Raw genomic sequence first — 71,737 nt, 5'->3', positions numbered from 1 at the left:
TCAACGCAGACCTTAGAATGGAGAGGGGGGCAAAAGGTTTCAAAACAAGTCTTCAAACTCACTGAGGCTTATTAGATTAGAAAGAAAGTCATTGTCACTTTGTTTATCCAATAATTTATTAGCCTACATCAGAATTTTGTCAAGTGAAAAAAAAATGTAAATACCAGGTCCCATATCAACAAAGCGTTTCAGAGTAGCAGTACTGATCTAGGATCTGTCCATATAATTTATTAATTATGATCTAAAAGGCCAAACTGATCCTAGATGAGCACTCCTACTCTGAGAGGCTTTGTGGATCAGAACAGAAAAATGGCTATCCTTATTGGTAGTCAATAATAGATATAGAACAATTAGAATGACTGTCAACTGATATATTGTCTATTGGGTCTATAAGGTATCTCCTAAGTGAAGTATAGTATGAGAGACATTCATCAATATAAACATCAGCTTCAATAACTGGATCCAGGCCAGATGAGCAGATGGCAGAGGGGTTCCCTGGCCTAGATGACAGTACAGGTTTGGCTCTGCAGGACCACAGGGATCCATCACATCTGTGATGTGCTCGCCAGCCCTGATGTTCTGTCCTCATTACTGCTGGATTCCAAAAATAAGGTGTTCATTAATCACCATGCCAACAGCTTTATTACATCACTCTTCACAAGGGGAAAAGAGTACAGTAGGGATAAAAAAAAAGAAACACTCCAAGAGGAGCCTTTGGAAACAGATGAGCTGGGATGAAAGGAAACAAGGCCCCAAATGACTTCCTCTGTTCTAGTGGGAGGGGGTCTAGACGGGGTTAACAGTATTTGTGTATTAATGCTGCCTCCTACAGGAACCATTATGACATTGCAACAACCCCAACTACACCAGACCAGGCATTACTTAAACGCTCTTTCTGCTTACATTGCGGTATTGCTATAGAAAGGAATGACAGAAAATGTTTTATTGTAAGAAGGCAACTTTATTTCACATTATCCAAGATGGGAGACAAGAGGGTAAAAGAGTTACATATATGTTGTCTGATAAATATGAACAGAAGATAAAAATCCCCCCCCAAAAAGCATGTATGTGGGGGACAGTCAAATATGAAGGATAGCCATATGGAAAGTCACGGTAGTCTCCGGAGTGCCGGTAAGAGTCTGAGTCAGTGTGATCAGAATGGCTTTATGTAAGTTTAGAGGCGGGTTTGGGTTTTGTGGCATGATGGTTATGTTCAGGTGTGTGTGTGTTCAGAAGGGCCTCCCCATGCCCATGCGTGGGTTTAGCGGCGGAGCTCTGTTGGGTGGTGTGATGGCTATGTCCAGGTAGTCTCCTATCTGGAAACGTTGGGACTGTAGCGTCATGGAGTCATTTTCCCCCTTTCTGCCTGACACAGTGTTGCCGATGTCTTTCACTCTGTAACCATAGAGACCGGGGGTGAGACAACAGTGCTTTCATAATGACATCATCCAATCAAACAACTGAGGCCATGTTTAAATACTTTTGAAAGGCTAACACTAACACAGCCGATTCAACTAATCCACTTCCCACCAAGCTCTTGATTAAAGATAGAGTCAGCAACGCACAAAGCAAACAGCTACGTCAGGCCGACTTCCGCAACAACTACAGTGCATTCGGAAAGTATTCAGACGCCTTGACATTTTCCACATTTTGTTACGTTAGCCTTATTCTAAAATGGATTAATTCATTGTTTTCCTCATCAATCTACACACAATAACCCATAATGACAAAGCAAAAACTGGTTTAGAAATGTTTGCTAATTTATTAAAAATAAAAAACAGAAATACCTTATTTACATAAGTATTCAGACCCTTTGCTATGAGACGTGAAATTGAGCTCAGGTGCATCCTGTTCCTATTGATCATCCTTGAGATGTTTCTACAACTTGATTGGAGTCCACCTGTTATAAATGCAATTGATTGGACATGATTTGGAATGGCACACATATACCTATATATATATATATATATATATATATGTCTATATAAGGTCCCACAGTTGACAGTGCATGTCAGATCAAAAACCAAGTCATGAGGTCTAAGGAATTGTCCGTAGAGCTCCGAGACAGGAATGTGTCGAGGCACAGATCTGGGGAAGGGTACCAAAACATTTCTGCAGCATTGAAGGTCCCCAAGAACACAGTGGCCTCCATCATTCTTAAATGGAAGAAGTTTGGAACCACCAAGACTTTTCCTAGAGCTGGCCACACTGAGCAATCGGGGGAGAAGGGCCTTTGGTCAGGGAGGTGACCAAGAACCTGATTAAGCGAGCAGTGTGTCAAGAAGCAGTGCGGCTTGGCAGGGTCGTGTTTCGGAGGTCGCATGGCTCTCGACCTTCGCCTCTCCCAAGTCCGTACGGGAGTTGCAGCAATGGGACAAGACTGTAACTACCAATTGGATATCACAAAATTGGGGAGAAAAAGGGGTAAAAAAAAAAAGAAGAAACAATTCTAAAAACCTGTTTTTATCATTATGGGGTATTGTGTGTAGATTGAAGAGGGGGAAAAAACGATTCAATCAATTTTAAAATAAGGCTGTAACGTAACAAAATGTGGAAAAAGTCAAGGGGTCTGAATACTTTCCGAATGCACTGTATATAATGGGGAATCTGTTAAAATGCATTACCATAATCTAAATGTGATTTCTGTCATCCTGAACACTGTGGGTGGACCCCCTAATGGTTATGCACCCAACGCATATGGGTCCGGTAAATTCAAATCTTCCCGCTCACGTAGTCCAGCGCCACATTTTCCTAACAGAAACCCAGGTGTGTTAGTACTGGACTGGAACAAAACCATGCACACCCTGTGTCCAAGATTATAGAACATGGCTTGACTTGGATCTACAACAGCCCAGTTGCCCTTAAGGTAGACTCAATGAGCGAGATGCAAGACTTCGCTCTCACACAGTCACACACAGTATCTGCGCATGTGAATGGGTTCGCTTCAAGCTGTTACAGCGTGGTAGCCATGGGACCAAAACAGAGAAGTTGAGACTCGCGCTTAGTTGTTGCTGAAATTGGCCCACTATGCTGTTTACTTTCTGCATCTACATCATATCGCTGACTCTACCTTTAAGCTAGGACTGTAGTGTAGTATACTAACCTGTAGCCATTTCTTTTGGGCTCGGGATAAACGATGGCGAAACCAAAGTGTGTTCCTTTCTTCCGAGCTTCAGGGTACACCTCCTTCACCAGGCTGGTCAGCTCCTTTAGTGAGGCATCCATCCTTCAGGCGAATAACACAACATCATATATCACCACAATACTCAAAACTATGTAGCCATGGTACCCTGCATAATACACACAACACAATCACCAGTGCTCGACTTGGGCAGGCGCTCACCAGAGCAGAGTGCCGGCACCTAATTTTTTTACTCCTTGAGTTCGTGCACTTCTTCTAGAATAGCGCAAAAGTATTGTGGAGCTCCTGCGCCTAAATATAATATAAACAGAACCGGCACCCAAAATGAGTACCGGCACCTATTTCAGTCCAAGTCGAGCACTGGCTATCACATGACCCTAGGCAACCACTTATATCTTCTTACCATGTGTAGATTTGCAGCTCACTTGAAGGGACTTGTCCTCGTGCGAATTCGTCCACTCTGTGATGCCTGCCACTGTTGGTCGTAAATACCCGCAGCAGAAGAGGACAAGTCTATGGACACACAAACAGTTAGCTAACTGGTTAGCCAGGCTCGTAGCTAGTCTTCTAGAAAATGTGGTAGCAGGAAAAATATTAAATGCCCGTATAGCCGCTTACAGAACTACAACCAATTAGTTTAGTTTGAAGTGGGAGTCACTTGCACAGTTCAAGCAGTGCAGCTACGTTTGCTAGCTAACACAGACTCGTTAATGCTAGCTACGTTAGCTAATTGCCGTCTCACAAACCAAGCGAAGATAAAGTGCTTATAGCTACCTTTTCCCGGTCGATAGGCTTTTCTGGTATTTTTCGAATCTCTTCTTGTGTGATTCTTGATTCAAGAGCCATTTTAGGGGGTAAATAAATGAATTAATTCACGTTGTTGCTCACTGCAGAAAATATGCAAACACTTTGCCAAATAGTTGTTTCCGTTTCCGCCTTCGCAGCATGATGACGTAGGAAAGGTGCCCAAAAACTTTACAAAACTTTAACGATTGCCGTATAAAAAACATATACGAATAGATTGCAGTTAGGTTAATTTTACAACCACTTTTGATAAACATCTGATCTCTCCAGTCCCATTAAAGATAGTTCTCAAGTGAATGATTGTATTTCTAGTTTTCTCCCAACAGGTGGCGGTAGACAATTATAGCCATTCTTATGGTCAGTGCTAGCCGGAATCCTTGGGAGGTCCATTTACATTTGAGTAATTTTAGCAGACGCTCTCATCCAGAGCGATTTACAGTTAGTGAGTGCATACATTTTCATACTGGTCCCCCGTGGGAATCGAACCCACAACCCTGGTGTTGCAAGTGCCACGCTCTACCAACTGAGATACACGGGTCCCTACCCTAACCTTAACCCCTACCCTTATCCTAACCATAACCATAACCCATATCTAACCGTAACCTGAACCCTTAACCATTTTAAATGTCAACCTCAATGGGGTAGGGACGTCCCAGGGATCCCAGATAGCAGGGACCCCATTCTTATGGGACAGGGGTGCATCTCCATAGTCTAAATCTCCTCTCCTCAATAAGGTTCAGTTACTGTAAGTGGATGTCTACTGAGAATATTCTTTCACTTCCCAGTTCATGTTAATGCAGATAAAGGAAAGGAGAGGTGAAGAAGAAGTCACTATTGAAACTTCATCATTTGTGTTAAGACATAATAATTTTCTAGAGATTGAGGTGTGGCTCAAATCTGACATAATGCATTAATTGATTTGTCTGCAGGAGTGTGGACAGTGCATGTCAATATACAGTAGTCCACAAAGCATACCAGAGAGAGTGGGCAATGTAGTGCACGTGTAGGCTATCTATCAATGCTGATCATTTTTTCTATGTATGGGTGTGTGTGTTTGTAGTTGTGTTCGTGTCTACGTATGCCTCTGCTTATCTACACATACTGTACTGACTCTGTGAGTGTGTAAATGTACTGTATGTACATGATGGGCTCACCTCCGCTTTTGCAGTTGGGTCTGCATTGCAAGCCCCATTGTCTGAGCCTCTGGCCTGGACCTTTGTGTGCGTGCGCTCGGGCAAGGGTGCACATGTGCATGCTTGTGTGTGTGGCATGCCAGCAGGAGTGGGACCGTCCAGTCGTAAATCACCTCTGACCCCTGTTCTCAGATCAGCCCAAACCTCCCTCATCAGGAGTTACACAATACAGCTGTATATCAAACTTGTTTTGCCTTGAAATGAAATGAGTCAACCCAAATCCATCAGGTGACTTCTGGCCTTATAACACAACTAAAGACAACTGTGAGATTACTCTTTGATACAGTTTATCAGTATTCAAACTTCTGTGTATTGAAGAAACTAGAGTCGAGCACGTTCCACCCTCATCTATCACAACTAACTTGGCTGGGATCAGTGGTAATTGTCCACCTACACGGCCGAGACCTGCTGTTTGGTCACATGCAGCTAGAGCCTCTCTCTCCCACTGTCTATCCTTCCCGCTGAGAGAGCCCTCACACTGGCTTCCTCTGTTCTGCTGCTGGCTGGATGACCAGGGTCTACTCTCACTAACAATCACATCCATTTTACCCCTCTCAGCCCCACACCAGAATTCTCATGGATCCACTTGAAAGAATCTATCCGCCACTCTCTCTCTCTCTCTCTCTCTCTCTCTCTCTCTCTCTCTCTCTCTCTCTCTCTCTCTCTCTCTCTCTCTCTGTCTCTCTCTTCTTTCTTCTTTCTTATTTTCTTCTCCCTCTCTCGCTTTCTCTCTCTCTTTCTCTTTCTCTCGCTCCACTCCTCTCTCTCTCTCTCTCGCTCTCTCTGTCTCCCTCTTCCACAACAGTGTGTTTTAGAGCCCTCCCGAGACACTGATATCCATTCATTGATATGCATCTGAAATAAGTGATGCTGTTATTTTCGTAATAACCGGATTACGATCAATGGCTACCCCTCCATCTCCTCTCTAAAAAGGGATTGTTTCCTCTCTCCATTTTCTCTCATTCCCCCCGAATCCCTCCGTCCTCTATGTGTTTAGTTCTAATGTATTAACTCCTCTCTTTAGATGGACACAATGGGGCCTTGTAACCCTGCTGGTGTTGGTTCTGCCTCAGGGAGAACAGAGACATTTACTGTAGCTACTGTACCTGAATCTGGTAACATGGTGACTGACTGATGTGAAAAGTGGGGATGGAGAGCGGAGGTAGACACTTCACAGTCTCTTTGAAAGGGTATACTGTAGACTGATTTGGAAGGTAATTTGGTCATTTTAGTGTGTGCTGCCCGGGTGCTGGACGTGTGTGCATGTATGTGTGTGTGCGAGTCACTGTTCATTTAGGCTTTCTCTGGGCTGTGAGTGTCTGATTGCTGTATATGGAGCAGCAGTAGATAGGGTATTATGGCTAAAATGCCAAATCTCTCTGCTCACCTGAAGACAGGTACTGTAATGGGGTGGGGGTTGGGGGGGGGGGGGCAGAGATGGGAGTGACACGACATAGATGAGACCTTTGGTTATAATGAGCATACCTCACTGCCTCAACATCTTTGGTATTTGGTATTTTATTAGGATCCCCATTAGCTGTTGCGAAAGCAGCAGCTACTCTTCCTGGGGTCCACACAAAACATGAAACATGACATAATACAGAACATTAATAGACAAGAATAACTAAAGGACAGAACTACATCAATCTAACGTAACACCAAGTAATTTAGTCTCCTCAACTTGTTCAACAGCCACACCATTCATTACCAGATTCAGCTGAGGTCTAGAACTTAGTTAGTCTGCTCTTAGTTTTAGAGATGATCAGGACCAGTTTATTCCTGGCCACCCACTCCAAAACAGACTGCAGCTCTTTGTTAAGGGCTTCAGTGACTCCATTAGCTGTGGTTGCGGATGCGTATATGGTTGAAACATCAGCATACATGGACACACATGCTTTGTTTAATGCCAGTGGCCGGTTATTGGTCAAAATAGAAAAGAGTAGAGGGCCTAGAGAGCTGCCCTGTTTGACATTAGAGAAGCTTCCATTAAAGAAAACCCTCTGAGTTCTATTAGATAGATAGCTCTGAATCCACAATATGTCCGAGGTTGAAAAGTCATAACACATATGTTTTCTCAACAACAGGTTATGGTCAATAATGTCAAAGGCTGCACTGAAATCTAACAGTACAGCTCCCACAATCGTATTATTATCAATTTCTCTTAACCAATCATCAGGCATTTGTGTCAGTGCAGTACATGTTGAGTTCCCTTCTCTATAAACATGCTTTACCACTCTTGGGTAGCGGAATGACTTTGGCTTCCCTCCAGGCCTGAGGACAAAGACTTTCCTCTAGGCTCAGATTAAAGATATGACAGACAGGAGTGGCTATAGAGTCAGCTACCATCCTCAGTAGCTTTCCATCTAAGTTGACAATGCCAGGAGGTTTGTCATTATTGATCGATAACAATACTTTTTCCACCTCTCCCACACTAACTTTACAAAATTCAAACTTGCAATGCTTTTCTTTCATTATTCGTTTTTTATGCTTGAGTACGATGGCTCACTGTTAGTTGTTGGCATTTCTTGCCTAAGTTCGCCCACTTTGCCAGATAAATAATCATTAAAATAATTGGTGAATAAGCCATCTGATTCGATGAAAGATGGAGTTGAATTTGTCTTTCTGCCCATAATTTCATTTAAAGTACCCCAAAGTTTTTGTTCCATTATTCTTTATATCATTGATATTGGCTTCATAATACAGTTTCTTCTTCTTTTTGTTGAGTTTAGTCACATCATTTCTAAATTTGCAGTAAGTCAGCCAGTCAGATGTGCAGCCAGACTTATTAGCCACTTATTTACCCAATCTCTTTCAACCATACAGTTTTTCAATTCCTCATCAATCCATGGAGCCTTAACAGTTCTAACAGTCAGTTTCTTATCAGGTGCATGTTTATCAATAACTGGAAGAAGCAATTTCATGTCTGGATGGTCCTTATTAATCACATCAGACCAACAAATATTTTAAACATCATCCACATAAAAGTCACAGCAAAATCTTTTATATGATCTCTTATACACTATTTTAAGCCCAGTGTCACGCCCTGACTCAGGGGACGTTTATTTGTAGAGTCAGGGTGTGTATATTCCTTGTTATGTTAAGTTTTCCATGTTAGTGTCTAGATCATGTAGATCTATGTTGGCCAGGGTGGTTCCCAATCAGAGGCAGCTGTAGCTCGTTGTCTCTGATTGAGGACCATACTTAGGCAGCCGTTTGGCACCAGTCTGTGTGGGATCTTGTTCCGTATAGGTATGTTATTAGTCTACCTTGGACTTCACGTATCGTTTGTTTGTTGTTTTGTTCGTGTTCAGTACGTTAATAAATATGTACGCTTATCACGCTGCGTCTTGGTCCGTCTCATCCGTAGACGATCGTGACAGAATATCCCACCAAATGAGGACCAAGCAGCGTGCCCAGGAAGAGAGAATAGCGATGTCTCAGGTGGGCAAATGGTGGTCATGGGAGGAGATATTCGCGGGGAAAGGGCCATGGGCGAAGGTAAATGCCCAGGCAGGAGAGGAGAAACGGCGCCAACCGTGCCGACGACGGACACCCGAGAGGCAACCCCAAGAAAATGTTTGGGGGGGGGCACACGCCGTGGACGACGAGGCAGCAGGAGGCAGCGACAGGGCGAATCTGCAGACTAGGAGAGGAGGCCACCAGGTTACGGGGGCTATTGGTCCAGAGGGAGCAGGAGTTAATTGGTCAGAGGGAGGAGCTACAGGAGGCGATAAGGGAGAAGGAGAGTGTAAAGGCACGGCGAGAGGAGCTGGTTAGGCAGCAGATGGAGCGGGGGTTTATAAGTGGTACGTGTTCCCAGTACGGCCCGACCCATTCCTGCTTCCCGCACAAGGCCAGTGGTGTGTGTTCCCAGTACAGTCCAGCCCGTTCCTGCTCCCCGCACCAAGCAAGTGGTGCGGGTTCCCAGTCCGGCCCGGCCCGTTCCTGCTCCCCGCACCAAGCCAGTGGTGCGTGTTCCCAGTCCGGCCCGGCCCGTTCCTGCTCCCCGCACCAAGGCAGTGGTGCACGTCGTCAGCCCGGTCCGGCCCGTTCCTGCTCCCTGCACCAAGCCAGTGGTGCGCGTCGCCAGCCCGGTCCGGCCTGTTCCTGTCCCTCGCGCCAAGCCAGTGGTGCGCGTCGCCAGCCCGGTCCGGCCTGTTCCTGCCCCTCGCACCAAGCCAGTGGTGCGCGTCGCCAGCCCGGTCCGGCCTGTTCCTGCCCCTCACACCAAGCCAGTGGTGCGCGTCGCCAGCCCGGTCCGGCCTGTTCCTGCCCCTCGCACCAAGCCAGTGGTGCGCGTCGCCAGCCCGGTCCGGCCTGTTCCTGCCCCTCGCACCAAGCCAGTGGTGCGCGTCGCCAGCCCGGTCCGGCCCGTTCCTGCTCCCCGCACCAAGCCAGTGGTGCGCGTCGCCAGCCCGGTCCGGCCCGTTCCTGCTCCCCGCACCAAGCCAGTGGTGCGCGTCGCCAGCCCGGTCCGGCCCGTTCCTGCTCCCCGCACCAAGCCAGTGGTGCGCGTCGTCGGCCCGTTCCTGCTCCCCGCACCAAGCCAGTGGTGCGCATCGTCAGCCCGGTCCGGCCCGTTCCTGCTCCCCGCACCAAGCCAGTGGTGCGTGTGTCCAGTCCGGCACGGCCCGTGCCTGTTCCACCGGTGTCTGGTCCGGCACCGGTCAGCTGCTCCACTCTGGAGCCAGAGCAATCCGCTCCACCGGGGTCCGGTCCAACTCCAGTCAGCGGATCCACTCCGGAGCCAGAGAAATCCGCTCCACCGGTGCCCAGTCCAGCTCCGGTCAGGGGCTCCAGTCCGGAGCCTGTACAGTTAGATCCACCGTCGTCGGATCCAGCTCCAGTCAGCGGTGCCAGACCAGACCAGGGGCACAACTGGGAGATGGAGAGAAAGTGGTGGTCACGCCCGGAGCCGGATCCGCCGACGGTGGACCCAGTCCCTGGCTTGGTGCGAGGGGCAGGAACAGGCCGGATCGGGCTGGCGACGCGCACCATCCGAGGCGGAATGCCCACCCGGTCCCTACCCTGTTATGTTTATGTGGCGCGGTCGGAGTCCGCACCTTTGGGGGGGGGGGGGGGGGGGGGTACTGTCACGTCCTGACTCAGGGGACGTTTATTTGTAGAGTCAGGGTGTGTATATTCCTTGTTATGTTAAGTTTTCTATGTTAGTGTCTAGATCGTGTAGATCTATGTTGGCCAGGGTGGTTCCCAATCAGAGGCAGCTGTAGCTCATTGTCTCTGATTGGGGACCATACTTAGGCAGCCGTTTGGCACCAGTCTGTGTGGGATCTTGTTCCGTATAGGTATGTTATTAGTCTACCTTGGACTTCACGTATTGTTTGTTTGTTGTTTTGTTCGTGTTCAGTACGTTAATAAATATGTACGCTTATCACGCTGCGCCTTGGTCCGTCTCATCCGTAAACGATCGTGACACCCAGGTTTTGGAACTTTGGCTTTCCTGGATATAGCCACTATATTGTGATCACTGCATCCAATTGGTACGGATACAGCTTTAGAACAAAATTCTACAGGATTAGTAAAAATGCATGTGGATGATCTTGTTCCTGTAGTGTTTGTAAACATCCTGGTAGGTTGATTATTAACCTAAACCAGATTGCAGGCACTGGTTACAGTGAGAAACTTCCTCTTGAGCAGACAGCTTCATGAAACCCAGTCAATATTCAGGTCCCCAAGAAAGTATATCGTCTCTGTTTACATCACATACACTATCAAGCATTTCATACATATTATTTTGATACTGACTGTTAGCACTTGGTGGCCTATAGCAACACCACAAAAGAAAAGGCTTTAGATGTGCCAAGTGAACCTGCAACCACAACACTTCAAAAACACTTGACATAAGATCTTCTCTAAGCATTACAGGGATATGGCTCTGAATATATACAGCAACACCTCCCCCATAAGCATTCCTGTCTCTTCTATTCATGTTATATCCTTGTATTGCTACTGCTGTATCATCAAATGAATTATCTAAGTGAGTCTCAAAAATTGCTAATATATGAATGTTATCTGATGTTAGCAAGTGATTGATTTCATGAACCTTATTTCTAAGGCTACATATATTAATTTGGGCTATTTTGAGCCCTTTCATGGGATAGCTTATCAGAGATAGACATAATATGGAAAGAGCAAACAAAGCAAGAGAAAAAAATTGACATTCAGCAGTCCGTTAATCAGTTGGTGTGTGTAAGTGTGTGCTGCGGGGTTGAAGCTACGAACCCATAGGCTTGGCTCTATCAACCCTTCCAGGCTTCTGGGAGGGAGGGTGGACAATGAGCCTGTCATAGCGGATGTAAGCAATGTGCCCACGCTCTCTAGCAGCTTTCATGGCTGGGATAAGTTCTTTCCTCTTCTGGCGCACAGCTTCCGGATAGTCCTTGTTGAGGAAGATATATGTTCCTCTCAAGTTCTTGGCTCTTTCCAGAACAGCTACCTTGACCTTGAACCTCAGGGACTTGACCACTATCGGCCTGGGCCTGTCACCTGGGTCGGTGGTGGGTTTTCCAGTTCTGTGAGCGCGCTCCACCTCAATCTTCCTGTTCTCCATCTTCAATTTCCCCAAGATAATTTCCCTCACTTTGTCCTCAGACTCCGTCCAGGTCTCATGTGGAAATTCTGCAATTCCGTCCACAACCATGTTGTTCCGCCTTGATTGTCCCTCGAGATAATCTGATTTTTCCGTCATTGTTATCATGGATTCACATACAGAACTGATGTCCTCTCTCAATGACTAACAGATTGCTGTCATCTTGCCGTTCTTCCATTTAAACTCACTGAGCTGACCCTGGGAGAACTGCAAACTGTTCTTCAGGTCCTGTGCCTCTCTGGTCAGGTCGTCCATTCTTTTATTAGTTGACTCCACCAGTATTTGGATAAAACACTTGAAGCAATTTTCTTGTTGTTGTAACAATTGCTTGTAGAACTCTTTTTGTTCATTTAAAAGATCCTTCACCTGTGATAGAGAGACACCACTGTCCTCAACGGTACTCCCACCGGCTTTGGTCTTTGTCATGGTAGCAACATAGGTCGCAGGGAAGATTGAAAACAACAACAAACAGCACAGATCTAGACAGCCACAAGCCCGGAACAATCCGCGGTCCCAGCCACAATGGTTAACCGCGTCGCGGGATGCATTCAAACCCTCAAGAAAACCCTGCTAGCTTGATAGGAGCTAGCCTACGCCAAACAGCTCCTCAGACCCAGCCTTGGTTGGCAGGATCACTGGACAGATAGCAGCAGTCCCAGCAACTGATGCCAACTGCATCACGGGATCCAAACTCAAAAGGTAGCTAGCTACTAAGAAACGTTTCAATAGACGTTCAAAACATTCCAAAACACAAACCGAGCTCTCCCTCATTCCGCGTTCAACAGGAAGTGAATATACAAATGCTAGACAGTGGAATTGGTGGATGGTGTTAAGATTGTTAGTGAAGATGTCTTTCCAATCTGCCAATAGGGTAAACCAGATTTGGAGTGATCATATGAATGGGATAAATGAAGCAGAGAATCGTGCTGAGGTGACGAGTCCTACACTCCAACATGTGTGTCTATGTATTTGCAAATGGCTAGAGGTTGATCTTTAATGAGATCGGAATGGGACTCATGCCAAGTGTGGAGAAGTGTGAGAAAATGAATATGCACATTAATCCGCCTGTTACACAAAAACATGCCATAGAAATGTAGATAGCCATCTCCACAGGGTCTAACTGATCTGACGAAGTTACAAAATTAGACAGTTATGCAGGCCTTGTTACATGTACACACACACTCACAGTCTCAATACGATACACACTCACAGTCTCAATACGATACACACTCACAGTCTCAATACAATACACACTCACAGTCTCAATACAATACACACTCACAGTCTCAATACGATACACACTCACAGTCTCAATACGATACACACTCACAGTCTCAATACGATACACACTCACAGTCTCAATACGATACACACTCACAGTCTCAATACGATACACACTCACAGTCTCAATACAATACACACTCACAGTCTCAATACGATACACACTCACAGTCTCAATACGATACACACTCACAGTCTCAATACAATACAAACTTTTCTCAGATGAGCACATCACATCTGGCTGAGGAGGACATTACCAGTTATCATCGTCTCTTGTCATGCAGCACCAAACCCCACTGTCACCTCACCTCGTTGGTAAACAGAACTGTTGTTGTCGCCAAAAGGAGCCACACAAAGCCATGCCTGTACCCACTACCCACCCCACCTCAGCTCTACCCAGCCCTGTACCCCCTCCTTCCTCTGCCCTCACCAGGGTTTGTGCCCAGTGCCCACCCTTCAGCCACTCTGCTCGGTCCACCCCCAATCTACCATTGAGCATCCGCTCCCAATCTCCAAGAAATAGGAGACAACCATGTGTGTGTGTGTGTGTGTGTGTGTGTGTGTGTCCTCACTGTGCCCTGCTGTTATCCTGGTGGGGCAGGATGGGGTCGATTAGGGAAACCCAATCTGGTGGGAGCAGTTTGGTAGTGAGGGATAAAAGGGGGGACAGAGAGATGAATAGAAAGGAAAGTGTTTCACTTCGTCCACTGAGCCACTCAGACAGAAGGGGAGTGTTTGGGTGGACTACTGTATACTGCTACAGTGCAGTTCAACCAAGGTACATGAACAAACTGGATCTTGCAAGCACCTGGATGTGGGTGGGATGGGGTTGTGGTGGGGTAGGGTTCAATGTGTTTTTGTGGAGTGTTTAAGTCTAGATTTGGCAAAAATTCATAGTGTGTAAAATATACCCTGAGGTCAACATTTTGACTACCTTTGAGTGTAAAGACATCAAGACCTGGTTTGTGCATGCATACACCAAAAACGGTGTAATCACCCAATGTGGGATTTGCTGTTTGGTTAGAACCACAAGAAAACAAAACCTCTTTTGATTGACTGACTGAATGAACTCCTCCTCTCTCAGTCAGTACACACACAGAGACACACACATAAATATATTTGAGTCAAGCAGAGAAAGATGCACATCAGCCAACATCTATGGCTTTTGTGTTTCTTATACATAGGAACATCAGCTCAAGACTCACTCAAACTGCACTTGAACTTGTTGTCGCTCCAGATTTCAGCTCCGCCCCGAAACTGATGTCACGTAGGTGAATCCACAAGTTCAGGTGCGTCTCTGCGAGTGCTCAGAGCACATCAGTTCAATTCAGCCGTAAATCAATGGTCTGCGTCTCACCCTAGACTGTCTCTCCCTGGAACTCTGTTTGATCTGACCATGGCAGAGTGAACCAAGTAGAAGAACTTCATGGAGGTTCCCTGAAACACAGGAGAAAAGGTGAGGAAGACAGGTTGGTGTGTTTTTCTGTTCTCTTTCAGCTAAGTGACTTATTTTTCTCTATTTATTTAATTAGATGGAAAATTAAAAACAATTTGGAGACGTTATGTAAAAAGTATTTTTGTTATTACATGATGGAAGTATTGTGGAGTTGAAAATAATAATTTCATCGTGCATGATGTATTGACTTTACTTATTATAATCATAATCATAATCATAATAATAATAGATTTATTTTATATAGCGCTTTTCATTACACATTGAATCTCAAAGTCACTTTAAAAACAACTTATGAAGTGAATAAAAAAATAACACTTCAACTTCAGCCATATTGATATTGTATTATTATAACATGTAAAGCCCATTGATGTGACTATTGGGTGTCTTCGAGAGGTGAATGTAACTTGTAGTCATAATGCAGTTATAAAAACTAAGCATGGCTGTGTAGCGCAGCTGTACACTCTTAGGGGAAAACATTTGCTATCTAGAACCTAAAAGGGTTCTTCGGCTGTCCCAACAGGAGAACCCTTTGTAGAACCCTTTTTGGTACTAGGTAGAACCCTTTTGGTTCCAGATAGAACCCTTTTGGGTTCCATGAAGAACCCCAGAGTTCTACATGGAACCCAAAAGGGTTCGACCTGAAACCAAAAAGGGTTCTCCTACGAGGATAGCCAAAGAACCCTGTTTTTTTTCTAAGAGTGTAGCACAGTAGAAGTGTGGGATGGATCAATAGTTCATTACAATATTGGCACTGCTCTAGCCAAGCAACTGTATTCAGTGCTCTCTCTCTCTCTCTCTCTCTCTCTCTCCTCCTCCTCTCATCTCTATACTTCCTCTTCTCATCTCATTCTTTTTCTCCTCCCTCTCTATTTAATTTTTTTACCTCAACTTTCACCCCCTTTCTCCTCTCCTCTCTCCCCAGTAGAGTGGATTGTTCCTGGGCAGCAGAGGATCGATGAGCTGGGGGACCCTGTACCTAATGTTCTCCTATCTCCTCCTTCCTCTCTCTTCCCTCCAACTCTTCCTTCTTTGATCCAGCCCTCACCCCCTCTCTCCTCTGGTCTCTCCCCAGGGTAGAGGTGTGTGTTCTGGGCCAGAGGAGCAGGAGAGATGACCTGGGGGACCCTGTACACCCAGCTGGCTGGTGTGAACCGCCACTCCACCAGCCTGGGGAAGGTGTGGCTGTCTGTCCTCTTCATCTTCCGGGTCACCGTGCTGGTCCTGGCGGCCGAGAGCGTCTGGGGGGACGAACAGAGTGACTTTGTCTGCAACACCCTGCAGCCGGGCTGCGAGAACGTCTGCTATGACCACTTCTTCCCCGTGTCCCACATCCGGCTCTGGTGCCTGCAGCTTGTCTTCGTCTCCACGCCCGCTCTCCTCGTCGCCATGTACGTGGCCTACCGTAATCACGGCGACAAACGGCAGGTCCTGCAGCAGGGTTCAGTCGGGGGGCGTTGCCGCAGCGACAAGGCCCAGGCAGCCCAGGAGGCGGAGCTAGAGAGCCTAAGGAGGCGGAGGCTGCCGATCGCCGGGCCACTGTGGTGGACATACGCCTGTAGTCTGGTCTTCCGCCTGCTGTTCGAGGGAGGCTTCATGTACGTACTGTGTTAGCCCACTGAGCAAAGCCTAACAAGTCTTTATTTCAGGCAGACAGGTTACTTGAGTGTAGCTCAATGAACCATCTCCATTACATACAAACGCTTAAGAATAAGATGTAGATACACTTCCTCAAGATTCATGACATCACCATGTACAGATGTAGGATCTTAATTATATCACCCTGTTGCAGGAGAATGTTCACGCAATGCAGGAAATGTAAAATGTGTCGTGTATTTGAGGTTTAAAAAGGCTTCTGAAGTTTGAAAGTTCCACTTTGAAATGTCAGACTTGATTTGCCCTAATGAAAAATATATCAACCCCTACAAAAATGTCCTTAATAATAATCTGCATAATAATTCACATTTCCTGTTGCTGCAGGATTATTTTCCTGCTGTTGCATTTATCTTCACCTTCGTTCTCCAGGTATGCGCTATACGTGTTGTACGACGGCTTCCAGATGCCCAGGCTGGTCCAGTGTGACCAGTGGCCCTGTCCCAACCTGGTGGACTGCTTTGTCTCCCGCCCCACAGAAAAAACCATCTTCACCGTCTTCATGGCCACCTCCTCCTGCGTCTGTATGGCACTCAACATGGCCGAACTGGCCTACCTGGTCGCCAAGGCCATCGCTCGGTGCCTGTCGTCACGACGCAGAGGGGGGAAACAGAAAGGGAAGGGTGCAAACTGTTCCTCAACATCCTCCAAAGACAAGAATGAGAAGTTGTTGCCGTCCTCTTCGTCTGGGTCCACCTGCAGCAAGGCGGTGTGAGGACGGGGGAGCTATAGACATAGTGTACATATACACACACAGACATGCAAAACATAAGTAGCCTATAGTACACACACACACCGAATCACAAATATGTGTAAATACTGTGTAGTCCACTCCAGACATGCACAGAAGCTCTCCTTCCCTGCTTCAGTCACTGGAGTAACTACGCCATCTAGTGGCCAATATTCACACACGCCCACTGACCCCTCACAGGCAAAGACATGGGCCTACAAACAGACAGACAGACAGACAGACATACAGTTTGTATAGCTCCTATGGAATTGTGATGTTGGTAATGAAGAGATAACATTGTAAATATACTGACAATGGAATTCGCAGAATCACAGTAGAGTACTATGAGTAAATGCTTATGCAATGACCTACAGAGGATGTGTGTGTTTTAAAAACTCCTGAAATAAAATGATTCTATATTTTATATACTGTGTGATCATTGAGACACATTTGAGCAAAGCTGCATTTCACAATATGGGTGATGGTGGGTGTTCAGATAATGATTGTCAATCATGTGGTTGTGTTAGTGGGCCTGAGGAAGCACATCCCAGCACTTAATCATGAGATTTTCAGATAGCACAAATGTAAAATAGAGTACTACAAAAAATATATAAAGTGCACAAAGAAGATGTTCAGATAACTCATCTATATGCATTTAGGCCTACGGTTCTCCAACATAGTCAAGGCCATAATTTCCCCCCTGGGCGCGGAGACGCCATGTACAGTTTTGGAGTCCCGGTGTGGAATTTCGGAAGAGCAGGGTGGCAGGGTGGGGTGGGAGGTGACGGGGGGTTGACGGGTGGGCGACACCCCCCCCCCCCCCTCCCCCACGCGTGCACTCATGGATGGTCACACAATGTGACAGTAGCGATGGCTGGGCACGGGACGCAGCCGCTGCGCTTTGCGGGACCCCATCTCCAGGTTCCACACGCGCCCTTAGACTAGCCTCGCTTTTCTCACCCTCGCGCTGTCTCTCTCTCTCTCGCTCTTGTTCGCTCTCTTTCTCTCGCGCACGCCTGGCCTCGAACCCCGCGGGAGAAAAGAAGAGAACGCAGATCTCGACGCTTCCGGAAAAAAGTTTTTGGCCGGCCGCTGTCAAAGGAGATTGGTAAGCTGTCAGAGCTGCGACGATTTGGAGAATGAGAGGGAAGGGGAGGGATCTTTCTACCTGGGGAGGTCTGTAGGATTTTCCAACCCTTTCAAAATTTGGATAGCTTCAGTGACCACCGGATATTGCTTCAAGTGGCCAAGGCTTGGGTAGCCTATCCATCCACCCTGTCCATATGCTTATTTGGGAACGCCAAGTAACCACTTTTACGCTCGCCAATTCCAATGCAAGTGATGTTGAATTGATTTAGCCTACAATCAATTACTGTATCAATAGGGATTCTGGTAGGATATCTACCACTGCCTAAGGTTTATATTTTTAAATAGCTTGGGTCAGTGTGGTCAAATAGTTAAATGGTGCGGCTGCTGGAACACAATGCCGCTGATCCGTCAATAACCAGTGCCAAGGAGCATAATGCGCGTCTGGCAGCTTTTCTATTGTCAGAGGTGACAGACGGTATTTCATCAAAACCTCAAAAGGATCAACACATATAATGTGAAGCTCGACACATACTGTCATTATAGAGGGGCATTGCACCAGTTTGATACCAGTCCGTTATTGAGCAGGCTAGGCCAGGCATAACTGGACCATGGAATCATCTATTGAAATGAATATTGAACTGTAGAAGGCCAGTGATTTGAGTTCAGCTAATATGAGCTACATTCAGCAACAATGCACCACCAATCGATAGATTAGGATACTGTGATAATCATAGTAATCAATTATTTTACAGTAACAGCCTGACTGTGTTTAAACATGAGGAAAATAGGCCCTTTTTTTCAAAGTTTGTAAAAACACTTCATTTCCAAACAGCAGTTTGTAACAGGTAGAGTAATGCCACTGGGGTCAGTTTTTTGTTGTTGTATCTATGCATTGGTGAGATAGAGCCCTCTGTAAATGCATATCAGTTGATCCGGGGCAAATATTTCCCCTCATCAGCAGTTCTGTGTTCTGATGATCCCAGCATTCCTCCCAGGCTGTTATGTACTCATTCAGACTGCCACAGATGGCCAGCCATTGTAACCCGCTTGCCCAGCAACACATAGACAGGCCTATGGATAGATTGTCGACATTCCTCAATTAAATCTGCCTTTCAAAACAAAACGAATATGTCTATCATTGATGTGGCATGCATAGGGTTCATGGTTCCATGTAGTCTGTCCAATTAGAAACCCCAAAGTCACCTATTTCAGAGAAATATACATTTTGGGGGAAGATGATGTAGGTTTTTGACATTGAAGACATGATACATTTTTATTGGTGGCCTGAAGGCTTGTAGAAGCCAGTATAAATTGCGAAAACATCTTATCTTCAAGATTAGAGTTTTCCACTTATCTCTGAAGTGTCTATATCGTAAGTTGCATGGACAATAGGCATACAAGAGAATGGTCAATTTGGGTATTTGGGTAATGTAAGCATATTTAAATGACATTATAATGTAATTCATAACTGATATGATTTGTTTTTGCTTCCAGGTATTGTATTTCTTTTGAACCACTAGTCGATGGATTTATCACTGACAATACAACAACATTTTAGTAAGTCCACCGTCTTTCACTGCTTTGGGGTGCTTTTTTGGGTCATCGGATATCTGGTCCTTTTTTCATCTGCTTTGCAATGTGTTCAGAAGTTGTCGTGGGCACTGGATTCTCAATTATGGCTGGTTTCAAATTGATAGAACTGTAAAATGTCAGCACTGAGAAAAGCTTTCCTTTCAATTGTTGTTAATGATTCTAGTAGGCCTGTAAGAAGCACAATGGTGGTGCTCAGGATTTTTTATTGGAGCGTTTAATCTCAGTCTCCAGTACTGTGATTAGAGAATGTATTAGAGAAGTATGTGGCCTGTCGAGAGTGAAAGTGATCAAAGCAGCTTGTTAGTCCCGTATGACTGACTCGATGGCGTCGATCCTGTGTCCGAGGGAGACAAGTGTTGTTCGGTGGTCTCCACAGATTTTCTGGGCTGTGGGATGCCACATTACAGAACCTTCAGATAGAAATATATTAGAACAGATATGTCTCCTTTATGTAGAACAGGGAATCATGCCGCCTCCTAAATGCAACCCCGCTGCCTACTTCAGTGCCAAACGCATTGGCTTTGACTGAGAGATTGTGTGACTTCACAGAGTGATGTCGGGAGAAGAAAGTACATAGGATGGATACATTATGTGTACACAATATGACAGTAATGATTTCTAATATTATGGCTTCAAACCAGAGGTCAACTCCACCAATGTTTGTTTTGGTTTCTGAACCTGTACATTTTCATTCAAGGTTTTTATTCCCCTCTTTTCTCATGTCCCCCTCTCTCATTTCCCTCCTCCCTTTCCTGTTTCCTTACTCTCTCAGTTGTTACTCACCCGTGCCTGTGCTCCCCCTCTCCCTGGCCTATGCTCCCTCATTCTGTGTGTGTTCTCTCCCCACCTCTCTCCTCCCTCTCATCCCCAGTCGGTGCCTATGCAGCCCTATTCCCTCTCTGTCACTCCCTCCTATCTCCATCTTTCCAGCTTTCCCCCACCTCTCTATCTGCACCTCTCTCCAGCTTCACCCGACCTCTCTCCTGCCTCTCCTCCAGCCTCTCCCCTCTCCCCCAGCCTCTCCCCCAGCCTCTCCCCACCTCTCTCCCCCAGCCATTCCCCCCCAGCCTCTCCCCACCCAGGCCTCACCCAGTTGCTACTCATCCCAGGCTGTGCTCTCTCTCCCCAGGCTAGAAATCGTGTGAAGCATGGGTGACTGGAGCTTTCTGGGTCGGCTGCTGGAGAACGCTCAAGAACACTCCACCGTGATTGGCAAGGTCACTGATTGATTGATTTATACATCTATACATTTATTTGATTGACTAAAATACATGTACATTACTGTATGTCACCTTATGACCCTTTTATTCCTGTGATATATAGCCCCTTATACCGTCTGATGTGACGTTATGTCCCTTGTGTCCAGGTGTGGCTGACAGTCCTCTTCATCTTCCGTATCCTGGTCCTCGGGACGGCTGCGGAGGAGGTGTGGGGTGACGAGCAGTCGGACTTTACCTGCAACACGCAGCAGCCCGGTTGCGAGAACGTGTGCTACGACGAAGCCTTCCCCATCTCACACATCCGCTTCTGGGTGCTGCAGATTATCTTTGTGTCCACGCCCACCTTGATCTACCTGGGACACGTGCTGCACATTGTCCGCATGGAGGAGAAACGCCGCGAGAAGGAGGAGGAGCTGCGGAAGGCCAGCCGGCAGCAGGAGGAGAGAGACCCTCTGTACAGGAACGGAGGAGGAGGAGGGGGAGGAGGGAAAAAGGAGAAGCCCCCAATCAGAGACGAGCACGGTAAAATTCGCATCCGGGGGGCTCTCCTGCGCACGTACGTGTTCAACATCATCTTCAAGACGCTGTTCGAGGTGGGCTTCATCCTGGGTCAGTACTTCCTGTATGGCTTCCAGCTCAGCCCCCTGTATAAGTGTGGTCGCTGGCCCTGCCCCAACACGGTGGACTGCTTCATCTCACGCCCCACAGAGAAGACCATCTTCATCATCTTCATGCTGGTGGTGGCCTGCGTCTCCCTGCTGCTCAACCTGCTGGAGATATACCACCTGGGATGGAAGAAGGTGAAGCAGGGGGTCAGCAACGAGTTTGCGCCCGACCGAATGGCGCTCCCCCTGGCCAGAGACGAGGCGGTGGAGTCCAATATGATCCAGGAGGGGATCGCCCACCCGGCCCTCAACTGCCTGCCTACATACGGTGGCGTGAACGTGGTGTACCTGCCCAATGAGCAGGCAAACGCCATGGCCACCTTATCCGAGCAGCAGGCAGTGGCGGCGGAACTCAAGATGGACCGTTTCCATGAAGACTTCCTGCTGGAGGCTCCTCCCACATCCTTCTACGGCAGCGAGGGCAGCGGCCAGCAGCAGTCCGTGGAGCAGAACTGGGCCAACATGGCCATGGAGCTGCAGACTCTGGACGCTGCCAAGTCCTCCTCCTACCCTCCTCCTCCCTCCTCCCCTTCTCCCCTACCCTCCTCCTCTTCCGACCAGGAGCAGTCACCCCCTCCACCGGACACTGCCCCTCCTATCCCCGACTCCCGCTCCTCCACCCTCCCCCTGGGGGAATCGAGAAGGAGTGAGGAGCACCAGCAGCAGGAAGAAGAGGAAGTGGAGGCGGTGCTGCCACTGGCGCACGGTGATGATGTCATGGTGACCCGGGTGGAGATGCACGAGCCGCCCGTTTTCATAGCAGCGGACGCCCGGAGGCTGAGCAGGGCCAGCAAGACCAGCAGCGTCCGAGCCCGGCCCGACGACCTTGCCGTGTAACACACACACACACACACTCTCACACACACACACACACTCTCACACACCTTCACACAATCACATACAAACACATGCAGACCCCTATCCACCACCGCACCCCGATGACTCCGGGTTCGATACATGATATATCTATGATGATCAGGTGTCAAATGTTGTGTGAAATACAGAGGCAATGTGGGAGGGGGGGGGGGCTCTGGAGTTGAGATGCTCCTGATATTACTCTCTAAAAAAGTGACGTTATCTGGAGATGCAATCGATGAGGTGAGGCATAGCTTGGTGCTTCAAAGTTAAGAGTTGCCAACATGTGTGTGGCGAGTTAACACACACATTCACTGTTTGCAGCGCAGATGCCATGAAAGGGTTAGAGATATTGGACTAACTAGTTGGGGACATTAGCGACATTTCAGATGAACATAATTCTGCTGTTTTCTTTATTCTTTGATGGGAGACATCAGAAGAGGGTTTGCGCTTTCGTTTATTTTTTTATTTTTTTCCCCTTTCTTTTTATTTTCTTGTGATGGACCCTTTAAGATGAAGCCGATGTGTCCTATTGTCTCTTCCTAGTGTCCTGGTGTCTGTCTGTCTGCCTCGTAGCTAGCTGTCTGTCTGTCCGTTCCATGCTCACCCTTCCTATTAAGCTCAATGAAGAGAGGGACGCTCTGACATTATGGTGGAGTGGAGAGAGACGGGGATAGGGTACCTGGGTGGCACTTTATACAAAATTACTTGGTATTTACTTACAAATTACATGGTAATTACACAATAATATCTTATGAAATACTTGTAAAACAAGCACGACTAGGCACATTTTGTTACCAGGTAGTTAACAATTAAGTACCCTTTGATAATATGTAATGTACTAGTACATACCAGGTTAATACCAGTGCGTAAGGTGACCTGCTACCGGTAACTGTGGTGTGTAGCCATACTAGTGTGTAGCTTCAACCATGTTACCGCCGTGATCCCAACCTGAGGCTTGGTCTTTAGGCTTCACAGGCTTTGTGTGTGTGTGTTTCTGTGACGAGGTGTGAATGAAGGAGTCAGGCGCAAGAGGTAAAATACGAAGTCCAGAGTTTATTCCGTTTACATAAATCAAACGCCCAAAGCGTCAAACGAAACTATTACAAAGGAAAACATCCACCTTGGCATAAACACAGTGAACAGTAGCTCAACCGAGCTACACACTCTCACAACAAACAATCACTCACAAAGACAAGGGGAACAGAGGGAACACTTATACACATACTAATTAGGGGAATGAGCACCAGGTGTGTGTGATTGACAAGACATGACAAGTAGAGTGATGAGAATGGGATCGGTAGTAGCTAGTACTCCGGTAACGACGAACGACGAAGCCTGCCCGAACCAGGAGGGGGGACAGCCTCGGCGGAAGTCGTGACTGTACCCCCCCCCCCCCCCCCGACACACGGCTCCAGCAGTGCGCCGACCCTGGCCTCGGGGACGGCCAGGAGTACGCGGAGCAGGGCGAGTCGGATGGCGACGGGGAAAATCCCTCAACAGGGAGGGATCGAGGATGTCCCAGCACCGTTCCTCCGGACCGTACCCCTCCCACTCCACGAGATACTGAAGGCCCCCACCCGACGCCTCGAATCCAGGATGGAACGGACCGAGTTTGCCGGGGCCCCCTCAATGTCCAGAGGAGGTGGAGGAACCTCCCGTACCTCAGACTCCTGGAGCGGACTAGCTACCACCGGCCTGAGGAGACACACATGAAACGAGGGGTTAATACGGTAATCAGGGGGGAGTAACAACCTGTATGTCACCTCGTATATTCTCCTCAGGACTTTAAACGGCCCCACAAACCGTGGGCTCAGCTTCCGGCAGGGCAGGCGGAGGGGCAGATTCCGGGTCGAGAGCCAGACCTGATCCCCCGGTACGAACACCGGGGCCTCCCTCCGGTGGCGGTCAGCGTTGGCCTTCTGACGACGCACGGCGCGCTGGAGGCGAACGTGGGCAGCGTCACAAGTCTACTCCGCGCGCCGAAACCAGTCATCCACCACAGGAGCCTCGGTCTGGATCTGGTGCCACGGTGCCAGAACCGGTTGGTAACCTAAAACACATTGGAAGGGTGTTAGGTTAGTGGAGGAGTGGCGGAGAGAGTTCTGAGCATATTCTGCCCATGGCAGGAACACCGACCACTCCCCCGGCCGGTCCTGACAGTAGGTCTGCAGGAACCTACCCACATCTTGATTCACCCTTTCCACCTGCCCATTACTCTCGGGGTGAAATCCAGAGGTCAGGCTGACCAAGACCCCCAGAAGTTCCATCAATGCCTTCCAGACTCTAGACGTGAACTGGGGACCTCGGTCGGACACTATATCCTCTGGTACCCCGTAGTGCCGGAAGACGTGAGTAAACAGAGCCTCTGCAGTTTGTAGGGCCGTGGGGAGACCGGGCAGAGGAAGGAGGCGGCAGGACTTTGAAAAGCGGTCCACAACGACCAGGATAGTGGTGTTACCTTGGGAAGGGGGAAGATCAGTGAGAAAATCAATACTCAGGTGAGACCATGGTCGTTGTGGAACTGGTAAAGGTTGTAGCTTACACGCTGGGAGTTGCCTAGGTGCCTTACTCTGGGCGCACACTGAGCATGAGGAAACATACCCCTTCACATCCTTAGCCAAGGTAGGCCACCAGTACTTCTCGGTCAGGCAGCGCATTGTACGACCGACACCTGGATGACCAGAGGAGGGTAACGTGTGTGCCCAGTAGATCAGACGATCACGGATAAGCGCAGGCACGTACTGCAGCCCAGCTGGACACTGCGGTGGAGATGGATCTGTGCGTAATGCCTGCGCTGTATCTGCGTCCATCGCCCATACTACCGGCGCCACAGTGCATGAGGCCGGGAGTATGGGGGTGTTGTCTCTGGGCCTCTCCTCTGTGTCATACAGCCGAGACAGTGCGTCTGCCTTCACGTTCTTCGTACCCGGAATGTATGAGAGTGTGAAATCAAACCGGGTGAAGAAGAGGGCCCACCTGGCCTGGTGAGGATTCAGCCTCCTCGCTGCCTGAATGTACTCCAGGTTATGGTGGTCTGTCCAGACGAGGAAAGGGTGTTTCGCCCCTTCAAGCCAATGTCTCCACACCGTCAAAGCTCGGACAACAGCTAGCAGCTCCCAAACACCAATGCCGTAGTTCTGCTCCGCCAAGCTGAGCTTCTTAGAACAGAAGGCACAGGGGCGGAGCTTGGGTGGCATGCCCGAGCATTGGGATAAGACAGCTCCTATCCCTACCTCGGACGCATCCACCTCCACTACGAACGGTAGTGATGGATCGGGATGAGCCAGTACCGGGGCTGAGGTGAACAGACCCTGCAATCTACTGAAGGCCAAATCAGCCTCAGCAGACCAGCGGAGCCGGGACGGCCCACCCTTCATCAAGGAGGTAATGGGAACTGCACCTTGCCAAAGCCCCGAATAAACCTTCGATAGTAGTTGGCAAAGCCAAGGAAGTGCTGCACCTCCTTTACCGTGGTTGGAGTCGGCCAATTACGCATGGCTGCAATGCGGTCTCCCTCCATCTCCACACCTGTGGTGGTAATGCGATATCCGAGGAAGGAGATTGACTGCTGGAAAAACTCACACTTCTCTGCCTTGGCATAAATATCATTTTCCAGCAGTCGGACCAGTACCCTGCGAACCAGGGACACATGCTCGGTGCGCGTAGCGGAATAGACCAGGATGTCATCGAGGTAGACCACCACACCGCGACCAAGCATGTCCCGAAACACCTTGTTCACAAAGGACTGGAAAACGGATGGAGCTTTCATCAAACCGAAGGGCATCACCAGGTATTCAAAATGCCCCGAGGTTGTGCTGAATGCTGTTTTCCATTCATCCCCTTCCCGAATACGCACCAGGTTGTAGGCATTCCTGAGGTCAAATTTGGTGAAAAAGCGGGCCCCATGTGTTGACTCAATCACTGAAGGAATGAGGGGAAGAGGATAACTAAATCGTACCATCACATTATTCAGTGGTCGATAATCAATTCACAGGCGTAAACCGCCATCTTTCTTCTTCACAAAGAAGAAACTCGAGGAGGCAGGTGAAGTGGAGGAACGTATATACCCCTGGCGCAGGGACTCGATGACGTATGTTTCCATAGCCTCCGTTTCAGCGTGCGACAGGGGATACACATGACTCCTGGGAGGTACAGCGTCTACCCGAAGGTTTATCGCGCAATCCCCCTCCCGATGAGGTGGTCATTTAGTCGCTTGCGTCTTGGAAAACGCGAGTGCCAGATCATGGTATTTGGGGGGAATGTGCACGGTGGGGGTACCGTCTGAACTTTCCACTGTGGTCGCACCAACGGAAACACCTAGACACCTACCCGGACACGCACGCGACCACCCCGTAAGAACCCTCTGCGGCCATGAGAAATTGGGGTTGTGAAGGGCTAACCACGGGATACCTAAGACTACAGGGTAAGCAGAAGACTCAATAATCATAAAGGTGATCTGCTCAACATGCGTCTCCTGCGTAATCATGGTGATTGGTACCGTAACTTCCTTAACCAACCCGGACCCTAATGGTCGACTATCAAGTGCTCTGATGGGGAGTGGAATGGTTAGGGGAACCAATGAAATGCCTTGACGGCGTGCAAATGCATTGTCCATAAAATTCCCAGCTGTGCCTGAATCGACTAGCGCCTTACAATGGGAACCTACCAAGTGATCGGGAAAAAATATAGATAAAGTACAGTGCGCCGCAAAGGACTCTGAACACGTTTGGGTGTTCGTTACCTGGGGTGATGCGTGAGTACTCTGCCTACCGCCTCCAGACCCAAAAGTACGTTGACTGCGACGTGAGGTGGATTGTCCCTTCGTGCCACCAGAGTGGCACTGTCACTGTCTTCCTGCGCTCTCTCGACCGGCGGCTCCCCACAGCTCCATCTGCTCTGGGTCAGAGTCGTCCGGAGTGGGAACGGGCAGACCCCTACTAGAACGTCCTCTGGCTGCTAGCAGATTGTCCAGCCGGATGTCCATGTCCACCAGTTGGGAGAACGATAGCATGGCATCCCAGCAGGCTAGCTCCCGTCGGACGTCCTCCCTTAGGTGGCATCGGAAATGGTCGATCAGGGCCCACTCGTTCCACCCGGACCCCGCTGTCAGTGTCCGGAACTCCAGCGCGTAGTCCTGAGCGGTCCTCGTCCCCTGCCTCAGATGAACCAGTCGTTCGCCCGCCTCTCGACCCTCAGGCGGGTGATCAAAAACGGCCAGAAAGAGGCGAGCAAACTCCCGTAGTCCTCCAACGCGGTACCTCCCTCGTTCCACACTGTGTTGGCCCACTCCAGGGCTCTCCCACAAAGGCAGGAAACGAGGACGGATACCATCTCCCGCTCTCGGGGCGCCGGCCTGATGCTGGCGAAATACAACTCCAGTTGGAGTAGGAATCCCTTACATCGCGCTGCCATCCCATAAAACGCAGGTGGCCGGGATATCTGGATCCCTCCGGGGCTGGGGTGTAGGTGGCTGGATCCGGTTGACCAGCTGGTCTCGATAGATCGGATCCTCTCCTCTCCAGGCGTTGTACCACCTGAAGAACCCAATCCATCACTTCCCCCAAGCTGGCCAACATCGAGGAATGCTCCTGGACCCTTGCCACAACTCCAGGCATGCAGTCTTCTCCTGCTGACTCCATATCAGATCAGGTGAATGATTCTGTGACGAGGTGTGAATGAAGGAGTCAGGTGCAGGAGGTAAAATACCGAAGTCCAGAGTTTATTCCGTTTACATAAATCAAATGCCCAAAGCGTCAAACGAAACTATTACAAGGGAAAACATCCACCTTGGCATAAACACAGTGAACAGTAGCTCAACCGAGCTACACGCTCTCACAACAAACAATCACTCACAAAGACAAGGGGAACAGAGGGAACACTTATACACATACTAATTAGGGGAATGAGCACCAGGTGTGTGTGATTGACAAGACATGACAAGTGGAGTGATGAGAATGGGATCGGTAGTAGCTAGTACTCCGGTGACGATGAACGCCGAAACCTGCCCGAACCGGGGGGGGGGGGGGGGGGGGCAGCCTCGGCGGAAGTCGTGACAGTTTCTGTGTGTGTGTGTGTGTGTGTTTGTGTGTGTGTGTGTTTGTGTGTGTGCGCAATAGATATATTATAGAGTCTTGTTTCAGTGTTTACAACAACATTTAGGCAGTTACATCAGGGTAAATAATATATATATGTAAATATATTACATAGTACATATAGGGTATAGGATATTATACATATAGAATTATGACTTATAAAGAACCCATACTGACGCTTGTGTTTGCAGTGTGTTAAGGAAGTGTGTGTCCTCATCGTAAAGAAATTCAGCAGATTTAAGACTGTAGGCCCCCACTGGTAGTCAGTATGGGAAGTTTCAGTATAGTGCTTAGAGAGTAGGCAATAGAATTGCTAGAAGATAGATTGATAAGGAGTATTATTTAAGGCAATAACATTTATTTGTTTGTTACTGGATCATAATAGCAAAATCAATAGGAATGTGCATTTGCGTATAATTTTTTTCAACTCCTGCCAGTTTTTAAAATCAGAAAATGGCTCTTAACATGCAGTTGTATTTCTTTTAGGTTTCCCGTTTTTTTTATTTTAATCAATTCCTTTTATTGTCATCTAACATTCAGGAAAAGAGCATAGCTATCGAACAATGTTTTGGACAAATCTCTTTTGCCATTTGTACCTCTTTATGTTTTGAACAAGGGTCAATTCTGTTACTGTGAAACTACAACTCACTGCAACTGACTCACTCAAGCACTTGACCTTTGACCTTGTTATGATGAAATGAAATGTTATCATCCCACCACCACCTGGGGTTATTACCATAAAGCAACAAGAAGCAGGGGGCACTTCCATTTTGGCACTTAAAGTAAGAACAGAAAGTACAGTACATTTCTACAATGTAGATAGGCTGTTTGTTCCCATTTCTCTCTCTATCTCCCCTCCCTTAACCTCACACTCTTCTTTCCTTCCTTCCTTCCTTCTCTCTTTCTTTTATTCTCTCTCTCTACACACACACACACACACACACACACACACTCTACATTGGGGTATATCTTGGGATAGAGGGTTTCGACCGAGACCGAGACTGTGCTGTTGCTGTTCTCTGCTGTACGATGTGTTAAAATGCTTAGAGAATCAGGTCTGCTGTATGCTGCGTTGCCACACACACAGAATCCAAGTGCCTCACAAATCGTTTATGTACCATGCACATACAGTACGTAAAAGAAAAGCCACCAGGTGATGGGATCGAGCTGTGATATTGTAATCCAAAATAACAAAACCCGAAGAGTAGGTCAGCTGTCCACCAAAGAGAGAAAACCTAAAATGGCAACCAATAGAACTTTGTCAAGCATTGAAAACAGATTACGGTTCTGTTAACTCACAATTTCTGCTGAGAAAAAGTGTTTATAACCTTATCATTTTGGTTGTTTAAAATGGACACTTTAGCATGTAGATAATGATCTGGACAGTTTAGACAGAATGCTGTTCTAAGATAAAATAACAAAGGACATCTCAAAAAGAGGATGTCTCAATATTTTTGAAAGTATTTATATTTATGAGAGAATTACCAGAGAGAGAAAAGACTACAAATTTGATTTTGAAAAAATATTGCTTCTTTGTTGACTTCTTTGTCAAATAATTACCGGAGAGGTGTCTGGCTAGGTTAAAATTATACTCCATTGTTGTGTCAGGCACATTTTGTTGGACTTTTGGAATCTCTGGTGTGGAGTGAGATTTCATTGGCCAGTGAGGTAGGGAAGGAGATTTAGAAATGCTCGGACCAGATACCCCATTGTGAAATCACTGTCTATGAAGAGAAGTGCCTTGCGTCTCAACTTTTGTAAGAACATGTTGATGTAAATGTTCATTTACCTCAAATGTTTACAAAACTGTTACTGAATAAACTTTTTGTACCATATCTAACTTGTTGCCTGGGGGTTTTGTTTGGTGAAATAAAATAAATACTTTGGCTTCCCACAATGCAGAAAGAGATAGCAGTTATACTTTTTGAGGACATGGGGGATGGGAAGGGAGGGTGAGAGGAAAGGAAGGGGTGGGGGAGAGAGGAGAAGGGAGTGAGAGGTTGGGAAGACACACAGGCACACGGGTTTCACACTGTGATGAGGAACGTCCATCAAAATTTCATTTAGTTTCCTTTATAACATGCAACTATAGCTAACCTATCTGACAAGCTGTAACCAACACCAATGGGGAACAGTTGGGTGTGATAGTGAAATTCAAGATATCTCAGTCAATTTCAGTACCTAGCCCTTACTGGTTCAGTATTCATAGAGATAAAAATACACTTTGAGGAGGGGCCTGAGGGAAGTCAAGAAATGGATCTGAATCTTGGAGAATTGGGGACATCTGGAGTCAATTTGGTGGATTGAAAAAAAGATGGTGGGAAAAGTCTAGGAGAGGAGGATCTTAATCCTTGGAAGAGTACAGATAGCATATTCCATCCTTAGCTCTCCCTCTCTTTCTTCCCATCTCCCTCTACATACAACTCTCCTACTCTCCTCTCTCTCACTCCCCCAAACCCCACCCTGTACTGTGCTCTCCCGCTACATACCTCCCCTCCCCCCACATCTCCCACTCCCTCAGATCTCTCGCTCTCTCCCCCAAACCCCACCCTGTCCTGTGCTCTCTCCCTCTACTTACCTCCCCACCCCCACATCTCCCCGCCTCTCTCTCACCCCCCCCCCCCCCCCCCCCCCCCGTTGTTTTATCATGGCCACACTAGTTCATATCATGTGATTGGCAGAGGATTGCCTGGTTAATCGCTGGCTATAGTTCCCCACTCGCCGCTGGCCTCCCCTGCAGGCCTAGCCCACTGACCCTGCTGAGAGCAGCACTTCCTTTATGCTCCTGAAAGCACAGGGGATTGAGCCCTAACAAAAAAAACTAATCGGGGTGAAAACTTTTTTCTCTCTCTCTCACCATACACACACACACCCTCTCTTTCTATCACCCGGGCGCAAGCCTGGCTGTGTGTGTGTGTGTGTGTGTGTGTTCATGTGACACACACACTCTCACACACACACACACATCAGTCAGGTGTAGGTTAGCTGCCATACTTTTCACTGTGACCCTTTCCAGGGATCGGGGAACACTATCGTTGCTATGCAAACATTAGCACACAGATGAGAAATTGGGTGTATCAGGGATCTGTCTCACAACATTGGTAAGGAGACACCAGATGCTGGGAAACTAGCCAATCACAGAGCTAGATGCCTATAAATAATTTTGACACTGAGCTTGTCCAGGTAGAAATTGACCTTTGGCACAGATCTAGGACCAGCTTACCATCACCTTAATAACCATTCAGGGGGAACACAAAACTGACTTAAGATCAATGTCTAGGGGCATCTTAGTACATCCTGCTCTGAGGGAGTCACCCCCCACAGCTCACTATGGAGATGAGGGAGGAGCATTCTAATAATGACTGGGCGCCCTTCCTACCTACTGAATGAGTGGTTGAATGGCTTGCGATGTCAAACTATGGTGTTCCTGGGTCAGACAAGAGGAGAAAAGAACAACAGGCCCAACCTTACTTGACAGAAGGGATACATTCATCTGAAATAAGGATAGTCCCATGTAGCTCAGTTGGTAGAGCATGGCGTTTGCATCGCCAGGGTTGTGGGTTCGATTCTCACGGGGGGCCAGTATGAAAATGTATGCACTCACTAACTGTAAGTCGCTCTGGATAAGAGCATCTGCTAAATGACTAAAATGTAAATGTCAAATGGATAGTATACCAGCTGTCATAAACAGTAATGACAGCTTATAACCAGTTTATGTGGGCTCTGGTCCACTATGTGGGGAATAGGGTTTTTATTTTACAGCTAACTGTCTTTTCTACACGTTATACAATACATAGGGAATAGGGTGTATTTTACTGTCGGGCATCTGTGTCTGTCTGGTTTCCAGTGACCCTGGCGTCTTTTATGTCATCACAATGGGCAAAAATGTGGCTACCGGACCATTTAGTTGTGTGGAGGTCCGTGAATGCCATCGTTGTCACATGACCAGTCCCAGACATCTCCTACAAAGAGACCATCCATCCCTTTTATCACCCCATGAACCCCTTCACTCCACTTTACCCCCATAGGATGTGTGTGTGTGTGGGCAGAAACTTTGGACCATAGACAGAGTGACTGAGTATGAGCTCTGCCCCAGGCCTAAATGTAATGAATTATTATATAAGCCATAAGCATAGTGAGCCTACCAGTACCACTGCCAAGTGGAGTAATACTCCTACTGGCATAGTGTTCCCGCCTTGGGAAGGGAACCAACATGCTGCTGTTACGAATATCAATCATTTAGATAGTAAAGTGTCAGCGGCAGCACACTGAATCTTCCCATGACATTGACCTTGAACATGTCTGAACATGTTGAACAAAGTGCGACATCAACATCAGCATCAGCATCAGCATGCCACTGTGCCAAGCAAAGACTTCCCGACATCCCTGATCTGGTAAAAGTCTTTGTACACCACCTAGTGGCCCAGGGAAAAAACACAGCCACGTTGAATGGCTCACGTCAACTGTGCGCTGCGCGCGCAGTCATCGCCATTTTGAAGTACAGCCGCACTTCTCTGGCTGATGATTGAAAGGAGGCACGGTTTCTTCGTTTCTGAAATATTTATGCGAATTCAAAGCTATAATTTCAGCTAAAGTTACTGGATACATAAACGATACTTATTGTGAGGGATTTAATTCGCTCTAAGTATGGCTCACCGAAATCTAAAACAGGTCAACATTCAAAACAACGCACCGTCGCCGAAACCTCAGCAGCAGCAGCAACAGCAGCACACAAAGCGCAACATGGACTCTCCAGCCATGGAGCGAAGGCCGAATGCTGCGGAAGGGAAAATCCCACCACCAAAGCCGTCGACGGCTACCAGCCCTCCCGCAGAGGGGGAGGGCGTAGCCGGAGAGTCGCTGGAGATGACGCTGGATATAAAGAGTTTCAGGAGACCCGGGGAGAAAACCTTCACGCAGCGATGTCGGTTGTTCATCGGTAACCTCCCGACAGACCTCACGGAGGATGATTTCAAAAAGCTGTTTTCCAAGTATGGCGAGGCTAACGAGGTGTTTATCAACCGAGACCGAGGATTTGGCTTCATTCGACTGGTAAGACTTGAGTTTTAGAGTAATCAGTAATATCGAACTCCGTGGTAAAGGAAATTCATTTTGAATGCTGGAATTTAGTCCGCTATAATATCAATAGCCTCTGTTTCACCCTAGTTAGTTAGGTATTATTTATTACTCAGGCGGATGGGTCTGCCTTACCAGTTGTTACGCCTACACTCCCACCCGAAACCATTGATTTTTTGATGCATTGGGTCCCTTTGAAACATGTTTGAATAGATTTTGGGGAAACACTATATAGGTGACAATGCTCATTAATCAATTGAGTGCTTAAAAAACGTTTGAAAGTTTTCTATCAATATCACCTAACCTGTGACCTTGTCTTTTAGGAAACCAGGACGCTGGCGGAGATCGCCAAGGCAGAGCTGGACGGCACAGTGCTGGGGAACCGACCTATCCGGATCCGCTTCGCCACGCACGGCTCTGCCCTCACGGTGCGGAACCTTTCCCCTGTGGTCTCCAACGAGCTCCTTGAGCAGGCCTTCTCCGAGTTCGGCCCTGTGGAGAGGGCTATCGTTGTGGTGGACGACCGCGGAAGGCCTACAGGGAAGGGCATCGTGGAGTTTGCCAACAAACCTTCTGCTCGTAAAGCCCTGGACCGCTGTTCTGACGGGGCGCTGCTGCTCACCACGTAAGACAACCAACCGCTGCATTTACTCAGAGTTACCTGTTTTTTACCAAATGACCCAAACGTGCCAAATCAATTACAAGCTGTGTGAGTGGTAACTCCCATCTCACGTGTTGTCTCCAGGTCTCCACGGCCGGCCATAGTGGAACCCACAGAGCAGCTGGATGAAGAGGATGGGCTCCCAGAGAAGTTGCTGGTGAAATCTGTACCCTACCACAAGTATGTTATACACATGATCTCATATTGGGAGTATTACTCTCTATACCAGCGTCTTGACAACAGGAGATCTATATCATAACCAGTATGTATGTGTTGATTTATTCACTTGCCCGTCGGTGTGTGTGCACTGTTCCACTTTCCCCATTGTCCACTTGCAGGCCTTAGTCTAGCCACTAACCCCTCTCCTCCCTGTCTCTCCAGGGAGAGGGAGCACCCCCCACGGTTTGCCCAGCCGGGGACGTTTGAGTTTGAGTACTCGTCCCGCTGGAAGGCCCTGGACGAGATGGAGAAGCAGCAGAGAGACCAGGTGGAGCGCAACATCAGAGAGGCCAAGGAGAAGCTGGAGCAAGAGATGGAGGCCGCCAAGCACGAGCACCAGCTCATGATGATGAGACAAGGTACACACCGCACACTGAGGAAGACACTCACTTCTCAAGGACAACATTAACATGTAACCTTTTCTGTCATGTGCATATTCAGAATTAGCAGACATACCCATAGGCCAACTTCAAGTGGTGTCAGAAACTGTCACGTGTGAATACAAAAAAAACATGAATAACAAGCCAACCCCTTTCTCTCAGACCTTATGTAATACCAAACAACCCATATTTCTCTCTGTAGTCTTCTCTTTCTCAGACCTGATGTAGTACCAAACAACCCATATTTCTCTGTCTTCTCTTTCTCAGACCTGATGTAATACTAAACAACCCATATTTCTCTGTAGTCTTCTCTTTCTCAGACCTGATGTAATACCAAACAACCCATATTTCTCTGTAGTCTTCTCTTTCTCAGACCTGATGTAGTACCAAACAACCCATATTTCTCTCTGTAGTCTTCTCTTTCTCAGACTTGATGTAATACCAAACAACCCATATTTCTCTCCGTCTTGTCTTTCTCAGACCTGATGTAGTACCAAACAACCCATATTTCTCTCTGTAGTCTTCTCTTTCTCAGACCTGATGTAGTACCAAACAACCCATATTTCTCTCTGTCTTCTCTTTCTCAGACCTGATGTAGTACCAAACAACCCATATTTCTCTCTGTCTTCTCTTTCTCAGACCTGATGTAATACCAAACAACCCATATTTCTCTCTGTAGTCTTCTCTTTCTCAGACCTGATGTAATACCAAACAACCCATATTTCTCTCTGTCTTCTCTTTCTCAGACCTGATGTAGTACCAAACAACCCATATTTCTCTCTGTCTTGTCTTTCTCAGACCTGATGTAATACCAAACAACCCATATTTCTCTCTGTCTTGTCTTTCTCAGACCTGATGAGGCGTCAAGAGGAGCTGAGACGTCTGGAGGAGCTACGCAACCAGGAGCTGCAGAAACGCAAGAATATAGAGATGAGGTACGTGTGTCTGTGTACCTCCCACTCTATTCTCTACTCCAGTCATGAGAGTCAGAAGTGTGTGTGTGTGTGTTAAACCTTCTCTCCGGTTCGTAGACATGAGGAGAGGCGTAGGCAGGAGGAGGAGATGATGCAGCGCCATCGAGAGCAGGACGAGATGAGGCGCCAACCAGACGGCTTCAAGCCAAACTATGTGGACAGCGTGAGTTCACTGGACAGACACACAAACATGCACACACAAATAAACACACAAAAGCCAGACCGGTTCGAGCCTAACTTCATGAACAGTGTGAATACACTGGGATAACAAACACACAGCCAACGTAGACCTTCACATAATTAGTCAGTGTCACTGTTGCCTTCTCATTTCTAGATTTTTGAATACACAAACTCTTGCATTCACATGATTCTGCTGAGGGTCTGCGTTTATATGGTGATTTTGAGAACAGTCTCTGATATGATAGGGATTTTTAGGGTCCATCAATCATATTGCTTGTTGGGTGCTGAGAAAATATGTTCTGGCCTCTTGTGCCAAACAGTCCTACCACTCTACGTGCACACTGATAATGATCAAGCATACTAGGGATGGGCACGGTTAATCGAATATCAGGATATCTGAACGAATGTTCATATTCAATTACTTGAGTGTTCTTTTAATATTTTTTTAGGCCTATTTTAACAGTGAAAAAGCTTTGTCTATATTACGTCGTCCTTGTGACATTTTTACCTACAAGGAAATACTAGGACATTTGAAATTCTTAATTTAATTAAACAACAAACTTTTGAATGTAGTTTTTATAGTGGTGCGTTGAGCTACTGCTGTGCATTTATCCCTCCAGGCTTCCCTGACTCGGTATGCCATTTCCCCCACTTCAAATAGCAATTACAGGCACTCACCTAACAGAGTTTCTACAATACCTGACACAGATCAATGCAAAACACTCATCGGAAACCCTTTTTGTAACAGAATCAGTTCTATCACGGCGACAATCAGACTTCTCTTTCGCTGTTGTTGTTAGACAAACTACCGGAAACACAGCATGTCCGCTGTTTACCTCTGCTATTTGCATTTTTCGACAATAAAAATGTGATATTATTCGAATAGTAAAATAATTTCAAGTACCCACTACCAAAGCATACACGAATGCTCAAGTTTTCTTTTCAAATAGTGTCCCATATCACCATAGGAGCATATCTTCTCTAGGTAACTACAGATTACCATAGTGTACCATAGTCCTGTGTGTGAAAGTCTAATGAAAATTGATTATGGGATAGTCTACTACCTATTTAGTGCTATTCCTTATGCAAGTAGCATCTCACAATACCAACATGGCTCTAGGTTTGGTTTTGGTATCTTCCAGAGACTTAAGTTTGAAAGACAAAAACCTAATCTGAAATTGACCTCAAGCCACTTCATTCTCCTTCTGACGGGACTGATAGGTGTAAGCAGTGCAGTGATTGCTCAACCTAGCCCTCCAATGGGCTTAGGGTAGCAGCTGATGACCACCATCTTGTTTACACCCATCTGGTTTCTTCAAATCGGCTAAAACCAAAAGAGAAAGGCCTAGGGGTTTTCATATTGGTTCATTGTTGTTTTACTGTGGTGTTCAGGGTGACTTTCTCTCCAAACAGATGTCCAGCAGTAGCAACCCTTCTAAGCAGTGTATGCACAATACTAGCCTCACAGCTAGCGACATGAAACACCATGTACAGTGGGGAAAAAAAGTATTTAGTCAGCCACCAATTGTGCAAGTTCTCCCACTTAAAAAGATGAGAGAGGCCTGTAATTTTCATCATAGGTACACGTCAACTATGACAGACATATTGAGAAAAACAAATCCAGAAAATCACATTGTAGGATTTTTAATGAATTTATTTGCAAATTATGGTGGAAAATAAGTATTTGGTCACCTACAAACAAGCAAGATTTCTGGCTCTCACAGACCTGTAACTTCTTCTTTAAGAGGCTCCTCTGTCCTCCACTCGTTACCTGTATTTAATGGCACCTGTTTGAACTTATCAGTAAAAGACACCTGTCCTCAAACAGTCACACTCCAAACTCCACTATGGCCAAGACCAAAGAGCTGTCAAAGGACACCAGAAACAAAATTGTAGACCTGCACCAGGCTGGGAAGACTGAATCTGCAATAGGTAAGCAGCTTGGTTTGAAGAAATCAACTGTGGGAGCATTTATTAGGAAATGGAAGACATACAAGACCACTGATAATCTCCCTCGATCTGGGGCTCCACGCAAGATCTCACCACGTGGGGTCAAAATGATCACAAGAACGGTGAGCAAAAATCCCAGAACCACACGGGGGGACCTAGTGAATGACCTGCAGAGAGCTGGGACCAAAGTAACAAAGCCTACCATCAGTAACACACTACGCCGCCAGGGACTCAAATCCTGCAGTGCCAGACGTGTCCCCCTGCTTAAGCCAGTACATGTCCAGGCCCGTCTGAAGTTCGCTAGAGTGCATTTGGATGATCCAGAAGAGGATTGGGAGAATGTCAGATGAAACCAAAATAGAACTTTTTGGTAAAAACTCAACTCGTCGTGTTTGGAGGACAAAGAATGCTGAGTTGCATCCAAAGAACACCATACCTACTGTGAAGCATGGGGGTGGAAACATCATGCTTTGGGGCTGATTTTCTGCAAAGGGACCAGGACGACTGATCCGTGTAAAGGAAAGAATGAATGGGGCCATGTATCGTGAGATTTTGAGTGAAAACCTCCTTCCATCAGCAAGGGCATTGAAGATGAAACGTGGCTGGGTCTTTCAGCATGACAATGATCCCAAACACACCGCCTGGGCAACGAAGGAGTGGCTTCGTAAGAAGCATTTCAAGGTCCTGGAGTGGCCTAGCCAGTCTCCAGATCTCAACCCCATAGAAAATCTTTGGAGGGAGTTGAAAGTCCGTGTTGCCCAGCGACAGCCCCAAAACATCACTGCTCTAGAGGAGAAATGCATGGAGGAATGGGCCAAAATACCAGCAACAGTGTGTGAAAACCTTGTGAAGACTTACAGAAAACGTTTGACCTGTGTCATTGCCAACAAAGGGTATATAACAAAGTATTGAGAAACTTTTGCTATTGACCAAATACTTAGTTTCCACCATAATTTGCAAATAAATTCATTAAAAATCCTACAAAGTGATTTTCTGGAAACATTTTTCTCATTTTGTCTGTCATAGATGACGTGTACCTATGATGGAAATTACAGGCCTCTCTCATCTTTTTAAGTGGGAGAACTTGCACAATTGGTGGCTGACTAAATACTTTTCCCCCCCACTGTAGCTGTCCCACATTAAACGTATATCATCAGTTCAGATGTCTGTTGTATTTACCTGGGGTTTTGACACCTATTTTACTAAAGTAGTATGGGAGAGGGACGCCAGCAAGAACAAAATACTGCTTTATCTCTGCTGAGTTATCTGAAGTAGTCTACATCCTATAACCGACAGCTTGACTATTTTGTGGGATTGTTAAGAGGGGAGAGGCTAATGATTGACAGACCTTTTCACCACAATGCTCACTTGTGGTGCTTGTTGAGAGTGTTCCAGAGGAGAGTAACTTAACTTCCAGAGAGTCCTCAGAATAAAGGTTTTCCATGAAGTGATAGGGAAACTTGAAAGTCACAGAATCTGTGAAAATTATAATGGCATGTCTAGAAATGGCAAAGGATGTGTCCTTTGGTATCTTCACTTTATCTAAGCACTTGACAAAAACACACAGGCAAAGAGTTAAGGAATCTGTCATCAGCTTTTTTAGATGGATTTTAATGTCTTTCATTTCAGGCCTAAGTCTTGGTCCCAATTTTCAGTACTTCAATAGTCTCCAGTCAACGTATTGATCATTGCAACTCTGTGACCATGGGTTGGGAAACATACTGACATTCTCAGGAAACATGCATTTATCTACCTAGTCCTTAGTGCACTTGTATTACTGCATGCCTGTGGATGTGATGTGTCTTATGATGTTGCTGCATAATAACTTTTCTTCTCTGTTTCTATTGTGTGTTGAGAGGCCATAGAGAAAGAGGACCGGCTGGAAATATCGTACAAAGCTCCCTCTGCTGTTACAGCCACCCTTACACTACTCTTAGCATTAACAGTTACAACTCATACAGCTTAACCCAAAACAACACGCACAATGATTAACATAGACCTACTGTCATTACCTTTACACAGGAAAGAGTCTTGGGGTGATGTTAGATTGGCGTCAATCTTAGAACATGCTCTCAAGCCTCACTCACACACATTTACGAGCCACGCCTATACCTAACACACACTTTTTGTCTCCCTCCATCTCATTTTACATTTACAATTGAGTAATTTAGCAGACGCTCTCATCCAGAGCGACTTAGTTAGTGCATTCATCGTAAGATACCTAGGTGAGACAACCACACATCACAGTTGTAGTAAATACATTTTTTCCTCAATTTAAGTAGTGATCAGCAAAGTCAGTGCTATTAGGAAAAGACTAGTGCAAGTTTTTTTTCCTGATGCTCCATCCCCTAACTTACTGCGCTATCGAGGAATGACAAACCGAAAGGGATGGTTGAATAAAACTCCATAAGACAAAGCTGAAATGCGACTTAGAAGTCAGATGTGTGGCAAAAAAATTGTTTCTATCAATTAGACACCGCTTTGTATTCAATGTGTCCTGTCATCCTTGTTTAAAGTAATCCGTACTGTTCAGAGCAGAGCGCTCTTGTAAAACATAGAGGATTACAGTACAGTATGTGTAGGTCTACTATTATTAGTGGTACTTGCGAAAGCTAAAGAACCCACTTTAAATATTGTTTAAAAAATAAAAATTAGTTATTATTATTTAGCACGCTACTCCTCTTACAGTTTAAGCTAGAAATGCCATTCAAACTTTAAAATGTGTAGACTGGTATGGATTAAGATGCTTGCATACTGCTTTTTTTAAATAGCATTTATACTTTTTAAGCTATTAAACTTTTGAGTCCTTTTTAAAAACCCTCATCCACTTTAATGGGATTTCTTCAACATTCTGAAGGTCCCATTGTTTAAAAAAATCCCAGTCTTCCAACATTCTATTCACAGTAAACAATGTGACTTTTGACACATCGGCTACTTTGACCACTTTCCCAAAAAGATACACAAAAACTTGGATGGTATGAAAGCTTACTCTACTTCTCTGCTTTTCAAATCAAAAATCAGAACAGAAATATATTCTACCAATCAAACGATACAGCTGTTTTAGTAACCACATCAACTACATTCATTAAAATACCTCCCAATGTTGAATTATCTGTCATAGAAATTTCAGAAATGTTAAACTATAGCACTGAGGGAGCACGTTCTAAGAATTGGAGAATTGGTAAACAATGTGACTTTTTACACATCAGCTACTTTGACCACTTTCCCAACAAGTTAGACAACCTAGAGGAGATGAAATATTGGTCTTCTCTGCTATTCAAATCGGAACTGAATTATCTTCTACCAATCAAACGATACAGCTGTTTTAGTAACAGCATCAACTACTCTCTTCACTTTTACAAACTTTTGACCACTTTCCCAACCACTTACATAACTGTATTAAATTTTAGTCTGCTTTTCAAATCTGAAATCAGAACAGAAATATCTTCTACCAATCAAATTATAACGCTTACTCTAGCTAACCCATGGCTTACCTATCTAAAACAGGCACTTACTACTGCAATGTAGACTACTGCTACTAGTACTTCTGGGCTATTTACTACTACATAGTCTCCCCCTGAAGGCTACTGTCCACTATTTATAAATCAGTCACCCCCTCTACTACACCAGACTCAAATTTCCAACACTAACAAACTTCTAAACTTGTACCACTAGGTGCACCATCATATTCCTCTCCCCAAATTATAGCTTAAAACTTTTCTAATTCCTTATGAGTAAAAGTGTAGTAGTCTGAGTGTATTTGTAATGAAATATGTGATCTAACTCCCCCACACTCCAAAGTAATAAGGTTTTTATAGTTGTCTATCAAAGTAATCAGACCAGATGTTTTAATATTTAACTTTGGCTATAATTATTCGCTTCACTTAAGTAAAACGTTTTACATTTCTTCAACTACCACAAAAATCCTTTTAAAGAGGTAATGCAAGTCCCACGGTTTTTGTTAATGGAAAATGACCTTCTAGTTGCTTTTAAGTGTTATTTTATTTTTGTAGTAGCGCATACTACTTTAGGGAGTATTGATCCATAAACATTTGTGCGGAAATTGTTCCAGGCAAAATACCTATATCATAATCTGATCAATACACTAGATTAAATTCAAAAATATACTGTACGTTTTGTTTCTCGTTTAACAGTTCATTATTTTTCCTTATATTTAAAGTTCCTTGCATTTAATTAACTCGACATTATAGACAACAAACTTTTGTAATACTGTTGTGTGTCATGTTAATTAACATGACATTTTAATGTCCCATACTGCACTTACCTCTGTACTCAACAGAGAGAGAGAGAGAGGGAGAGAGTGTGTGTGAGAGAGAGAGTGTGTGTGTGAGAGAGAGTGTGTGTGTGTGTGTGAGAGAGTGTGTGTGTGTGAGAGTGTGTGTGTGAGAGAGAGTGTGTGTGTGAGAGAGAGTGTGTGTGTGAGAGAGAGTGTGTGTGAGAGAGAGAGTGTGTGTGTGTGTGTGAGAGAGAGAGTGTGTGTGTGTGTGAGAGAGAGAGAAATAATTTGTTGCCGTGTGTGTTTGTCTGTGATGAGAATGTGTGTGTGTGTGTGTGTACTAACAAACTAGATGATGTGCTTGTCGTGAGTGTTGTGTGCAGCACGTGTGATGAAAGGGTTTGATCTTCAATGTGGAACATTTGCATTATATTCCAGGTAAGTATATTTCGGTGGAGATGTAACTATATAACTAGAACACAGATTCACCCACCACAGATGAGTGGATGCAACCGGTGAAGGATTTCGTTTTTAGTGTCCATCCCTCATTAACTATTTAAATGTAACTCATGATTTGAAATATAGTGTATTAATATGGAATATATGATATATTTACTATTTACCCATGTTTAATTTGTGTTAGCTGGCTAGTTTTAAATTCACAGGAAACTCTCAGATCTTGCAACATCTTTAGACATTAAATTGAGATTGTTGGACTAGGTGTATTCTGTGGTGCTGCAATGTTTAGAATGTTGCTAGTAGAAATGTAATGTGTAGAGCTGACACTGTTCCCTATTACAAGTTAGAGAATGTCTGTTCTGAACAATCCTTTTCTATCTGTAACACTTCTGACTTTGACAATATAACGTAGCATACAGGACTATACTGTGTGTATCATATTTGTATGATTGAGTGAGACAGTTGAGAGGATGTTGAGTGTACTTACTTATTTTTGTGTGTGAGCGCCGGGGGGGCTGTTGAGTGATAATGATGTGTACTTACAGATATGTGTGTATTTATATTTATTATTTATAAGAGAAAGCGGGGGCAGGTTTATGGCATGTCCTTTATGATAAGATATTTTATGTGAATGAGTGAGTGTGTGTGTGTGGGAGAGAGGGGAGGTCAATGTGTTGATAATGTGTGTGCTTAGTACAGCTTCATTTGGGGGTTTGTGTAGTCTACATATATATTTTTGTGTACTAATGTTTAGGTCGTCTGAACATCAATGTGTGGAGGGGATTTATCTACTTTTCAATCTTTTCTTTCACATTTATCAGTAACCCTTATTTCTCTATTAGGCTTAAATTACCTCAACACGGCCACTTCAGTGTTTAATCAACTTTGGACTAAATCCATGTTATATTTTGGCTTGTCCCCAATTAAGTTATATGCTCATCACATACAGACCAATATTGACCTTTTTAAATGGACCTTGAGAATCCATACTGGACAAATAAGTAATTAATTAAGCAAACCTAGGAACTCAGATGATCATTCCATATTTGCTCCTCTTTCACTAAATTCTTACATATCCAATAGAGTATCATTCCACACATAGCTTTTGTAACGCCTCCTTCAGGACTTTTTCTATCACAGTTGTGAGAACATTATTAACCGTATTCCCTGGCTGTTACTTGTATATCTGTGTGAGTGTTGTGCTGTGTGAGGAATCATCCCACACATGTCCTAATGGTCCTAGTAGTTATTGTCCACAAGGTTTACGGGTGCACCACTCTTCTTCACTTCCAGAGAGAACAGGAAATGAGAATGGGTGAACTGGGCCCTCGTGGAGCCATTAATATGGGAGGTAGGGTCATAACGATGACTCAGCACTGACTGGTCCATAAACAATCATCAACTTTCACCTTCGCCCCTACCCCTTTTGGTGTCTACAGATCTAAAGGAACTGGGAAGGTGTTGGCCATATGGCTAGGGTTGTGAAATTCTGGTAACTTTCTCAAAATTCCTAGGGACTGGGATTCCTGGAAAACCTGGGAATTTGGGGAAAGTTACAGGAATTTTGCCTCTCTAGCCATAAGGCAGAAGTTCCCCCTAAGCCCATTGGAAGGCTAGGTGGGGCCACCGCCATATTGTGTACACCTGGCTAGTTCCTTCAGGTCTGCAGACATTACAGGGCTAGGAGCAGGGCTAGGGATATATTGTGAGGCTCTGAACGGGATGGGCTGTGTGAGGCTCATGGTGGCTCCTTCACCACTTCATGAATGTAACCCGGGGCTGCACATCACCTACAAACTGTGTACTGAAGTACTGATACTACGGGGGAAAATATGCTCATGTGGCGTAGTCAGAGAACATACTAATTAGTTATGTTTTTGTGTTTGTCACTGCTTAGATATGTGTGAGTGTGTTTTTGGAGATTATGAGACTGAAATAATTGTGCAGGGGTTAAAGTTATCCATCACTTGAAGGATTTCCGTTATATCTTATTTTTAATTTTTTTTTAAATATATTTGAGATTTAAGTTTTAGTCATGGGATTTTTGTTTTAACCCCTGATTCTGTGTGGAGAAACTGAGTACATCAAATCGTAGTAAGTCATGTCTACTTTTTTTTTGCGTGAATTTTTCATGATGACTTCACTACTTATGATCTTTTCGTTATCAGGTCATTTGATATTTAGTAAACTGGTTGAAGGAAACCATTGTTAACTTTAGTCCTTAACATTTTATGATAATTGTATGTAACTTCACTTTTGCACTTTCTACAGACCTACTTATTTATCATGCCACACATGTGGAAAGTTACCTGATTGTAACAATAGATGAGGCCCAAACAGAACCAACATTTGTAGCTTTGAGGGTTTTTAGCAAACATTTTATTGTATCAGCAATAGCCATCAATCCCAACACTTGGTAAACGTTCTTATCTACAAGCTTAGAATAAACCTATCCCTTTGTTTTAATTGTGTGTGTGTGTGCCTACTACTTACATCTGTAATGGTGTGCATTGTTCAATGGGATGGTGGATTATTTAGTTGATTTTGGGGGGGACTTTTTGCAGTATCATTTCTGTACATATATCTCTTCATTTCCAGCAGTCTGTGTGGGTGGGGTCAATTCATAACTAATACAGCTCTGTCTCATGCCGTACTTAGAAAGCATAATGAACTCTTTACTCGTGTTTCTATCTGTAGTTGATGGGAAACATTTTTTTATCGATTTTGAATTACATGTTGACCTACTGATGCTTTTATGGTGTTCTCAAATACCTGTATTGTATGGCCATGAATGGGGTTTGGGATTTGGGTCTGGGGTTGAGTATCTGGCAATGGTGATGTGCAGTCACGGTTTTTAACCTAGAAGCAGAACTGGGCGATGGCGTTCTTTCGCCTAAAATCGGAAATTCAACCAGACGATCTGAGGGCCTCTCACAGCTTGTCCCAAATTGCTATTTTGCTGTAAGGGAACTCTTACTCTATTGACTGAATGGTATGATACACTGCTCCTGTTCCCAATTACCTGTGATTAGTCAATGTTGTAGGCATCTATCTATCTGCTAACGTTGGTTTTTGGTTGTTCAGCTTGTATATAAATACAACTTGACCAATTTAAGGCGTAGCCTAATGATTATAGGTGCTGTAGACCGATTAACCTGCAATATGAAATCATCAACAAATTATGCACGTTTTTTTTAAACAATGTTTTTTATATAATATATATAGTAAAGAAAAATATAAACGCAACAATTTCAAAGATATTACTGAGTTACAGTTCATAAAAGGAAACCCTCCCCATATAACATGGGAGCAACACTTAACATGTTGCGTATATATTTTTTTCAGTTTATATATAGATATCTCACCACAGAATTGTTTACCCCCAAGGCTCAATATCTGGACTTCTTTTTTCCTATCACAAACTAGGAAGATGACAAATTTGACACCTACATAATTGGCACTGTTTGTGTGACCAACAACCAACGTTAGCCAGCCCTGAGAGATTTTTACAACCACTCTACAACAACAAACAGTGCACACAGGGTGTGATGGGTGGGGTTTACTTCCAGTGTGACCAAACGATGCTACGTTGTTTTGCGTGTAGATGGGTTTAACCCTGCCTCTGTTGCCGGGGCCAGTGTTAACCAGGGACCCCCTCAAATGATGGGCATAGGCATGAGCGGAAGGGCCGGAGCCATGGGCCCCGAGGGAACTCCAAACATGGGCGCACCAAACATGATGCCAGACAATGGAGCCATGGTAATGTATGCGCCTAGATGGGCGCTTACTCTCTTTCAACCTCTTTCAATTTCTCTCACTCTCTCAAAATCTCGCTCTCCTTAACCTTCTCAACCCTTGGTACTGAATAGAAACTGCAGTGTATTGTTTTCGCATCAGTTTTCAGGTTTTAACCAGTGGTGAGAGGAGATGCCAGAGGCTATTTAGATGCTGCTTATGGATATTACATTCCAAGTTGTTTTGCCAGTGACCTTGATTTTAATAGATATCTTGTCCAGCTGGTCTTTTCTGGCATCTTTTCCCTTACCATTGCAGTATCTTTAATCATAATGTCATAGTATCTCGTGGTGGTGATTTGCAAATTGAGGTTAAAATAATTAAATGTACTCACCTGACTTCACTGTTCACATCAGGAGGTTAGTGCGGGCTAGGAAAGGGATTCTCATAGCTTATATCAGCTCTGCACCCATAACTAATGGACTGATTCCTCTCTCCCACTTCTGACTCTGCCTGGAACTCCTCTGGTTGCCTACTTTGACGTTCGGAATGCCTTCATTGCCTCGCCAAAACGAACATTATTATTGAATATCCCATCCAATTCTTCTGCATCTGGACTGCTCATAATATCTCCACCAACCCTTTCCCTTTATATTGTAGCTGCGCAACGATAGGTTCCCCCAGGGGGCTCCTAATCAGATGGGTTCTTCCCCCATGGGGGGCCGTCCAGGGGTGGAGTCCCCTCAGCAGCAACCGGCAGTGGGGGCAGGGCTTATGGGGGCAGGGCCTGGGCCTGCAGTGGGGGGGCCAGCAAGCTTCGGGAGGGGAATCCCCGTTGTGGGAAACTATGACGGGCCTAACAACAAACGTCGTAGATACTGATTGTGTTACGTTTCAAAAATTTAAACGGTGTACCCCAAGGCTCAATATTTGGATCTCTTGCTTTTCCTTTCTCATTATGTAAAATAACTGATTTTATTTTCTCGTCAAATGTTTGTTTTTGTTCTTTTAATTTGGGCTGATTATTTCCCTCAGCTTCTTCATGTGTCCCGAATGTTGACTGAGAAAAAAATACCTTTTTATAGCACGAGCCAGGACCTATGTTGATGTAAAAACACAAATCTTCAATGATGGCCGCCAAAGGCCAATATCAATTGCGATGTATCTTGATGTAGTCAGGTCTGTAGATGGTTTTAGGCCAATATTAACTGTGATGTATCTTGATGTAGGCAGGTCTGTAGATGGCTTATAAACTTCTGTATGATTATGTAATTTCTTGCTTTTTGCTATTAGTGTCCTATCCTGTGATTTGTTTTCAGTAGTTCGTAGTAACAAAAGGGGAAGACCTGCATTGCCTCTGCAATGTTAGCTTACTTTAGGTTCCTCCCATCCATGGAATGTATTTCAGGTACATTGCATCCTGTAGTAGTTGTTTGGCTAACTGCAATAAAACTGTGAAATGCCATTTGTGAATACTAAGTTGATTGAAGTAAAAAAAAAAAAAACTATTTTGTAGCCTCTCTCTCTCTCTCTCTCTTTCTCTCTCTTGCCTTTTAGATATTTTGGGATTTTCTCACCACCATCCTTAAAGTATTGTGAACTCAATTAATCTCTTAATTTTTCAGAACAGAGAGACAAAAACCTGTCAGTGTAAAACATACACAGCATTACAATTCAGTATATGTAGGCCTATTATTTTTGAATGTAAGATTATTTTCTGTATTTTATTTCAGTATCGCATACTCTACTTTAGGAGTTAGTGGTGTCACGATACCTGTATGGTGACACTAGGAAGTAAAGGAAACCGAACACAAAGCGGACTTACGTTGTCACCGAGAGTCACATTTGTTTATTTGCAAGCTGTAGCACACAATATTTTACAAAGATATGTTTTAAAGGACCATAGAGTTGAGTCTGCTTTGTTTTCTTCTTTGCCAAGGAAAATCTGGTATTCTAGTATCGCGATACTGGTATCAGAACAACACTATTAGAAGTATTGATCCTCAACAAGGCAAAATACGTATATATCGGATATTCTGATCAATACACTAGAGTTTAGTGTGAACCGATAGGCTACTGTACATTTTGTCATTTAACAGTTCTCATTCTTTTTCCTTTTATATGTAAAGGTTCTTGCATTTAATTAACTCATTTAATTAACTCAACATTATAGATCAACTTTTGTAATACTGTCATGTGTTCTGTTAATTAACATGACATTTTAATATCCCAACTCGTGCACTTACCTCTGTACTCAAGCGAGCTAGAGTGTGGAATGAGAATTTGTGTTGCTATGTGTGTTTGTCTGTGATAAGAATTTGTGTTGCCGTGTGTGTAGTAACATAGTAGAATCATGTGCTTGTCTTGAGTGAGTGTGTGCAAGTATATGTGATGAAAGTGTTTGGTCTTCAATGTGTAACATTTGCATTATATTCCAGGTAAGTATATTCAGGGGGAGCTGTAACTACAATACATGACCAAAAGTATGTGGACACCTGCTCTTCGAACATCTTATTCCAAAATAATGGGCATTAATATGGAGTTGGTCCCCCCTTTGCTGCCATAACAGCCTCCACTTTTCTGGGAAGGCTTTCCACTAGATGTTGGAACATTGCTGCGGGGACTTGCTTCCATTCAGCCACAAGAGCATTAGTGAGGTCGGGCACTGATGTTGGGCGATGAGGCCTGGCTCGCAGTCGGCGTTCCAATTCCTCCCAAAGGTGTTCGATGGGGTTGAGGCCAGGGCTCTGTGCAGGCCAGTCAAGTTCTTCCACACTGATCTCGACAAACCATTTATGTATGGACCTCGCTTTGTACACGGGGGCATTGTCATGCTGAAACAGGAAAGGGCCTTCCCTAAACTGTTGCCACAAAGTTGGAAGCACAGAATCATCTAGAATGTCATTGTATGCTGTAGCGTTAAGATATCCCTTCACTGGAACTAAGGGGCCTAGCTCGAACCATGGAAAACAGCCCAGAACATTATTTATCCACCAAACTTTACAGTTGGCTCTATGCATTGGGGCAGGTAGCGTTTTCCTGGCATCCGCCAAACCCAGATTCGTCCGTCGGACTGCCAGATGGTGAAGCGTGATTCATCACTCCAGAGAATGCGTTCCACTGCTCCAGAGTCCAATGGCGGCGAACTTTACACCACTCCAGCCAACGCTTGGCATTGCACATGGTGATCTTAGGCTTGTGTGCGGCTGCTTGGCCATGGAAACCCATTTCATGACGCTCCCGACAAACAGTTATTGTGCTGACGTTGCTTCCAGCGGCAGTTTGGAACTCGGTAGTGAGTGTTGCAACAGAGGACAGACAATTTCTACACGCTTCAGCACTCGGCGGTCCCGTTCTGTGAGCTTGTGTGGCCTACCACTTCGGCTGAGCCGTTGTGCTCCAAGACGTTTCAACTTCACAATAACAGCACTTACAGTTAACCGGGGCAGCTCAAGCAGGGCAGAAATTTGACGAACTGACTTGTTGGAATGGTGCCATCCTATGATGGTGCCACATTGAAAGTCACTGAGCTCTTCAGTAAGGCCTTTCTACTGCCAATGTTTGTCTATGGTTATTGCATGGCTGTGTTCGATTTTATATACCTGTCAGCAACGGGTTTGGCTATAATTTGAAGGGGTGTCCACATACTTTTGTGGTTGTGTGTGTGTATATATAGTGTCTATAACTACAACACAGATTCACCCACTACAGATGAGTGAATGCAACCGGTGAAGCAATTATTTTAGTGTCCATCCCTCATTAAGTATTGTAATGTAACTCATGATTTGAAATATATTATATGGTTAATTTGTGTTAGCTGGCTAGTTTAAAATTCACAGGAAACTCTCAGATCTTGCAACATCTTTAGACATTAAATTGAGATTGTTGGACTAGGTGTATTCTGTGGTGCTGCAATGTTTAGGATGTTGCTAGTAGAAATGTAATGTGTAGAGCTGACACTGTTCCCTATTACAAGTTAGAGAATGTCTGTTCTGAACAATCCTTTTCTATCTGTAACACTTCTGACTTTGACAATATAACGTAGCATACAGGACTATACTGTGTGTATCATATTTGTATGATGGGGAGAGTGAGCGAGTGGGGAGGATGTAGTGTTGAGTGATGATGATGTGTATTTACACAGACATGTTTGTGTGTTTGAGAGAGAGTGGGGGCAGATTAATGGCATGTCCTTCAACAAGATATTTTATGTGATTTATTAAGAAATTGTGTGTGTGTGTGTGAGAGACAGAGAGGGGGAGAGGAGGGAGGTCATAGTGTTGACAATGTGTGTGCTTTGTATATCTTTATCCTGGCAGAGGTAACCAGGTTTTAGGCTAAAATGACATTGTACTTCATGATGCTGTTGACCTTAACAAGAGCCCCAGGACCAGTGGAAGCAAAATATCCCCATAACATCAATTATTTCAATTTGAGCCAAAAACGTTATTGCCTCTTCCAGAAGGCTGAAACTTCCAATTGGATCTTCCAGCAAGACAATAACCCCAAGCACACATCAAAATCTACAAATAAATTGTTAATTGACCACAAAATCAACATTTTGCGAGGGCCATCTCAGTCGCCGGACTTGAACCCCATTGAAAACCTTGTGGTTTGAATTGAAGAGGGCAGTCCATATGCGCAGACTAAGGATATCAAGGATCTGGAAAGATTATGTATGGAGGAATGGTCTAAGATCCCTCTCAATGTGTTCTCCAATCTAATAAAACATTTTAGAAAAAGGTTCAGTGCCATTATCCTCGCAAGGTGAGATATTGAAGACAAGGGTGGCAAGAATTTGGCCCCAAATTTGTTTTATTACTTGTTAAACAAAATCTCATTCTCTGAGCAATTGTATTAGTATAAAATAAAATATTATTTCCCCAAAATAATTTAGCAACAATATAATATATTGAATTTAGATAATTTTTTTGCTCATATTTATCAAGGGCGCCAATAATTTTGGACCTGACTGTATGTACACTGAATAAAAATATAAACGCAACATGTAAAGTGTTGGTCTCATGTTTCATGAGCTGAAATAAAAGATCCCGGAAATGTTCCATACGCACAAAAAACGTATTTCTCTCAAATGTTGTGCATAAATTTGTTTACATCCCTTTTAGTGAGCATTTCTCCTTTGCCAAGATAATCCATCCACCTGATAGGTGTGGCATATCAAGAAGCTGATTTTAACAGCATAATCATTACACAGGTGCACCTTGTGCTGGGGCCACTAAAATGTCACAGATGTCTCAAGTTTTGAGGGAGTGTGCAATTGGTATGCTGACTGCAGGAATGTCCACCAGATCTGTTGCCAGAGAATTCAATGTTGATTTCTCTACCATAAGCCGCCTCCGTCATTTTAGATAATTTGGTAGTACGTCCAACCGGCCTCACAACCGCAGACCACATGTAACCACACCAGCCCAGGACCTCCACATCCGGCTTCTTCACCTGCAGGATCGTCTGAGACCAGCCACCCGGACAGCTGATGAAACTGTGGGTTTGCACAACCGAATAATTTCTGCACAAACTGTCAAACCGTCTCGGGGAAGCTCATCTGTGTGCTCGTCGTCCTCAACAGGGTCTTCACCTGACTGCAGTTCGGTGTCGTCACCGACTTCAGTGGGCAAATGCTCACCTTCGATGGCCACTGGCATGCTGGAGAAATGTTGCTCTTCATGGATGAATCCTGGTTTGAACTGTACCGGGCAGATGGCAGACAGCGTAGCGTGTATGGGTCGTGTGGGCGAGCTGTTTGCTGATGTCAACGTTGTGAACAGGGTGCCCCATGATGGCGGTTTGGTTATGGTATGGGCAGGCATAAGTTACGGACAACAAAAACAATTGCATTTTATTGATGGCAATTTGAATGCACAGAGATACCGTGGCGAGATCACATTTTATTTGTCACATACACGTGTTTAGCAGACGTTATAGCGGGTGTAGCGAAATGCTTGTGCTTCTAGCTCCGACAGTGCAGTAATATCTAACAATTTCACAACATATACCCAATACACACAAAAAAGTAAGGAATGGGATTTAAGAATATATACATATATGGACAAGCAATGATAGAGCGGCATGGACTAAGATACAGAAGAATATTATACAATAGAATGCAGTATATACATATGAGATGAGTAGTGCAAGATATGTAAACATTATTAAAGTGACTAGTGTTCCATTTCTTAAAGTGGCCAGTGATTTCAATAGGCAGCAGCAGCCTCTAATGTGCTAGTGGTGGCTATTTAACAGTCTGAAAGCCTTGAGATAGAAGATGTTTTTCATTCTCTCGGTCCCAGCTTTGATGCACCTGTAGTGACCTCACCTTCTGGATGATAGCGGGGTGAACAGGCAGTGGCTCGGGTGGTTGATGTCCCTGATGATCTTTTTGGCCTTCCTGTGACATCGTGTGCTGTATGTGTCTTGGAGGGCGGGTAGTTTGCCCCCGGTAATGCGTTTGGCAGACCGCACCACCCTCCTGGAGAGCCCTGCGGTTGTGGGCGGTGCAGTTGCCGTAACAGGCGGTGATACAGCCCGACAGGATGCTCCCAATTGTGCATCTGTAAAAGTTTGCGAGGGTTTTAGGTGATAAGCCAAATGTCTTCAGCCTCCTGAGGTTGAAGTGGCTCTGTTGCGCCTTCTTCACCATACTGTCTGCGTGGGTGGACCATTTCAGTTTGTCGGTGATGTGTACGCTAAGGAACTTGAAGCTTTCCACCTTCTCCACTGCATCCTGAGATCCTGAGGCCCATTGTCGTGCCATTCATCCGCCTCCATCACCTCATCTTTCAGCATGATTATGGACGGCCCCATGTCACAAGGATCTGTACACAATTCCTGGAAGCTGAAAATGTCCCAGTTCTTCCATGACCTGCATACTCACCAGACATGTCACACATTGAGCATGTTTGGGATGCTCTGGAAGTCTGGATCAACGTGTACAACAGCGTGTTCTATTTCCTGCCAATATCCAGCAACTTCGCACAGCCATTGAAGAGGAGTGGGACAACATTCCACAGGCCACAATCAACAGCCTGATCAACTCTGCTGCGAGAGGCAAATGGTGGTCACACCAGATACTGACTGGTTTTCTGATCCACGCTCCTATCTTTTATTTTTTTAAGGTGTCTGTGACCAACAGATCTGTATTCCCAGTTGTGAAATCCATAGATTAGAACCAAATGAATTTATTTCAATTGACTGATTTCCTTATATGAACTGTAATTTAGTAGTCTTTGAAAATGTTGCATTTATATTGTTATTCAGTGTAATTTGGGCAAAGAAAATGGCTCAACAGAATGAAACAAAACTGGTTTAAACATTCACAAAAGTTTTGAACAGGCCTATATTGCAGCAATTACCATTACCGTATGCCTACCCAATAAATGACAGCAATATGCTAATGCTATTTATTTTACAACAGGCCTACTTTTAACGTATCTTAAACTAAATACGGATCACCAAATTAAAAAAGACAGTTTGAACTTAGTTTAGCCAAGGTGAATGTCTCAACAAGGAAACAAAACACTTTTTGTATATTTGAAAGAACTGGTTTAGATTCTTACATTTACATTACATTTTAGTCATTTAGCAGACGCTCTTATCCAGAGCGACTTACAGGAGCAATTAGGGTTAAGTGCCTTGCTCAAGGGCACATTAACGTCATTTAGCAGACGCTCTTAGCCAGAGCGACTCACAAATTGGTGCGTTCACCCTATAGCCAGTGGGATAACCACTTTACAATTTGGGGGGGGAATAGGAAAACTAATTATAACCAATACCAAAATAATATTTTCACTATACTATACTGTTGCCATTGTCGTCGGCTAATGGGGATCCTAATAAATCAAATTAAATAAAAATCCTCTAACTTTAATTTTACTTCAATGAAAAAGGCCTCCATCTTCGCAAACAGTAGCCTAGGCCAAGGCTCCTTTCACTCACTCTCTCCCTCTCTACATCAGCAGGCACATGTGAGGTGAGCAGCCGGACCCAGTTTCAGCTGGACATAAGCTATACGTTTTATTGAGTTGCAATTGGCTGACACCGATAACAAGCTTGCGCAGTTCTCATCACCTCACACACACATTAAATTAACAGAGGACGGTTCCAGTCGGTAAATCAATTTGAATGGCACATACCTGAGACCGTGACAATTATATCTGATCCGAAACAAAAGTCTGACTTTAGGACCCGCTCGGGACATTTCGGGCCTGTTGGACCCGTGAAGACCTCTATGGAGGTGTTGTCTGACACGCCACTAGTATTGATGAAATAACAGCATTTCTGTAGCCTGTTGGTATCCTAGGAGCAGGACTGATGCACACTGCTTCAAGGCCATCTGTTCCGTTTAACACACAACATACAGTGAGGGAAAAAAGTATTTGATCCCCTGCTGATTTTGTACGTTTGCCCACTGACAAAGAAATGATCAGTCTATAATTTTAATGGTAGGTTTATTTGAACAGTGAGGGACAGAATAACAAAATCCAGAAAAACGCATGTAAAAAATGTTATAAATTGATTTTCATTTTAATGAGGGAAATAAGTATTTGACCCCTCTGCAAAACATGATTTAGTACTTGGTGGCAAAACCCTTGTTGGCAATCACAGAGGTCAGACGTTTCTTGTGGTTGGCCACCAGGTTTGCACACATCTCAGGAGGGATTTTGTCCCACTCCTCTTTGCAGATCTTCTCCAAGTCATTAAGGTTTCGAGGCTGACGTTTGGCAACTCGAACCTTCAGCTCCCTCCACAGATTTTCAATGGGATTAAGGTCTGGAGACTGGCTAGGCCACTCCAGGACCTTAATGTGCTTCTTCTTGAGCCACTCCTTTGTTGCCTTGGCCGTGTGTTTTGGGTCATTGTCATGCTGGAATACCCATCCACGATGCGGTGAAGTTGTCCTGTCCCCTTAGCAGAAAAACACCCCCAAAGCATAATGTTTCCACCTCCATGTTTGACGGTGGGGATGGTGTTCTTGGGGTCATAGGCAGCATTCCTCCTCCTCCAAACACGGCGAGTTGAGTTGATGCCAAAGAGCTCGATTTTGGTCTCATCTGACCACAACACTTTCACCCAGTTCTCCTCTGAATCATTCAGATGTTCATTGGCAAACTTCAGACCTTGCGGGCGCTGCAGGATTTCAGTCCTTCACGGCGTAGTGTGTTATCAATTGTTTTCTTGGTGACTATGGTCCCAGCTGCCTTGAGCTCATTGACAAGATCCTCCCGTGTAGTTATGGGCTGATTCCTCACCGTTCTCATGATCATTGCAACTCCACAAGGTGAGATCTTGCACGGAGCCCCAGGCCAAGGGAGATTGACAGTTATTTTGTGTTTCTTCCATTTGCGAATAATCGCACCAACTGTTGTCACCTTCTCACCAAGCTGCTTGGCGATGGCCTTGTAGCCCATTCCAGCCTTGTGTAGGTCTACAATCTTGTCCCTGACATCCTTGGAGAGCTCTTTGGTCTTGGCCATGGTGGAGAGTTTGGAATCTGATTGCTTCTGTGGAATAGGTGTCTTTTTATACAGGTAACAAGCTGAGATTAGGAGCACTCCCTTTAAGAGTGTGCTCCTAATCTCAGCTCATTACCTGTATAAAAAACACCTGGGAGCCAGAAATCTTTCTGATTGAGAAGGGGTCAAATACTTATTTCCCTCATTAAAATGCAAATCAATTTATAACATTTTTGACATGCGTTTTTCTGGATTTTGTTGTTGTTATTCTGTCTCTCACTGTTCAAATAAACCTACCATTAAAATTATAGACTGATCATGTCTTTGTCAGTGGGTAAACGTACAAAATCAGCAGGGGATCAAATAATTTTTTCCCTGACTGTACACCTGTCATTATCTTGAATGAATGTGGTTTCATTGTCCTCTGTGACACGACATACTACTAATCCACTTGATGGAATCCACGGTGTATTAGTAGAATGAATAAATAAGTGAGACAATGAATGAATGATGCTTGTCCTTCAAGTGGATATTACCTGATGACCATCTCGCACATCTCAAGGCCGCAGCACTGTCCGTCATTCTAAAGGGTGGGTCTGATTTGTCCTGTTTCACTAAAGCATGTACCACATGGAGTCTCTTATTGCATCTGTCTAATACACACACAAACACAATTGTTTGCTCAATCGATAGCTATGGGTTTGTCATACATAGTAAAGTAAATTAACCTAATCTACCAGTACTCATCATAAACCAATTGACATATCAATGTAGTAATGATGGATTGCACACAGGGGTCCCTGCTGTCCTGTTTTACAGATGGAGGCCCAGTGTCGGAACAACCCCATGGGTGCACAACTATGCTCTTTGAAGGCAGCTGGTTTTCATCCTTGTCTAATATCAGGGGATGTATTCAGTGAGGTGAAACATTGACCATTTCAGATTGACATCGACGTTAATGAAAAGAGCTGACATGATTCACTCATCTAAATGACAGACAACCATATCTGTTACATTTCAGTCATTTAGCAGACGCTCTTATCCAGAGCAACTTACAGGAGAAATTAGGGTTAAGTGCCTTGCTCAAGGGCACATTGACAGATATTTCACCTATTCGTCTCAGGGATTCGAACCATCAACTTTTCGGTTACTGACCCAACACCTAACCACTAGGCTGCCTGCCACCCTGTTCTAATCTACACAATGTATTTCTGTCTGTAAAGGTTTGTTTTTGGATTGGGATAGGTAAACTGGTGTGGATGTGGTTTTAATCATATGTCATTGTGTCCCTTTGTTCCCCAGGTGACGTCACCCTACATGCTGCAGATAAGAGACCGGAAAACAGGTTAAAAACAACAACACATACACATTGCTCTTCAGTGTTACCCCATTCCAACTGTTTTTATTATGATTCCCAACAGGTAAGTGTTCATTTTCCCTATTATTTATTATTCAACAGTGTTGTCTCTTATTGCACTAAATAAAGCTTTCAAAAACCAAGTGTTTAGTGTCTTAATCCTTTATTGATTCATTTCAGAGTTAATGACATGAGTGAATGATTATCACGCTAGTGTTTTTGTTATGCTTAAAAATTCTGTTAATTTAAACTTGTTCTATGAATTAAGCAAGTTTTTTGTATGCGAAAACTCACTTAGGACTGTTAGATTTGATTAGAAAGCAATAAAAGACAGGCCAAATCAACGTTGGTGTCTTGGTCTTGTCTTGGGACCCTCATTGAAACTGAAAACAAAACTCATACTGCTCAAAGATCTCTCGTAACAGCACTGATTCATTTTGAACTGGAATTAATCACATGTATAACTAACTAGTAGACATTTCATGCTCTTAATTGCTGTGGGGGTTGGATCTTAGATTCCTCCAAGACAGCAGATGGCGCCAGTGTAATGCAGTCTCTTAGACGTCTACGTAGTAATGGGAAGTTCGGCTCATTCAGTTAAAAAATAAAAATATTTCGACTCACTGTGCAATACAGTGCATTCAAAGTATTAAGACCCCTTTACTTTTTCCACATTTTGTTACATTACAGCCTTATTCTAAAATTGATTCAATTGCTTTTTTCCCTTATCAATCTACACAATACCCCATAATGACAAAGCAAATACAGGTTTTTCAATTTTTTTGCAAATTAATTAAAAATTAAACTGAAATATCACATTTACATAAGTATTCAGACCCTTTACTCAGTACTTTGTTGAAGCACCTTTGGCAGTGATTACAGCCTCAAGTCTCATTGGGTATGAAGCTACAAGCTTGGCACACCTGTATTTGGGGAGTTTCTCCCATTCTTCTCTGCAGATCCTCTCAAGCTCTGTCAGGTTGGATGGGGAGTGTCGCTGCACAGCTATTTTCAGGTCTCTCCAGAGATGTTCAAGTCCAGGCTCTGGCTGGGCCACTCAAGGACATTCAGAGACTTGTCCCGAAGCCACTCCTGCGTTGTCTTGGCTGTGTGCTCAGGGTCATTGTCCTGTTGGAAGGTGAACCTTCGCCCCAGTCTGAGGTCCTGAGCGCTCTGGAGCAGGTTTTCATCAAGGATCTCTCTGTACTTTGCTCCATTTATCTTTCCCTCGATCCTGACTAGTCTCCCAGTCCCTGCCGCTGAAAAACATCCCCACAGCATGATGCTGCCACCACCATGCTTCACTGTAGGGATGGTGCCAGGTTTCCTCCAGATGTGATGTTTGGCATTCAGGCCAAAGAGTAGAATCTTGGTTTCATCAGACCAGAAAATCTTGTTTCTCATGGTCTGAGAGTCCTTTAAGTGCCTTTTGGCAAACTCCAAGTGGGCTGTCATGTGCCTTTTACTGAGGAGTGGCTCCGTCTGGCCACTACCATAAAGACCTGATTGGTGCAGAGATGGGAGAACCTTCTACATAGAGGAACTCTGGAGCTCTGTCAGAGTGACTATAGGGTTCTTGGTCACCTCCCTGACCAAGGCCCTTCTCCCCTGATAGCTCAGTTTGGCCGAGTGGCCAGCTCTAGGAAGAGTCTTGGTGGTTCCAGACTTCGTCCATTTCAGAAGGATGGAGGGCACTGTGTTCTTTGGGACCTTCAATGCTGCAGAAATGTTTTGGTACCCTTCCCCAGATCTGTGCCTCGACACAATCCTGTCTCAGAGCTCTACGAGACAATTCCTTCGACCTCATAGCTTGGTTTTTGCTCTGACATGCACTGTCAACTGTGGGACCTTATAGACAGGTGTGTGCCTTTCCAAATCATGTCCAATCAATTGAATTTACCACAGGTGGACTCCAATCAAGTTGTAGAAACATCTTAAGGATGATCAATGGAAACCGGATGCACCTGAGCTCAATTTCGAGTTTCATAGCAAAGGGTCTGAATACTTGTGTAAATATGGTATTTGTTTTTTATTTTTAATAAATTTGCAAAAATTTCCAAACCTGTTTTCGCTTTGTCATTATAGGGTATTGTGTGTAGATTGATGAGGGGGAAAAAACAATTTAATCAATTTTAGAATGACTGTAACGTAACAAAATGGGGAAAAGGGGAAGGGGTCTGAATACTTTCCAAATGTACTGTATATGGCGAGCCACTAGCTGACCCTGCAATGGCATAGTAGCCTACATAATTGGTTAAATAAACATTGTAAACCATAGCTTAGCCTACCTCATTGGCAGTTTGGTTTTCGAAGTGTGAGGCACTTTACCCCGGGACTGTCTGGAGAACACTGAAGGTGACACAGTTGAGGAGAGACCGACGGATCAGAGCCTAGTTTCCCAGTTGCGGTGTAATTTAAAGGGGCAATCAGCAGTTACTACATACATTTTGTACTTATAAATTAATGATATGTTGATTCTTGAAGAATTTAACTTATAAATGTATCATGAGTTTATTAGTTCAACTGTCGTTCTCCACCAGAACCCAAAATGTACTCCGTTTGTAAAAAAAAAAAATGTTTTTAAACAAACACAATAATTTTGATATCATGGATGGTCAGTCCTTGCATCCATAGCATTATGAATTTGAGTGGTATAATTTCTCCAGCCCCATCCCTCAGCTTTTTACCGAACCAGGGGTGAGGAGGCCGCTTTATTGTTTCTATTGCTGATTACCGCTTTAAGCATTACGATGGTCGTACCAAATGCGTCGTTATTTACGATCCAATTTTAAGTATTTACCTATTTGTACCGGATAAGATTCAGCTTGAGAGAAAAAATTATCTTGACAAAATGTTAGAAATGCACTACCAGTCAAATGTTTGGACACACCTACTAATTCAAGGGTTTTTATTTATTTTCTACTATTTTTTACATTGTATAATAATAGTGAAGACATCAAAACTATGAAATAACACATATGGAATCATTTAGTAACCAAAAAACTGTTAAACAAATCAAAATATATTTTATATTTGAGATTCTTCAAATAGCCACCCTTTGCCTTGATGACAGCTTTGCACTCTTGTCTTTCTCTCAACCAGCTTCATGTGAAAATCACCTAGAATGTATTTGAATGAACAGGTGTGCCTTCTTAAAAGTTAATTTGTGGAATTTCTTTCCTTCTTAATGCGTTTGAGCCAATCAGTTGTGTTGTGACAAGGTAGGGGGGGGGGTGTACAGAAGATAGCCCTATTTGGTAAAAGACCAAGTCCATATTATGGCAAGAACAGCTCAAATAAGCAAAGAGAAACGACAGTCCATCATTACTTTAAGACATGAAGGTCAGTCAATACGGAACATTTCAAGAATTTTTAATGTTTCTTCAAGTGAAGTCGCAAAAGCCCTCAAGCGCTATGATGAAACTGTCTCTCATGAGGACCGCCACAGGTATGGAAGACCCAGAGTTACCTCTGCTGCAGAGCATAAGTTCATTAGAGTTACCAGCCTCAGAAATTGCAGCCCAAATAAATGCTTCACAGAGTTCAAGTCAAAGAAACATCTCAACATCAACTGTTCAGAGGAGACTGTGTGAATCAGGCCTTCATGGTAAAATTGCTGCAAAGAAAACACTACTAAAGGACTCCAATAAGAAGAAGAGACCTGCTTGGGCCAAGAAACACGTGCAATGGACATTAGACCGGTGGAAATGTGTCCTTTGGTCTGGAGTCCAAATTGGAGATTTTTGGTTCCAACCGCCATGGCTTTGTGAGACGGGTGAACGGAGGATCTCCGCATGTGTATTTCCCACTGTAAAGCATGGAGGAGGTGGTGTTATGGTGTGGGGGTGCTTTGATGGTGACACTGTCTGTGATTTATTTAGAATTCAAGGCACACTTAACCAGCATGGCTACCACAGCATTCTGCAGTGATACGCCATCCCATCTGGTTTGGGCTTAGTGGGACAATCATTTGTTTTTCAACAGGACAATGACCCAACACACCTCCAGGCTGTCTAAGGGCTATTTTACCAAGAAGGAGAGGGATGGAGTGCTGCATCAGATGACCTGGCCTCCACAATCCCCTGACCTCAACCCAATTGAGATGGTTTGGGATGAGTCGGACCGCAGAGTGAAGGAGAAGCAGCCAACAAGTGCTCAGCATATGTGGGAACTCCTTCAAGATTGGGAAAGCATTCCAGGTGAAGCTGGTTGAGAGAATGCCAAGAGTGTACAAAGCTGTCATAAAGGCAAAGGGTGGCTATTTGAAGAATCTCAAATATAAAATATGTTTTGATTATTTTATTTTTTAAATGGTTACTACATGATTTCATGTGTTATTTCATAGTTTTGATGTCTTCACTATTATTCCACAATGTAGAAAATAGTTTTAAAAAGATAAAGAAAAACCCTTGAATGAGTAGGTGTCCAAACTTTTGACTGGTGCTGTACATATTTCAAATATTACATTAGATCCTATACATTACCCAAATGAAACATTTATCATCATCATGATCATGCTCATTTACACAAAACTCTTATAAATTGTTTTAGAATTATATATTGTGAGGTAAGGCAGAAAGCCCAACGGTGCACTTTGGCTGCTCTATGAGTGGTCTGGATCAAGGGTTTCAAGAGCCACGTTACTAATGAAGACTCTGGGAAACACCTCGGCTACTAAAGATACATTGTAAGATGGGGAAAACGATGCCCCGGACCCAGTTTGCCAAGATGATTTTGGGAACTGGACCCTGGTCTTTACGCACGTTTGCACATCGGAGAGTTTGAAAGGAGGTGTCATATGCTATAGGTCCGTGGACAGAGTTTTTTTATATATATATAAAGAAACGTCCTCTCACTGTCAACTGTTTATTTTCAGCAAACTTAACGTGTAAATATGTGTATGAACATAGGATTCAACAACTGAGACATAAACTGAACAAGTTCCACAGACATGTGACTAACAGAAATGGAATAATGTGTCCCTGAACAAAGGGGGGGTCAAAATCAAAAGTAACGGTCAATGTCTGGTGTGCCCACCAGCTGCATTAAGTACTGCAGTGCATCTCCTCATGGACTGCACCAGATTTGCCAGTTCTTGCTGTGAGATGTTACCCCACTCTTCCACCAAGGCACCTGCAAGATCCCGAACATTTCTGGAGGAATGGCCCTAGCCCTCACCCTCCGATCCAACAGGTCCCAGAAGTGCTCAATGAGATCTGGGCTCTTCGCTGGCCATGGCAGAACATTGACATTCCTGTCTTGTAGGAAATCACGCACAGAACAAGCATTGTTATGCTGGAGGGTCATGTCAGGATGAGCCTGCAGGAAGGGTACCACATGAGGGAGGAGGATGTCTTCCCTGTAACACACAGCGTTGAGATTGCCTGCAATGACAGCAAGCTCAGTCCGATGATGCTGTGACACACCGCCCCAGACCATGACGGACCCTACACCTCCAAATCGATCCCGCTCCAGAGTACAGGCCTCGGTGTAAAGCTCATTCCTTCGACGATAAACACGAATCCGACCATCACCCCAGGTGAGACAAAACCGAGACTCGTCAGTGAAGAGCACTTTTTGGCAGTCCTGTCTGGTCCAGCGACGGTAGGATTGTGCCCATAGGCGACGTTGTTGCCGGTGATGACCTGCCTTACAACAGGCCTACAAGCCCTCAGTCCAGCCTCTCTCAGCCTATTGCGGACAGTCTGAGCACTGATGGAGGGATTGTGCGTTCCTGGTGTAACTCGGGCAGTTGTTGTTGCCATCCTGTACCTGTCCCGCAGGTGTGATGTTCGGATGTACCGATCCTGTGCAGGTGTTGTTACACGTGGTCTGCCACTGCGAGGACGATCAGCTGTCCGTCCTGTCTCCCTGTAGCGCTGTCTTAGGCGTCTCACAGTACGGACATTGCAATTTATTTCCCTGGCCACATCTGCAGTCCTCATGCCTCCTTGCAGCATGCCTAAGGCACGTTCACGCAGATGAGCAGGGACCCTGGGCATCTTTCTTTTGGTGTTTTTCAGAGTCAGTAGAAAGGCCTCTTTTTAGTGTCCTTGTTTTCATAACTGTGACCTTAATTGCCTACCGTCTTTAAGCTGTTAGGGTCTTAACGACCGTTCCACAGGTGCATGTTCATTAATTGTTTATGGTTCATTGAACAAGCATGGGAAACAGTGTTTAAACCCTTTACAGTGAAGATCTGTGAAGTTATTTTGATTTTTACGAATTATCTTTGAAAGACAGGGTCCTGAAAAAGGGACGTTTCTTTTTTTGCTGAGTTTTATATCATACCTTATTATTTATGTAGCTTAGGCTCATCACAAATGGCCAGATCCTGACATAGGCAAAACTAAACTAACTGTTCTCCATAGGTCATGACCACTGTATAGATTATTGGTCATGATTTGCGAATTTCACCGGACTGTGGCTGACTGCCCATGTGGTGATGTCTAAACTCGTAGGCACTGAAGCTTGCAGTGATCAGTGGCATGTTATAGAGGTTGTGGAAGTTCAAGTGACTGTCTCACTGACCTAGGCCAATTTGAGACTCAGGACTAGTCACATGACCCACTACATTGAATGTCAATCATCAAATCATTGGAATGAGAAACTTTAAAAATATATATAAATAACGTTTGTTTATTCGATTACATATGCAGATTAAAAACATGAAGACCCATTTATAATGTTATGTGTCCTCAGGAAGCCACGACTATTTACTGGCCAAAACGTATGGTGCACGGGTCGAACCAGAACCGATATTTAAAAACAACATTTTAATGATCAAATCATTATTCCGTTTATCGTTATTTAATATTTACTTTAGATAATAAAAGCAAAATATAAAACCGTTTGATTTCAGATTCAAATCAAATAAACAAGGAATGACCCTTTACTCTTTTTTTATCCTTTCATCTAATAGGAAATATTAATTGGCCAAAAGGTACACCGACCCTGTGTCCAACTTTCATCACTTAAACGCGCCAGTCAGATTAATCTATAGTTATACATGCGGAAAAGGGATTTATTTACAATTATAGCAATCAAACGAGTTAAAACGACATGCATTGATTGAAAATGATCTGGCGAGTTTAATAAAGGCGAATTATCTTTTCTCATGCGACATGTTCAAATTCCTTTATTACATCACGTTAGCTCACACGAATGATTATTTTGATGAAAACCGAATTTATCTTCTTACGTCGATATGCCTTAATTCTCTCGATAACGTTATGGAAAAAGGATAAATGTGCCAACTCCACCCTTGCTGCGCAAAACATTTTTGGGGCTGGTTTTCAGGCCTTGTCGGTGTGTTTTGAGTGGTCATTGGACTGGAAATTTTAGCTCGAGACCTGGCAACACTAGAAAGGCGCACACTGCACAATTGTTGTAGAGTAGAAGCTAGGCTAAGCAGACAGAGGTTTCAACAACATAACCATCGCCAATATGTCCAAACTACAGTTGTTTAATGTGTTCGTCACCGAGCGTTTGTCGGCAGCTGCTCTGGAGATATTCGTGGCCGTGGAGAAGACCATAGCAGAGTATCAGGAAGAAATCTGCCGCACAGCAGAAGAGAACGAGCGCCTACGGAGGCTGTTGGACATGGTTGTCAAACCAGATATAAAGTTACACGGAGCAGGTTTGTAGCGAGCTAAAATTGGTGTCACGAAGATATTTGATTTGTAGATTAACGTTACTAGACTAGAGAATTCATGCGTTGTAATATGCGCACCCTGAACGCAACTTTGATTCGCCAACATTGCTTTCTTTAATTCAGGGGAGAACGACCCGCCCCCTCCCATTGAAGCCACGTAGTTCAGTACTGCATTAAGAGGCTCTGCATGGTCAATCTGCCATCTGCAGTGGCCATACAGCATTTACTGCGATGCGGCCACCGGAGAAGTCCGAGCATTCATACTTCTTGCACTTCGGGGAGCTGTCATACGCATCAAATAAATTGGTCTGCACCGCACCACTCATAGTGATTCAGGGTTTATCTCTATAGCCATCCATCTAATTACAAGCAACTGGCTAAACGAAAAGACAAGACCTTTCCCTTTCTGAGATGCTGGAGTCCGTTTCCCTGTGCTTGACATACAGTAGCGCAGCCTCAGCCAGGATAGCATGAAGTAAAAAGACTGCACCGTTTTCCACATGCAGCTTCATCCCGAATCTCTCCATTGCCCCCCAGCAACATTATTCTACATTTAGGCTGTTGTTTGTGTGTATTTCACACTGTTGAGGTAAAAATCTGAGTATAATCTTGTATGGATGTCAACCCAATACATGTTCATGACATCGTCATCAATCAACTGCATTACAGTTAAAAACTACTGACTACCACCACCTATTTCTATATGCTAGATATACTACCAGTTTATATGAATGGGAGTTAGCATTTAACGGTCACTTTTTCTAAACCTGAAAAGTGACAACTTCTACATTTTATGCAGTGAAACACCCAAATATGATTTTAGTAACCACATTGCGGGCCTGTTACAATACATCAATCATGACGGATTTGACAAATATCCACTTTGTTAGATCAGATTTGTTGAATGTGTGCCAATCCAGCGTCCTTCTATCCCCCAATGGTCTGCATTCCATTGACCTCTTTACCACCTCTATCCCAATGACATATATACACTAGATGACTGGTAGGGGGCACTGTGTTGAAGCCACCGTGCCTCCATCTTGGCACTTCGGGAAACTATAGAAAAGCATTTATTAATGTCTACATTAATTTCTGCCACGTTTATTCTATTACAGACACCTTAATGCAAAAATTAGCATTTAATTTTGAGGGGGTAAATACAGGCGAATATATTGATAAGTCACCTTGTCCTAGAGAGATTTACACGTTATCAAAACGTCACGCCAGGGTAAGCCTACACAAAACCCAGCCCTTATTTTAAGTGTTTCTAAAATCCCCAATGGGGAAAAAAGAATGGTGGAAAAATGATTGGAGGCATTTCCTTGTTTGACCGCTAGGTTTTATGGGTATTATGACTGTGGTACTCTAAATTATATGGCCGACCGGTGGCTTCAAAGCCTCTCAATGATCAATACATACAATGCATTCGGAAACGTTTGTTTTTGTTGATATTAGGTGGGCGTCGCTAGCTACAGTATCTTCAACCTGGCCTAGGTTTTAGCAAGCTAGCTGCTCTGTAAGATACCTCGACTTGCTAAAAAGTTATAGAAACAAGTTGAGGAAAAAGAAACAAAACAAAACATGTTTTATTGTCACCTGAAACAATATGTTTCTCCTGTCTTGAATGAAAAGGTCATATTTTGCAATCTCAAAATAAATGCGATCTCTGACTAAAGACGGGCTCTCCTCCATTTTGCGTACAAACACCACTTGTCCGTCCAGCAGCGGGGCAAGACTCTGAGAAAAGGATGTATGGCCAATGGAATAACGTCTGTATGTGTACGGGTTTTGAGACGCCATCTAACAAACTTCCTTGGCTTCAAATGCGCTATACCGTGTGCAAGTGACTCATTCCTACGTCTTACCTCAGTTTTCGTGTCCCTGGTCTTTTGAATGGGATTGACGATTATATCATAAAATTCATGAAAACGTGGCCATTTTAAGATATATACAAAAACTGTGTTTGTGGATTAATTTACTTCTGCTAGATGACTTTCATTAAGTTTTTGCGCTGAAGACCATTAAAAAATGCGTATTGAGTCTTCACAAAGGAAAGAATGGTGTCACGTGATCGATGGCTTTGTCCATTTATATACAGTCGTTGGTTGAATCACATGCTGTAGTGTAGACTAACAAAATCGTCTTGTTTTTGCCGAATTGCAACCTGCGCAATTTATATCGGTGCATTCGTAACAACCTAACCATTACAAAACAGAGGCATTTCAAACACAATTACATGTATTTTTATTAAGATTATAGGTCAAAATATTGATTTAATATTTTTTCCCTCCAGACTTCCAGGTACTCACTCCCTCTGTTCCCCCTGAGCAGCAGAACTGTGAGCAGGAGTGGAGCCCCAGTCTGGGGCAGGAGGACCCAGAACCCACACAGATTAAAGAGGAACAACAGGAGCTCAGACTCAGTCAGGAGGACCCACCTCAGCCCTCACATCTTTACCAAAACCAAACTGTGGATAACGGAGAGCGGGGCACTCTACCTATCATCATAACTGAAGAGATCGAAACAGAACCTGATGGAGAGGGCTACAGAGTACCAGAACCAACCAGTGAGCAGCCCCTCTCAGTTCATCCAGACTTCTCTGCTGCAGTGGAGAAACCATATTGGTGTAAACAATGTGGCAAAAGCTTTACACATAAGGGAAACTTGACCTTGCATTTAAAGATACACACAGGAGAGAAAGCTTATCTGTGCAAACATTGTGGCAAAAGCTTCATCCAGAAGGGTGACTTGAACAGACATACAAGGGTACACACAGGCGAGAAACTTTATCTGTGCAAACAATGTGGCAAAAGATTCATCCAGAAGCGCGACTTGACCATCCATACAAGGGTACACACAGGAGAGAATCCCTATCAGTGCAAACAATGTGGCAAAATGTTTAACCAGAAGGGACACTTGACCATCCATTCAAGGATACACACAGGAGAAAGACCATATCAGTGCAAAGACTGTGACAAAGCCTTCAACCAGAAGATAGAATTGACATTGCATATGAGAGCTCATACAGGGGAGAGACCATATAGCTGTCCTGTATGCAGGAAAAGTTACATATCATTAAGCTATTTAAGACTTCATCAGCGTGTTCACACCGGGGAGAAACCTTACCAGTGCAAAGAATGTGACAAATGCTTTGGTTATAAACATCGCCTAACATCACATATGAGCACTCATACTAAAGGGCATAAATGATATTACTGCACTGTCTGCGGAAAAAGCGTCAGCCTGAAATGAAAACAACAAATTAATACTTTGTCATTGTGATTTTTTAATACATTCAACTTCTGAATAATTATGTTCTGTTTTCTGGCAATTGACAACAGAAAAAATTAAGTAATGTGTGTGGAGGGAAAAGCATCACTCAGGATCAGCTTTTTAAGATTAATCTAGCTCTCACTTTCAGGGACCTACCCTCCAGGACACTGCTGGCTTCAGGAAGCCCTCACCACTGTATCTAGCACAGAGCACACACTTGGATTTCTAAACAACAGGAGTCCTTGTTCAATAGTTTAACAATGACATACAGGATATTTGGGCCACTACCTTCTATCGGCTGCATGTTAGAGTATTAAAGTAGCCTATTACGTCTTTGTTGACTACATAATGCAGCAAATCATTTATGTTTTAATTAAGTCGTTTTTTCAATGGATGTCATAGTGAAACCCTATTTTTCTCTGTTGAACATGATTTCTGTGATGGTTGATATTAGGCAGGTTTAATACATCCTCTATTAGCTCTATTCCCTGCTTCCTACCCCAACCCTATCCTGAACCATAAGGCAGATGGAAAAATATCTGGGCCCGTTTTCATAAAGGATCTCAGATGAGTGCTGATCTAGGATCAGATTGCCCCTGTCCATTCATTATAATTGAAAAAGCTAAACTTATCCTAGATCAGCACTCCTACTCTAAAACGCTTTGTGAATAGAACCCCTGACCCTGTGTTACTGGTTAGGGTCAACATTTACCTCCTCCCAGCTGGTGTCTCCTGGGACATTATGTTTTAAAGGTGCACCAAACAGTACAGTATGAAGAGGAGCAGAAACTGCTTCTCCAATAGAAATCCCATATCACACCTGTTGGTGACGTCATGGTGACGTTGGCTAGCTAAGCTCATGCTCAGAAACACGTAATCGGTTCTAAGGGTCGTCTCGTGCCGAACTACGCATGTGCTGGCTGTCAAATCAAAGGCACTCCTTCCATATAAAGTTGTTGTTGACGAAAATGAAAACGTGTCAGTTTGTCACAACGAGAAACATTTTAGGTGACAGACAGTGACACATGGACTGACACATTCAATACTGCCTTGCACACTCTTGCCTGCATCTAGCTGATCTAGGGTGTAATCATTAGTCCAACAGTTGCAAACAAGAGTTTCTATTGGACAAATTCAGGTATGTTTATCCCCGTTTTGTTCTGTTTGCTTCCGTTTAAGAAACGTTTTTCAACAGAATCGGTGGAATGAATACACCCTGATCACCCGTAAACACAGTTCACTTTCATAGCAGCCACTTTGTATTCCTTCTCGCATCTACAGTGGGGAGAACAAGTATTTGATACCAGTGGCGGCTCCTGAAAAAATTCTCAGGAGGGGCAATTTTTCTGATGATTTAGGTGACCTTCACACGTGCACGAGTCCGTGCACGCGATTCCAGATATCTTTACCTCTGAATAAACTGCCTTTATTATACCATATCCACCCTGTCCAAAGTCTCTACTTGGTCTCAGTTCTCCAGTAAACTTGTGATTATCAACAGTACACAACGGTAACAAACAATTGGGGGAACTCACGGGGCAGATAGTAACCACTTAAAAGGAAGCGATTCCCAAACCTTCCATAACAAAGCCATCACCTACAGAGAGATGAACTTGGAGAAGAGTCCCCTAAGTAAGCTTGTCCTGGGCCTCTGTTCACAAACACAAACAGACCCCACACAGCCCCAGGACAACAACAACAACAACAACAACAACAACACAATTAGACCCAACCAAATCATGAGAAAACAAAAAGAGAATTACTTGACACATTGGAAAGAACAAACAAAAAAACAGAGCAAACTAGAATGCTATTTGGCCCTAAACAGAGAGTACACAGTGGCAGAATACCTGACCACTGTGACTGACCCAAACTTAATGAAAGCTTTGACTATGTACAGACTCAGTGACCATAGCCTTGCTATTGAGAAAGGCCGCCGTAGGCAGACCTGGCTCTCAAGAGAAGACAGGCTATGTGCACACTGCCCACAAAATGAGGTGGAAACTGAGCTGCACTTCCTAACCTCCTGCCAAATGTATGACCATATTAGAGACACATATTTCCCTCAGATTACAGCGATCCACAAAGAATTCGAAAACAAACCCAATTTTGATAAACTCCCTTATCTACTGGGTGAAAAACCACAGTGTGCCATCACAGCTGCAAGATTTGTGACCTGTTGCCACAAGAAAAGGGCAACCAGTGAAGAACAAACACCATTGTAAATACAACCCATATTTATGTTTATTTATTTTCCCATTTGTACTTTAACTATTTGCACATTGTAACAACACTGTATATATACATAATATGACATTTGAAATGTCTTTATTCTTTTGAAACTTCTGAGTGTAATGTTTACTGTTAATATTTATTGTTTATTTCACTTTTGTTTACTATCTACTTCCCTTGCTTTGGCAATGTTAACACACGTTTCCCATGCCAATAAAGCCCTTAAATTGAATTGAATTGATAGTAAGGTCGCAATGACACAGAAAGCAGTTCAATGTCGGGGTACAGAGTCGCTCTCTTACCAGGATCGCGGTCCGCTCTGACCAGGGTGAAGGTGGCCGGCTCCACTTCTCTGTCCGGGACTCATCCAGCCAAGTCTCCCAGCTGTATTGGGATTCAGCTGCCAGCAGCGTTTTCATTATTTAGTCCGTTCGTAGCGGGTATGTACACGATCAACAAGATCAGTCCAAAACCAACCACTGGAAATCCATGGTTGGCAGAATGTTTGTAAACTAAGTCTACAAATTAAAAACATAAAATAACGCCGCACTGCAGGTCGCAACAGAGACGCTTCTAGCCGCCATTGTCTTAGTTACGTTCAACGTTACGTCACGTATGACGAAAGCGCGTAAGTGCAAGCCCACAGACACCCATAGAGAATGTATTGAAAGCTTTGAAATGTGAAAAAAATAGATTTTACATGACAGGCTATGAGAGACTTCTGGGCGATTTTCAACTTGACTGAAATCGCCCCAAAAACGGGCGGGGCCATTTGAAGCACGACTTTAGCCTGATTTGACATTTAGTGGCTGGCAGATCAGACGTGAACACTGATAACTGCTGTTGCCGTGATATAATTGATTAGAAAAAAAATCCCTTCCTTTTCCCGTTTGGCAGTGCGTCGCCCATATCGCCCTATTGAACAAGCCGTCCCTGTTTGATACACTGCCGATTTTGCAGGTTTTCCTACTTACAAAGCATGTAGAGGTCTGTAATTTTTATCATAGGTACACTTTAACTGTGAGAGACAGAATCTAAAACAAAAATCCAGAAAATCACATTGTATGATTTTTAAGTAATTAATTTGCATTTTATTGCATGACATAAGTATTTGATCACCTACCAACCAGTAAGAATTCCGGCTCGCACAGACCTGTTAGTTTTTCTTTAAGAAGCCCTCCTGTTCTCCACTCATTACCTGTATTAACTGCACCTGTTTGAACTCGTTACCTGTATAAAAGACACCTGTCCACACACAATCAAACAGACTCCAACCTCTCCACAATGGCCAAGACCATAGAGCTGTGTAAGGACATCAGGGATAAAATTGTAGACCTGCACAAGGCTGGGATGGGCTACAGGACATTTACATTTACATTTTAGTCATTTAGCAGACACTCTTATCCAGAGCGACTTACAGGAGCAATTAGGGTTAAGTGCCTTGCTCAAGGGCACATTTACGTCATTTAGCAGACGCTCTTAAACAGAGCGACTCAC

The 71,737-nt window shown here is 44.4% G+C and overlaps 5 protein-coding genes across 7 annotated transcripts; 4 read left to right on the top strand and 1 right to left on the bottom strand.

Annotated features, from left to right (window-relative positions):
* Positions 1-1,069: 1,069 nt before the first annotated feature.
* On the bottom strand, positions 1,070-4,076 carry LOC311109662 (histone deacetylase complex subunit SAP18-like). Its single transcript, XM_084152618.1, has 4 exons — positions 3,917-4,076; positions 3,546-3,655; positions 3,104-3,226; positions 1,070-1,395 (listed from the first exon to the last, which is right to left on the bottom strand). Exons 1-4 carry the CDS (start codon positions 3,986-3,988, stop codon positions 1,230-1,232), a joined length of 471 nt encoding a protein of 156 aa, XP_084008744.1. The 5' UTR covers positions 3,989-4,076; the 3' UTR covers positions 1,070-1,229.
* Positions 4,077-15,596: 11,520 nt separating this feature from the next.
* Positions 15,597-16,851, top strand: LOC311109647 (gap junction beta-2 protein-like; the record flags this gene model as incomplete). The annotated part of the gene is made up of 2 exons (XM_084152600.1): positions 15,597-16,081; positions 16,509-16,851. 2 exons carry the CDS (start codon positions 15,597-15,599, stop codon positions 16,849-16,851), a joined length of 828 nt encoding a protein of 275 aa, XP_084008726.1.
* A 3,845-nt stretch (positions 16,852-20,696) lies between these two features.
* On the top strand, positions 20,697-22,270 carry LOC311109646 (gap junction alpha-3 protein-like; the record flags this gene model as incomplete). Its single annotated transcript, XM_084152599.1, has 2 exons — positions 20,697-20,765; positions 20,915-22,270. The coding sequence occupies 2 exons, from the start codon at positions 20,697-20,699 to the stop codon at positions 22,268-22,270; spliced, it is 1,425 nt and encodes a 474-aa protein (XP_084008725.1).
* Positions 22,271-32,857: 10,587 nt separating this feature from the next.
* LOC311109457 (paraspeckle component 1-like) lies at positions 32,858-57,224 on the top strand. Of its 3 annotated transcripts, XM_084152364.1 has the most exons (9): positions 32,879-33,435; positions 33,783-34,084; positions 34,205-34,300; positions 34,502-34,698; positions 35,570-35,654; positions 35,751-35,856; positions 43,813-43,870; positions 46,124-46,278; positions 46,915-47,719. In XM_084152364.1, exons 1-9 carry the CDS (start codon positions 33,031-33,033, stop codon positions 47,134-47,136), a joined length of 1,626 nt encoding a protein of 541 aa, XP_084008490.1. In that variant the 5' UTR covers positions 32,879-33,030; the 3' UTR covers positions 47,137-47,719. The 3 variants fall into 3 exon arrangements, 2 of the variants coding, with proteins under 2 accessions (XP_084008490.1, XP_084008491.1); XR_014610602.1 differs by lacking the exon at positions 43,813-43,870 and having other exon boundaries at positions 32,858-33,435; XM_084152365.1 differs by lacking the exons at positions 43,813-43,870; positions 46,124-46,278; positions 46,915-47,719 and adding an exon at positions 57,027-57,224 and having other exon boundaries at positions 32,892-33,435.
* Positions 57,225-62,101: 4,877 nt separating this feature from the next.
* On the top strand, positions 62,102-68,237 carry LOC311109555 (uncharacterized protein; the record flags this gene model as incomplete). Its single annotated transcript, XM_084152475.1, has 4 exons — positions 62,102-62,108; positions 64,496-64,720; positions 67,029-67,585; positions 68,172-68,237. The coding sequence occupies 4 exons, from the start codon at positions 62,102-62,104 to the stop codon at positions 68,235-68,237; spliced, it is 855 nt and encodes a 284-aa protein (XP_084008601.1).
* Between the last annotated feature and the right edge of the window lie 3,500 nt (positions 68,238-71,737).

Source organism: Coregonus lavaretus, assembly GCF_964263955.1.
Source record: "Coregonus lavaretus genome assembly, chromosome: 35".
Lineage (NCBI taxonomy): Eukaryota > Metazoa > Chordata > Actinopteri > Salmoniformes > Salmonidae > Coregonus > Coregonus lavaretus.
This window is presented reverse-complemented; position numbering and strand designations above follow the sequence as displayed.

Excerpts from the sequence above, each read along its gene's own strand:
- LOC311109457 (XM_084152364.1), top strand. The coding sequence starts at position 33,031 with ATGGCTCACCGAAATCTAAAACAGGTCAACATTCAAAACAACGCACCG. Across the intron at positions 33,436-33,782 it reads GATTTGGCTTCATTCGACTG|GAAACCAGGACGCTGGCGGA; the intron begins GTAAGACTTGAG and ends CTTGTCTTTTAG. Across the intron at positions 35,655-35,750 it reads CGCAAGAATATAGAGATGAG|ACATGAGGAGAGGCGTAGGC; the intron begins GTACGTGTGTCT and ends TCCGGTTCGTAG.
- LOC311109662 (XM_084152618.1), bottom strand. The coding sequence starts at position 3,988 with ATGGCTCTTGAATCAAGAATCACACAAGAAGAGATTCGAAAAATACCA. Across the intron at positions 3,227-3,545 it reads GAGCTGCAAATCTACACATG|GATGGATGCCTCACTAAAGG; the intron begins GTAAGAAGATAT and ends ATTCGCCTGAAG. Across the intron at positions 1,396-3,103 it reads CCCAAAAGAAATGGCTACAG|AGTGAAAGACATCGGCAACA; the intron begins GTTAGTATACTA and ends CTATGGTTACAG.